Raw genomic sequence first — 72,089 nt, forward strand, 5'->3', positions numbered from 1 at the left:
CTTAATTACCTAATTAGCCTAATTAGCCTTTCTAGTCAGCCAGATAAATAAATAAAACCGTGCAGGAAATTGGTCGAGTTCGGGAATCGAACCCCGGTCTCCGGAGTGCAAGACGAGCATGCTAACCACTGTGCCATGCCAGCTCGATGGTTTGGAATGAACAAAGGCGCGTCTAATGAATACGGTGTCTTCGTTCATTCCCATCTTCCTCCCTTTCCTATACGGCGAGGTTCAGGTGTCCACCGAGGTAAGCGAAAGAGACACATTTCCTTTCCTCAAAAACCAATTTACCGACGAGTAAGGCGTGGAACCGAACGGGCGATGGCGTTCTATGGCCTCTCTGGCAGTGTTGCAAGACGCTGTCGCGTTTCACTCTTAGAGGCAAAGCTTAACATCTTAACCACACATCAGTGACACAAACAGCAACACCACGCTTAAGGCTTTCGCCTCACCGCACTTCAGGTCAACAAAGTGCCCCCCTGAATTTTTATCACCTCTTCTCTTTATTATCTATACATGACCGACTTGGGTTCTATTGTGATGAAATCTGAACTTCATCAATATGCTAATGACACGTTGCTGGTGCCAAGACATTTTAACTGCTCCAATGCTTTTTATAATCTTCAAGCGGATACAGGACTCTGAATGGTTAGAATCAAACATGAAAAAAGTTAATGATTCAAAAACTAAGCTTATTTGCTTTCGAAACCCCGCAAGATAGTGCCAAGCGACTGTTACATACTTCTTCATTTATCTAATTGTAGATAGTGTGGTTGCAGCCCAGTGACATGTGTCCCTTGTGTAAAATATCTTGTCATTCGTATCATGATTTTCCTGGAACCCTCACATGACCATAATCAGCAAAATGCTTCGGAGTGTTGCATGCCTCCTCTGCAGAATAAAAATGTGCTTACTCTTATCAGTTCGAAAGTAGGTTTAAATTGGCTTGGTATATAATGTCCTCATATAGGGAATGTGTTTCTTTTCTGAGGATTATGCCACGTGGAGAAACAAAATTAAAGTATTTTATGCAGCATAGCAAAAAGTTTGCTTTATGTTACCCTAGGTTCTCCTGGTCAAAGAACTTTTAGAAGGGACGCATTCCTTCGTTTGACACTTCATTTAAAGAAACTGTTGCACTGAAGTGCTTCTGGAGTAGTGAACGCAAAGTAGTAAATGTAAAGGCCATTTGTCTGAGGCATATACGCCGCGTTATGCTCTCCCAAGGATGCGCACAAAATTTGGATGAGCTATGAGATGTTATTATATTCAGTCCATATTTAATCAGTTTCCAGATGGTCTTTTCTTGCAGACAGTTGCGTTTTGCTTTGAGATCTATAGAAATCTCACTTTGTTCTTTTTTCTCTATTTGTATGATTACCAAGGGAGTGATTTATTTGTTGCTTCACTTGTGTGGCGGCTTTTCTATGCACTCTGGCATTACAAAGAGATTGTGCTTAAATTTGCCGTTCCGTTTGTCGATCATCCCCGAGAAGCCGCCTATGGCTTTGGAGCTTCAGTAGTTTGTAACTCCATGAGCACTGAATAAATACTATTATGATTATTACCTGTGACGTTACGAAAATCACCTTCACGTCAAGGAACACTGCAATGGTCATAGACCGCACTACTTTGGTGTGTTTGACGAAGTTGGTAAGGGCAATAACGTTTACAATGCTGCTGCGCCCTTTTCGAAGCCAGCGTGGTCGGAGTGTAAATTCCTCTAATCAACAGGTCCCTGTTAAGGCGGGAATTTAAGATTTTCTCCAGCAAGTATCCCACGGAGATTAGAAGTATAATGGGACGGTAGGCGTTTAAGAGGGATGATATAACAAACGAACGCTTCTAGCACTTTTCATGGCGGCTGGTTTTCAAGGAGGGTTTATAAACTGCGAGCAGCTGAGCCCAGGTCTTGGCTGTTAGGTGAGGGAGGGAAGTGTAACTAGCGTCATCCGGTCTTGGGTAGGGTAGTGTATTGGGTGCAGAAGGTCAATGTTTGTTTCCAAAAAGAATCAGTTTGTAGTATTTTCGTTAGCTTATCCCAAAAATGTGTCAACAAACAGAGAAACCCTACCTCCAGGGTGCATGTATGAAACAAAAAAAGGGGTCAGTTATATTGTACAGCACGGAATTCCTGATCGTTTGTTATCACAGAAAAAGAACGACTAATCTCGCAGCCAAATATGCTTTTCCCTAATAGCAGTATACCGCCGCCTATCTTCTCACTGCGGCTTAAACAGTGTGTTTCATAGCCAGACATCGGAAGTATTTTTGATTAGTCTCGATACCATATTTTAGTTACCATAGTGATGTCGAAACTAACTTGAATTTCTGAAGCAGAGTTATTTCGTCTTCGTTTCTAGCTTGTGGGCGATTCCTATGCGCGGGGGCGCACAGGCAGTGACTCGAGGCAGGTCTTCGTAAGAAAAAGGTTAATTTTCACATTGCTGGGGGTCGGGCGTCGTTGGGCAGCGGGGGTCAGGTGGTCCTGGGGCAGGGCAGGTGTCCAAAAAGAGCCGCGAGCATTGGCGGTCGCGCCGTAAGAAGGCTCCCTCTCGCGTAGCCTGGTTCCCCCCTGACACCACTCGGGAAAAAGGGTTCGAGGCTACCCGCGGTGAGCGGCGCGGGATTTGAGTTGGCCCGCCGCGAGCGGACCCTACATCTCCCCCCCCCCCCCCTACCCTCAAACATCCGTCCCGGGGTCCGCCAGTAGGCGCTCGACGACCTCCGGGTCCGGGTCGACGTCCATTATTTCGTCGAAGGGGGAGGGGAGCTCGCCGGGGGGCCGCTCACCGCTAGCTGGATGGGCTCATCACCAGCCGCCTGAGGGATCGAGGCGCCTGGCTCCACGGGGGGCCCTGTCGGCAGCGCCTTGCAAAGCTCCTCGGCCGCCGGGGACAGCAGGTCTGGGCGGCTGGACTGGAGGATGCGGAGGGCCGCCTCCTCCGGGCTGACCCTCTGCAGTGGCGCAGCGGGGGAAGGTGCTGCAGCCGCCAAGCGCTTCTCCGCCGCCTCCTTGCGCGCTCTATGCAGCGCACCAGCCTCGTGGCGGAGCCGGTGCACAACAAGTGTGCCGCAGAGGTAACACAGGCCGGCCCGCTCCTCGTCATTGTACACGGCCGGTGGCTCCTGGTCCCTCTCCTCCAGGGTCAGGCCGCGGAAAGGCTGCGGCACTGCCTGGAGGTCACCGCCGCGAAGGCGCTGCGCCTGGTCCCGCCACCTGGACCTCCCGCAGTAAGAGATGGCCGCTCCGCTGGCGACCGTGGTCCAGGTGGCCACGTGCCGCAGCACCCTGGGCCGCTTGGGTTGCGGCTGCTCGGCAGCCGGAGCGCCGGCTGGGTGCTGAGGGGGGCCCTGCGCTTGATCGTCACTGGCCCTCTTGCGTTGTCCTGCACCACTGGGAGGTTCTCTCCAGTGGTCAGGCGCGCGGTTAGACTGGCGTTGGGGGCCACCGCGGCCGTGGAACCGACGCCACTCGCGTGGCTCCTGCCGCCGGCCGGGTGGCCCGCCTTGATAGCGGCCACCGTTCGACGGTGGTCTGCCATCCCTTCCGGAGTCCGAGCCCCGGGTGTCGGTACGCTGGAGCTTCCTAGAAGGCATATTGAGAGGGCGAGAGCATTGCGAGTGATTATTAATCGAGAGACACGGGTGCTACCTGGCCCTCAGGTTGTAGCGTCGGTTGCGAACCGCACCGCTACCTGCTCGTCCTCCCGGGGGTGAGATCGCCGCATCGCGCTGATTTTCCACCGCTTCGCAGTCATCGTCCTTGCGAAGGTGGAAAGCCTTCAAATCAGCGACATGCACCGGACCGGCGGTTTCACCGTTTGTCAACAACCGCAGCTGGTAGGTGAGCGGCGTAGTCCGTGCCGTAACTTCGTACGGCCCAGCCCACTTGTGCGCTAGCGACGCGGCGAAACCGCGCGCTGCGTTACTAAGTGGGTGCGTTCTCTTGAGTACTAAGTCTCCCGTGTTGAAAACGACGTGACGGCGACCTTTGTTGTACTGATCCGCCTGCTCCATGCGCGCGACATCGAGGTTTTCGTGGGCTGCGCGCTGCGCTGCCTCCAGGCGCTCCTGGAGCCTTGCCGCGTACTGCGTAAGCGGAGGGGGCGCGGGCCCCGCCGCGTCGAGTAGGGCATTCTCTAGCGGAAAAGCGATCTCTCTCCCAAAATTCAGGTAAGCTGGTGTAACACCCACTGTCCTGTTCACGGTTGTCCTTGTAGCGAACGCCAGTTCGGACAGCCGCACGTCCCGATCTCTGTGCTGCTCGGTCGTCGCGACCAGCATGCTCTTCAGATTTCGATTCACCCGCTCGGTTATGTTACTCTGAGCGTGGTAGGTACTCGTTCTCCTGTGGCGGATTTGAAGCGCCCGACAAGAGTCTACAAAGACTTTGCTTGTGAAATAAGAAGCATTGTCTGTAATCAGGTCGGAAGGGAAACCGAAACGAGTGAAAGTCTCCAACAGTTTCTCCCAAATTCGTTCCGACACAAGCTTCCTAAGGGGGAAAACCTAAGCCCATTTGGAATAGTGGTCCGTTATTACCAGGATGAATAAGGTTTCCGCGCGCGGACCGAGGGAGGGGTCCCATGATATCACACGCGACCACTTGCCACGGGTAGTTGCTAACTACCGCCTTTATCTTGCCAGCGGGCTTGCCCGCCCGTGGCTTGGCTACCTGGCATACCGGGCAGGTACGGGCGTATCCCAGCACATCCTTTCTCATGCCTGGCCAGGTCGCGATACGGCATAACTTGTCGTAAGTCTTACTGCCGCTGCCATGGCCTGCCAGCGCTGAGTCATGGAAGTACTGCAGGAACCGTTTCCGCAACCTTCTCGGGACCACGACTCGGAAAGGGGATGCTATCGCCTCTTCCTCGTCAAGTTGGGGGATGTAGCGGGGCAGCAAGCCATCATCGCCCAGCAGATACGCGTCGTACTTGCCCTCAGCGTTCCCGGTGCAAGCTGCGCTGCTCGCAAGCTCCTTCAGCACCCGCTGGAAAAGACCGTCTGCTTTCTGGGCCTCGATCAGCTCTTCTCTACTGACCGCTACTCCCCAAGACAGATTTCTTTCTGCATCACTCCTTGGCAGGCGAGCGGTCGCCGCCACGAGCTGCTGTGCTTCCCTTCTCACACAGCACCGTGCGGGACCTTTGTCCGTCTGCTCTTTCGCCAAACCGGGCGCGACACTCCCGTCCGCCCTCTCGTCCTCTCTAACAGCGCTGACGCCGCTTTCTACAAAGCTGGGCTGCGCCTCTGAAGCGCTTCCGCCAGCCTTGCACGGTGCGGGCGATAAAGCATCGGCCACCTTGTTCAAGCTGCCCCGGCGGTACTCGATGGCGTACGCGTAACGCTGCAACATCAGCGCCCATCTCGCGAGTTTGCCTGCGGGGTTCTTGAGCCTCTTTAACCAAGACAACGCCTGGTGATCTGTTTGCAAGGTGAAGACCGCTCCGTCTAGGTACATGTCGAACTTCGACAATGTGAACATGATCGCCAGGCATTCCTTTTCAGTCACGGAGTGATTCCGCTCCGCCGATGTGAGCGTGCGACTAGCGAAAGCGACATGGCGCAGTTTGCCCTCGTGTTCCTGCAACAAAACAGCTCCAACACCGTAGTCATTAGCGTCTGTCTGCAAGACAAACTGCTTGTTCTGGTCGGGGAGGCGCAGACTAGCGGTATTCGCTATCGCGCGAGCCAAGGCAACAAATGCGTCACTCTGTTCCTTGCCCCAGACCCACTTAGAGCCTTTACGCAACAGCAGGTTCAGCGGCCTTGCAAGCTCCGAACAGCGCGGGATGAATTGCCTGTAGAACGCAACCATCCCCAAAAACCTCTGCAAGCTTTCCACATCCATGGGGCAGGGGTAGTTCAGAATTGCCTGCAGTTTGTCATCACTCGATATCAGTGTGCCATCATCCACGACAAAGCCCAAGAGGTTCACTCTCTTCGATGCCAACTGCACTTTCTTTGGATTAATGGTTAGACCGGCACGTCTCATTCTATCGAGAACGGAATTCAGGTGAATGAGGTGCTCCTCGAACGACTGTGAGAATATCACAACGTCGTCGAGGTACGCCATGGCGTAGTTGAACCTTGAATCGCCCAGCACGATGTCCATCAGTCGCATGAACGTGCTCGGGGCGTTAGACAAACCAAACGAGAGTCGAGTAAATTCGAAGAGCCCGCGGTGGCAGGTGAATGCGGTTTTCTCAATGTCACATTCGGCCACCTCAATCTGCAGGTACCCTCTGCTTGCATCTAGGACTGTGAAGAACCTCGCGTTCCCTAACGCGTACATCACAGCCTCGATCGACTGAAAAGGGTACGAAACCGTAGGCGTCAGTGAGTTGAGCTTACGACAATCAACACACAGCCTGACCGATCCATCTTTCTTCGGCGCTAGAACCACTGGTGACGCCCAGGGACTTTGTGAGGGTCTCACCGCACCGGTAGCTATCATCTCGTCAAGGGCATAGTCGGGAAGCTGCCTCTTACGCGCACTTAACGGCCTCAGGTTACACCTGAAAGGGCGCGCATCACCCGTCTGAATCTCGTGCTGAAGCAGGTCGGTTCTGCCCGGTTTCTCCGTGAAGCAATCCGAAAACGGGAGTAAAGTTTCCGTGAGCCTTCGGCGCTGACTACTGGGTCCTGAGAAAGACGCAATAATCGCTTCTAACGGGCCACCGTCTCTCAGCATCTCGAGGGAGCTCCCCTGCCTTTCTGTCGAACAGGCGTGGACACCCGCCTTTTGTGCAGGACAGCCGGGCAAGGGTGCGCTTTCGAAGGGAATGAGGGGGGCGAGCTGGCTGTAACAATAGCTATTCTGCCCCATGTCGAGCACAATGCCTTCGCTCGAGAGAAAATCCCATCCCAGAATTACTGGTATCGACAAGCCAGGCAGATAGACGAAGCGATGTCTGCGCTTTCTGCCGTCAAAGCGCATCGTAAGACGCACTGCTCCCTTTGCCTTTGCCGCCCCAGCTGCTAAGCTTAACGGGGTTTCGGCCGATCTGACACGGATGTTACCTATCCGGCAGGCCTCGTACACCTCGCCACCGACCAATGACAGCGTTCAGCCCGTGTCTACGAGTGCGGAGTAGCATCGACCCGTTAACTCCACTAGCATAAATGGGCTTGAGCGCGGAACAACTCCCTGAGCTCTACAAGGGAGCGGGACAAAGGCCTCCCCATCGCCGGCGCGGGAGTTTTTTTCCTGACTAGCGCCTTGACAACCATGAAATTCTCCCGCTGACGGTGAAAGGCCGGTGCCACCAGACATCACCGCCAGCGTCTGGCGTTTCCCTGCATACGCCTAGCTTGGCAATCGCGTGCCATGTGGCCGGGCTGGTTGCAATTCCAGCAAAGCCGGTCGTTCGCCCGCCGCGTGGACGGAGGACCCCTCGTTCCACGAAGCGGTTGGGGACGACTCTCCCCTTTCTCCGCGCATTCCTGACGCTCGCTCGGCGCGCGGCCTGTGAGGCCGGCATGATGCCGCTGCTCGAACGCGTACGGGTCCAGCGCGCGAGGGACAACAGGGGGTTCCGCCTGCCTTTCCACGGCCATTACCTCGGCGCGCCGAGCCCTCATCGCGTATTCTCGGCCTCCATCCCATGCACATCCCGGTTCTAGCGATTCGGCTGGCCTGGGGTATGGCTGGTAGCGCAGTTCAGCCAGTAAATCCGCCTGCACGGTCTTGGCCTCCTGTGCTAAGGCCTCGAGGTTTGTAAAACCGCGGCCCCGCAGATACGGCTTGAAGCGTGGATGGCACTGCCTGATCACACGCGCAACCTGATCTTGGTCGGTTGCCGTCGGGTCTGCCCTTTTGTACAGCTCCTGCATTGCGCGTACGTACTCGAGGAGCTTTCCTCTGGGTGTTGCGTGCTCAACGCGAGCTCCTCTAGCATCCGGCGCTCATAGTCAGGCGGCAAGAACTCGGCGCGGAAACGGTCTTTGAAGTCCGCCATCGACTGGAAGGTCGGCTGGCAGCGCCTCCACCGCGCCGCGCTCTCGACGAGTGCTACAGGCAGGACCTGCCCTAGCATCATGGCATCTGGGGCGCCCAGAGCCGTCTGGTAGTCCTCGAGTTGTTGTAAAAACTCTTGGACTGATTTCGCGTCCGTGTACCCGGAAAAGGAGGGGACCTCCATATTCATCCGCGGGCGCGATGCTGTCGCCGATGCTACCGCTGCTGGGGCCTGGTAGGCGCCAGCCACCGAACCGAGCTGACGGGCCAACGCGGCAAACATCTCAGTCACCTGCCCTATTACGGCTGCCGCGTCGGCCGTCTCACTACCGGCTGCCCCGCCATCCAAAGCCATGGCTGAAACATCCCTTTTGGGAGGCATAGTTCGCGCAAATTGACGGGGAAAAGACGAGGCTCTACACTGCGCGCTACTTTTCCAGGAAAGCCCGCGTCAGCTGCCCAGTCGCACTGGCTAACTGCTCATGGCAACCAGGCGGACAAAGACATTCAATACACACACAATCTATCTACAAGCACATGAAATATACAACAAAAAACGCCCGAAAAAAAAACTACATAAACAACACAAAACTCCTAACAAATTTACAACACTGTACAAGTCGCTACCCCGCGAACGTTCCGCCTGACCCGCTCCTTAACCCCAGCGGTCCGGCGTGGCCCCGAACAAAGAGGGCCTGCCACGAGTCTGGCTGCACGTCCCAAAATCGGCAGAGAAATCGTCCACAAGGTGTTAATTAAAGCCGCACGCTGGGCGCCATTGTTTGTGGGCGATTCCTCTGCGCGGGGGGCGCACAGGCAGTGACTCGAGGCAGGTCTTCGTAAGAAAAAGGTTTATTCTCACATTGGAGGGGGTCGGGCGTCGTTGGGCAGCGGGGGTCAGGTGGTCCTCGAGCAGGGCAGGTGTCCAAAAAGAGCCGCGAGCCTTGGCGGTCGCGCCTTAAGAAGGCTCCCTCTCGCGTAGCCTGGTTCCCCCCGCCCCACCACACGGGAAGAAGGGTTCGAGGCTACCCGCGGTGAGCGGCGCGGGATTTGAGTTTGCCTGCCGTGAGCAGACCCTACAAACTCACGTTGTGTTAAAGTGCAACAAAGGAATGTTACGCCCTGTGCAAGTAGGTGACAAAATCGATTCATGTGATGTTAATTGGTTTCTAGACATTGTTGCGTTCTCTCTTGATTTCGCCGTGTCGACTGGAACATTTTTTCTAGATTGCTGGTGCTAGTTGACGATGATGATGATGATGTCCTCAGGCTGATAGTTATCTGAACTCTAAACTCCCGATCTTTCACTTTCACTAGCAAATATTTTTGCGCTTTATCTACGAGAACTTCCAACTCATTTCCTTTTTCCTGGCAACAGTCAGTCCTAGAAGCTTTTTGACTGCTCAGAAAGCGGTTCATTTACATAGACTGGCAATGCTGACGTATTTCAAAAGTCTTTAGTATATACTCGCGTTTTTCTTGCTTTCTCCAAAACGCCATAGAGTTTTGATTGGCTGCCAAGAGCACACCAGTGTGCTGGAATCGGGGACCTTTCGCGGGAATACGATGACAAACATCTATGTTGCTTACTTTCTTTTGATGGGCTTAGTGATAGCTCTATCAACTTTTTCCAAAATTTTCGTCTGCTTTTAATCGGAAACTGCGGGAACATTTTTCACTTCACTTCAAGGCGTTAGCTGTCATTTCTATCGAAAGTTTCTTTAGTTGCTTAAACTGAAACAAAATATTCTGAGTCTTATGCTGCTGATTTTCTCTGAAACACTTCTAACCCCAGCACTACATGACTGTTTACCGCATCTGTCTACTCCAGCCCTCTAAACTCAGTACACCCATACGTATACACCCTATCTCGCATGCGCCTGCCATGCCGGACGCCTGTCTTACTTGGATAGATGAGCGAGCTTGTACGATTCTAGACGCGTTCTCGCTGAACCCACGCTCGCTAGACGGAAACATTCTGGCTGAAAACCGCGAGCAGTCCTTACGCTTGTGCGTACCGCCAAGCGATAATACTTCAAAGCAGAAATCTGGGCAAGTTTGTTTTCATTCATATTAAACGTAAGAATAGCGCTTAAGACCTGGACATAGAAAATGAATCAGACACGACGAGCGGTAATTAGCGTTCGTCCTGTATCATTCTTTTTCTGTGTTAACGTCTTAGGGCCGTTTCACATGCATACGATTCTCGCCTGCGACGCTGCGAATTCTGTCGGTCTGCGACTGGGGAGGGCCGCCGGTCTAGCCGCAGACGGCCTGCGACCAAGTTCCGTCCGGTTGGAATTCAGTCGCAGCGTCGGTGTGTTCGCTCTGCGACTGACCAATGGCCAGCGCCGAGACGGCGCGTGACGTGACGTCACGTCACGCGCCATCTCGGCGTGGGGTCACGTGGGAGCGGTTCCCGCGGCGTAAGCAAAGCTGTTTATTCTAATCAAAACATACGAAATATTGCCTTGCATCTAAAAACACGCTGGTCATAACATCATCAACACGTTCCGTGCAGCGTTTCTGTCGCGTTTAATCGTGGGTTGCCTATGCAAACATCGAGCTACCGAATTCGCTGGGTACGCGTTGCATGTGAAAGCACTGTGCGAAAATCGCACTGCGGCGTCACCGACTAGGCCGACTATTTTCGTTCTAGTCGCAGCAAGCATGTGTAACGCCCCTTAAGCGCTAGTCTTACGTTTATAATGAGGCTGCAATGAACACCTTTTAGAGCAGAGAAATTTAATTTTAAACAAGCAAGTGGCGGCGGCTCCATGGCACGCCGTGTCCTCGCAGACAGCGGGTCACGCTTCAAGGAAAGTGTCAGTATCCGTTGGGCCGTTCTTGCTGGCAGCGGGGTCGCAGGCGGCCCTACAAGCGTCCCGAGTGCTGAACCGGTTCGCTCCGGCCAAGCAGCGGCGGGACGCCTCGGCTGCTGCCACCGTCGGAAGGCAGCGGAGTGAGTGGCCCCGGCCGAAGTCGGTGGCGAAGAACGGAAACCTGAGCTGCCGGGAGCTGCAGGTTGCTGCGGCAGGCGTCCGGCAGGAGGCGTCGTGCCGCCGCAAGCAGTTGTCCTGGCAGCGGCCTACGGTGGCGAACACCTGGCCACTCGGGCACTTGCCCGAAGGGAAGTGCCAGAGGCGGCAGCCACGGCCGTCGAAAAACCACAGGTTGCTGCCGTTTATCACGTCCTCCCTGCACGGAACCCATTGATTTCACCCAGAGCAGCCGTCACTTCTCTCAGGTCGGAAAAGGATGGGTACGTTACCAAGAGGTGACGGCCCAAATTCGTAGACTGGCCCAGTAAAGACAACTTGGCGATATTTTAAGGCGGAAGCCTTTAATGCCCCATTGTTGTGAGCAGGAGTTGTCGACAGAAATGTCACGCTTTTCAATTGGCCGAAATGGTCATAACGTCACTGTGCGCGAATTTCAAACGGGGCCAATTGTACTTTGACCATGTAACCATGCAACCAATTCAAGGGGTGGTGATATTTCATTTAGCGTGAAGTGGTTTCATTACACTGTAGAGGGGGTTACAAAAAAACCGATACAGATTTTTGTACCAACTATCTTCTACGTGGGCCATCTTTCCAGCATTTAAAGAAAGCCAGCGAAGTAGGAAAAGAACCACGTGGTTGCGCAACCGTATTGTAGCGCTGTCATCCGCGTTCGTAATGAAAGATGCCAGCGCGCTGACAGTCTCGAAGTGAACGGCCGACGCCGCCCTTAGCAAGTTCGTCAGCACATTATTCGTGAATGTGGAAAGCGTGCGGCGCGATCTGCGATAAGTGATAGGTAAGCCACCGGTAGCCAATTGAGACGGGTCTTCTATTGAGACATCGCGCAGACAAAAAAAAAAGGAACGCAACGGAGAGAAGTCATGTATTTTAAGGCAGCCTACGTTGTTTTTCAAAAAATAATTCAGGGGGCACTTTGACTGTGTAAAGTGCGTAGAGGCGAAAGCGTTTTCCGCGCCACTTTGACTGCTTCTGTGGCACTGGTGGCGTCACATGTAATTGAGTACTAATTACTAAGTGATGACAAATCACCAATTAATGGTTAATTACTGATTAATGCCTGAATACTAATTAACTGCTAATTAATGGCGCTTAAGTTTCGCCTTTAGGAGTGGAACGCGACAGCGTGTTGTAGTGCTGCGAGGCAGTCCAGGGAACGCCACCACTCGTTCGGCGCGATGCGTTTCCCTTTGAACGCATCACTTTTTGAGGAAAGGAAATGGCGCAGTAATTGTCATTTTGGTGGACACCAGAACCGCACCGTAGAGGAAGGGAGGAAGTGGGAGTGAAAGAAGAAAGACAAAGATGGGCCGTAATGAAGAAAATGGAAATTGTATTTGAGGAAAGGAAATTGCGCAGTAACGGTCTCACATATCTCGGTGGACACGCGTCAAAATTCAGGGGGGCACTTTTTTGACCTAAAGTGTGGTCACTGATAAGCTTCACCTCTAAGTGGAACGCGACAGCGTCTTGCAACGCTGCCAGGGACTCCATAGAACGCCATCAACGCTGCCAGGGAGTCCATAGAACGCCATTGCCCATTCGGTGCTACGCCTCGCTCGTCGGTAAATTGGTTTTTGAGGAAAGGAAATGTATCTGTATCTCATATATCGGTGGACACCTAAACCTCGCCGGAAGGGAAGGCAGGAGGATGGGAGTGAACGAAGACACCGTATTCACTAGATGCGCCTTTGTTCATTCCAAGCCATCGAATAAAGAAAAAAAAAAAGCTGGCATGGCGGAGTGGATAGCATGCTCGTCTCGCACGCCGAAGACCGGGGTTCGATTCCCGAGCTCGACCAATTTCCTACTCGATTTTATTTATTTATATGGCCTGACTAGAAAAGTTAATTAGGCTAATTGGGTAATTAAGCAATTGATTAAGCTCAGTCCCACTTACTTGGAGCATCACTACGTGATCCCTTAAATTAGTTGCATGGTTACTAGCCAAAGTACAATTTGCATTGCTGGGAAGGGGTTTATTTTTGGGACGTGTTACAAAGGACCATAAAGAAAGAGCTACCACTTGACACGCACGGAATTCGCTATTTAAGCACTGATAGTGACGATGGGGCACCTTTTGATCTCATAATGCTCTTGGGCCTCCATTGTATATTGCCACGTATCATTGTAGCGTCCGTTCGTTCGCGCAAGGCCGCAGAAAAGGGGTGTTATCATTTTTGTTCGTGACGCGAGAAGCGAGCGGACTAATCTCGATTGTTCACAGCCATGATCAGCTGCATCTACGTGTTTCTAGATTACTCTAGTTGACCTCGACCTGTTATCTCGAAGTTTCCTTGCCGGCTTTAAATTGAGCGATGCCGCGAGCGGCGGGCATTCTTAGTTCGACGACTGATGAGCACGTTTGTTGCTTACGCCGCCGCCGAGTGATTCAGTTCTCTTTGCGGGCGCAAGTCAGCCCAAATAAAGAGCTTCGTTTCCATGTCTTCTTGGTGTCTTCCTGACCGCTGGACTGCCGTCACTACAACGTGACAATATGGCGCTCCAGAATCCACTGTATATGGCGCTCCAGAATGGCACCCAACACGGCTAGGGAATTCTGTGACACGGGATACGTGTCCGGACTTAACCTTCACTCGCAACATTCGACACGCAGACTGGCTCAACACCGAGGAGACCCTCGGTAGCGACCACTGCATCCTTAACACTACACTACGCACACGACCCCTCAAGCGTCCCAGAACACAAGCCCGTATCCCAGATTGGACGAAATTCAGGCAAAATTTTCACACACTTGATAATACACCCATTACGGAGCAAGGATACCGGGCATGGTCCCAGCAGCTGCTGACACACCTTTGCTCGCATGAAACTCAGATCCAGCTCTCAGAGGCGGTCACGGACGTGGATAACCACCTTCTACACCTCTGGGAAGCCCGTCGCAGCATCGTCCGCCGTTGGCGGCGCCAGAAACATAACAGAAAGCTTAAAGCTCGAATTGCCGAGCTTACCCAGAAAGCGGCAGAGTACGCGGCCCAACTCGCCGACTCCAACTGGGTGGATAGATGTAACACGGCCGCGCGACAAATGTCCAGCCGCAACACGTGGCGTCTCTTTCGAGCCATAATCGACCGAACCCAAACACGAACAGAAACACAAAAACATTTGCAGCGAGCCATGCATGCTTTCCCTGGCAACACAACTCAACTGGCACAGAAACGTCGGGACCAGTATCTGTGTACAGCCCAAGACGCAAGTGGATCTGCGTACTCTTATGCAGGCAAGGAGAACACGGAGCTGGATCAACCTTTCCAGCTCCATGATCTGCGGGCGGCCCTCGCCAAAATGAAACGGGGCACTGCGCCAGGGAGGGATAAGGTCACCGTCAAGCTTTTGACGAACCTGCCCGACTTGGCATACCTGTCCCTCCTCGCCTACATCAATGCAATTTGGCGCGGGGACACCCCCCTTCCAATTGACTGGAAAACGGCTCTGGTCACTTTCATCCCTAAAACAGGGAAACCAGTTGACACAGATAACCTCCGCCCCATCTCTCTCACCTCTTGTGTGGGCAAACTCATGGAGACGATATGCGGGATCGGTTATCTGCATATCTTGAACACAAACATGTATTTGCGAGCACCATGTTCGGATTCCGCCCACACAGATCCGCACAGGATGTCCTCCTGCAACTTAATCGGGAAGTCCTTGACCCCCTAGAATGCCCCCATAATGACCGGGTAGTACTCGCCTTGGATCTCAAAGGGGCATTTGACAATGTAATACACGAGATCATACTCACTAACCTAAGTCAGACCGACTGTGACCTCAACACATTCAGATACATATGCCAATTTTTAATGGATCGTCAATCCTACATCCGCATCCAAGATAGAGAGCATGGTCCTTACCTACTCGGCACGCGGGGAACCCCCCAAGGGGCGGTACTTTCCCCGCTGCTCTTCAATCTGGCTATGATGCACCTGCCGGACCAACTGAATAGTGTCGCCGGCGTGCAGCACGCCCTGTACGCCGATGACATAACCATATGGGCCACGCAGGGCAGCACAGGAGACATTGAAACAAGCCTGCAAACAGCGGCGACGATAGTAGACCGCTACGCCCGCCGCTGCGGTCTTCAATGTTCCCCTCAAAAATCGGAATTTGTGCACCTCCGCCCCTCACTGAAGTGCGCAACTAAAATCTCTCTTTCTCTTGAGAGTGGTCACATACGCGAAAGTGACGAGATACGGGTACTAGGACTCTACATCCACAAACACAGACGGCCAGACACTACATTGGCCAAACTCCGAAAGGTGGGGGACCAGGTGGGCCGTATGGTTTGCCGGGTTTCCAACAAACGCGGGGGGTTACGAAGTAAGGATGCCGTGCGGCTGGCAAACGCCTTTGTAACCAGTCGAATTCTCTATTCGACTCCTTATCTCCACCTACGGAAACAAGAGGAGGATGCGCTTGAGGTCATCCTTCGCAAAATTATTAAGCGTGCCCTTGACCTCCCCATCACAACTTCAAACAGCCGGCTTATGGCTCTTGGGGTAGTGAATACTTTCCGGGAGCTCCGGGAGGCGCACCTTACAAACCAGTACACGCGCTTGTCGCTAACGGAGTCGGGTCGCCGCCTTCTTGCTCGACTCCATATCCAACACACCCCTCCAATGGAAGACAGGTTTCGCATCCCAGAACTGTGGAGACGTGCCCTCCACGTGCGGCCTCTTCCAGCAAACATGTCACACGAAGACCATAATGGTCGGCGCCTGGCACGAGCGCAAGCGCTAGCCCGACATTATGGCAACAAAACAGGTGTATACTACGTGGACGCCTCCGGTCCTCACCACGGGGGATGGTACACGGCCGCGGTAGTTCACAACAGCAACACAGTTAATGGCCTCAGCTTCAGAGCCAGAAGTGCAACACAAGCAGAAGAGGTCGCAATTGCTCTCGCGGCCTCACATTCCGATTCAAAATACATAAATTGAATTGAAGAAAATAGCGCCAGAGCATGCAGACCACGAAAAGACAAGGACGAGACACAAAGCGCTATATTGAAACCAGGCAGCGCCTTTATATGGCGAAGTTTCACTGAAAAAGAGGGAGGAGGGCAGGAAAGGTAAAGATATCAAAGCGACCATCACAGCGAGCACACATGAGGAAGCGGCACACATGAGGAAGCGGTAGCGGTAAAGGGGCCTGTCGGAACGTCGAACAAGGCTGCACTCCCTTCCTAGCCTATCGAATATATCAAAATTGCATACGGGATACGGACCCCGCACACCGTTACCTCACATGGGCCCCTGCTCATCAGGGGATGGCAGGAAACGAGGCAGCAGACGCAGCCGCCCGCGCGCTCTCTCACCGGGCTGTTTTCTCCTCCCCATCCGATCAGGAACCCGATTTTAATCCGGTGTATACATTCAAAGATATTACAACATATTATCAAAATTGTCATCGCCTTTACCCTAGCCCATGTAAAGGCCTGAAGAAGGCGGATGAGCGGCTCCTTCTCCGCCTTCTCACCAATACATTACTGTGCCCGGCAGCGCTAAAACATTTTGACCCCTCCTTTAGCGGCAGCTGCCCACACTGTAGTGCAGTGTCTTCTGACACTTATCACATGGTGTGGGCCTGCCCCTCCAACCCCGCTATTCCCCCCATCCCCAACCCAACCCGGGAGGACTGGGAGGCGACCCTGCTCGGCTGCCACGACTTACAGGCCCAACAAGCCTTAGTCGGGCGCGCCCGGGCGGCGGCCACCGCCACTGGGGTCCCATACTAGGGACCTCCACCTAGTGTTTGTAAGCATCGGTCCCTTACGGGCTGATCCAAGCATACCTCCTGTCCTTTCTTAATAAATGTTTTCACCACCACCACCACCTCCAGAATGGCAGGCTACCATTGTGACAAAGACGCACGACCGGCCCGAATTTATTTTCGATAAAGCATGGACTGGTTTCTTGCAATCCAAAAAGCAGCTGCGGAGCCTCCCGAGTGGCTCTCAAGACTAGAGCCGTTGTGTATGTTGCGGGAATTTTAAGCTGACGAAGCCAGTCTCGCGCTGGCTGACGACGACAGTGTCGTATGTATATAGCGTTATGTGTATTTTTGTTGTGCAATTTCATGAGCCAAAGCCAGGCAATAAAGAAAAAAAAAAGCTGGCATGGCGGAGTGGATAGCATGCTCGTCTCGCACTCCGAAGACCGGGGCTCGATTCCCGAGCTCGACCAATTTCCTACACGATTTTATTTATTTATATGGCCTGACTAGAAAAGTTAATTAGGCTAGTTGGGTAATTAAGCAATTGACTAAGCTCAGTCCCACTTACTTGGAGCATCACACGTGATCCTTTAAATTAGTTGCATGGTTACTAGCCAAAGTACAATTGGCCCCGTTTGAAATTCGCGCACTGTGAGGTTACCACCGTTTCGACCAATTGAAAAGCGTGACATTTCTGTCGACAACTGCTGCTTACAACGCTGAGACATTAAAGGCTTTCGTAACAATTTTGCAGCTCGTCGAACAAGAGTGGCAACCGCTCACTTGGGCACGTTCAGCGCGCACGTTTAGTTCCTTAAAAACACGTTGGAGAGCGTTGAAATGTGGTAGATCATGAGCGTAGTCACGTGTTTTTCTTTTTTTCATATTTTGCAGGCTTTCGTTAAATGCCGGAAAATAAAGCCCACGTAGGAGGTACGTTGCTACAAGAGGCTGCATCGCTACTTTCTTAAAGCCCTCTAAGCTTAACGAACTGCACATGAGCCTAAATTGAATAGTTGAAATTTTGCACAATTATACTTAGCTAAATAAGTAATCAATAAAAATTTGAAAATACTCTGCTGAGTGCGATCGCCTCAGCCGCGCAAAGAATTCAGGGGGAATTTTGGCTCTCTAAAGTGCTGCAAGGGGAACGCGTTTTCTGTCGAACTGTTTATTTATTTTTTATTTTTATAATCGTTACTTTTCTTTGTTTTTAATTTTTAGTTTGTTGTTTAGTTTATTTTTAGTTTTTGTTCCTTTTCAGTTTGTATTTTTTTTTTAATTTCTTCACTCTTTACTCTCATTTATAGCACCCATGCATTCACTAGATGTGCCTTAATTCATGCATAACCCTGAGCCTTCGTGGCGGAGTGGTAGCGACTCCACTTCAAATGACAAAGGCCCTGGTTCTATTCCCAGCTTCGACACCGACCGTTTTTTATTGCGAAAGCAATACTTCTCCCAAGAACGGCCTTTCGCGTAGCGGCGGCCACTTGGCACGTTTGGCCTTTAGAATGACCCCTGACGTCATACCATGCCTAGTGACGTCACAGCGTGACGTCATACCAGGAGCCAGAGACGGGCTATCAACTCGGCTCGTCGGGTAACGGCGGCCGCTTGGCACGGCGCGCCGCGCTCCTCCCGCTAGAGGCTTTGCATATGCAGTATAAAACACTTGCTTTCGCAACCTACCAGGCTTAACCAAAGCTAAGCCTTCGACAATTGTTTTAAGTAATGACGCCGAAACACGGACACACTTGCTAACATTACTCGGTCACGACAGTATTAGGCATTAAAGGCTTTCGCCTTAAAATATCTTTTCATCCATAGACCTCAAATCAGGATATTGGCGAATCGAGGTTGATGAACGGGAATGAGAAAAAAATTCAGGGGGGCACTTTGTCGACCTAAAGTGCGGGGAGGCGAAAGCCTTAAGCGCGGTGTTGCTGATTGTGTCACCGATGTGTGGTTAAGACGTTAAGCTTTGCCTCTAAGAGTGAGACGCGACAGTGTCTTGCAACGCTGCCAAGGAGTCTACAGAACACCATCGCCCAGTCGGCTCTACGCCTTGCTCGACGGTAAATTGGTTTTTGAAGAAAGGAAATGTATCTCTCTCGCATATCACGGTGGACACCTGAACCTCGCCGTAAGGGAAGGGAGGAAGATGGGAGTGAACGAAAACGCCGTATTAGCTACACGCGCCTTTGTTCATTCCAAACCATCGAGCTGGCATGGCGGAGTGGTTACCGTGCCCGCATCGCACTCCGGAGACCCCGTTCAATTCCCCAACTCGGCCAATTTCCTACTCAGTTTTATTTATTAAGGCGAAAGACTTTAATGCCTCGTACTGTCGTGACCAAGACGCGTTAGCAAATGTGTCCGCGTTTCGGGTGCATGCCTTATATGGGCATATACCAATCAATATCCAATCGATACTTATTAGGGTGCAATAGAAAGACATCGGGACATCATATAAAGAAATTTCATGATTATATCATTGTACTTAATGACTAAATGACTAATTTGTAATTAGTAGTACTCAAGAAGTGGCATGTGGACTGTGCACTGCGCCTGTACTTTAACTAACACTAATTAGTGTAGTAGTTAAGGTGGCGTTAACTATCACTAACTAGTATCACGAAATGTGCAAATCCTGCTTAACTATCATTCACCATCAAAATAAACGTTTCTAGACGTTTCATACACATTGTGTCCAACATTCTAGAGGGTTCCAACACTTGACGGGTGAGTGACAGGACATGATGCATGGCATTCGAAAAATGGTAAAGGCCAAATAGCCTAATTATCGTTTATAGTCAGACCAGATGAATAAATAAAGCCTCCTCATCCCAGCTCTTCTGGCTCGGAGACTAACCAGCCGCGTCTGCGATTCAGGGAAATAATAACGCATTATAGCGACAACCACCGCCTTTTCCCGGCCCATGCAAAGGGGCTGAGTAAGACGGAGGAGCGAACTTTGAGGCGCCTGCAGACAGGTACTCTACTCTGTCCTGCAATCTTAAAGCATTACGATCCTAACACGGATGGGCGATGCCCCCACTTTGGGGAGACCTGTGATATCTTCCACATGGTGTGGGCATGTACTCAAAATCCCCACCTCCCCCCTTCCTCTACCCCTTCCAGAGAGGCATGGGAGACTGCCCTCCTCAACTGCTCCTCGCTTGAGTCCCAAAGGGCTCTGGTGAAACGGGCGAGAGACGGGGCCTGGTCATGCGGTGTCCCGGACTAGGGACGCCGACCATGTAGCGGGGCCACTCTGTGGCTCCCAAACTCTATTTCAGCAATTAAAAGTTTTCACCCCCACCACCACCGAGATGTCAGACAGTTACTGCGTAATTTATTTACTTTGTAACCCAAATTTCAAAGCCAATTTAGACGCAAGTGCTGTGTTTTTCTCCTGTGGATTGGAGACGTTCTTTTTGCGGCTTGTTTAAGAATAAACACTTCGCTGGCTCCAATGTGCACAAACATGAATGATGCTAATTGTTTATTACAGCGCAAGAAAGGCCCCATGATTAAGGTGGAAGCAATATGAAAAGGACCACGTGAGCTCGTGGCGATAAAAGTCAATCACGCCAACCAGGCTGTTCTAAACACTGGAGGCATGCCCTGTCATGCTTTTGTGCTGTCTGCTTAAGAAAGCGGTGTGGCAGCAGTTCGGTTATTGAAGCCGGAGGCATTCTTCATACTCTTATAAAAATTGGACTACGGCCACGAAGAGGCGTGCCCTGACTTCTCAGGACAGCCAGAGTAACGCAATCGGCCCCCATCGCATCCGCTCATGTGTTCCCTATCACTTTGCTTCTACAGGTGCTACACGACTGAGTTAAATGCCAGAATTGTTGTATCTTTACCTGCCGCACGTAGACAAAAAAGCCGTGCGGAAACACCTGCCGGGAGGGCTGCCGATGCGGACGCACTGCCGCGAGCATCCCAGTGCGGTCGCGAACCGGTTGGGGCCGCGGATGCAAACCTCGGCCCCGTTCTGGCGTCCTAAGGGAACGCAGGCGTTGGTCGCAGCGTCAAAGAAGAACTCACGCCGGGGCTCCAAGCAGAACTTGTAGAAGACCCGGCGACAGCGGTCGCTCGCCTGCAGGGAACGGGCGATTCAACAAGGTGAGATGAGCGCAGGACCTTTTGCCGCCACGTTTCGAGACCACCAGCTTGGAGTGCGGAGAGGACACAACTTGGCGAGCGAGCGAAGGCTGGAAATATTTGCTTGTAACAGCTTCCTTTTTCTATAACAGAAAAGATTTCTGCTGTGGAATCCTATGGGTTTCCCCCTTTCAAAGTATACGCTCCGAGCAGTCACCTTACTGACCTCCTCACATCATGAGGCTATAGGATCTATTAAAATCGGTGTGGTTTCTGTATCTGTGAGGTCAAAAGTTTTGTTTTTTAAGTAGTTGCTGTCATTCTCGTGTCCGGTTAATCCCCTCTGAAAAACAGATTATTGAAAGCCGGAGTACTATGAGAGTTTTCATAGGTACAGATGTGCAGTAACTATTATTCCAGAGAGCTATTAATCAAATAATGGCTGTAGAGCTCTGTTTTCCAGCACCCAGCATTAATGATAATGAATTTTTATGGAATAAGAGCCCTTGTGACCATAGAGCGCCATAGTGAAAGATGTTTTATTGCGAAAGCAATACTACTCGCACTTTCAAGACTTCGCGTGACCCGGCCGCAGTTACGTTTGACCTTTAGCGGAGTGAATATGGGCGACCAACTCGATTCTTTAGATAGCCCGGCTGCAGTTACGCCGCGCCGCGCACCTGTGGCGCTACTACCGCTGTGACGTCATACCAGCTGTATATTATGTTTTATTTCTCTCAGTCGCAACAACATCAAAAACAAAATATAAAAAAAATACCGAAGACACTTTGAGTCGTCGCGCAGCGGCGGCCGGTAGCCACGGGTGACCTGCAGACGCGGCGCACTGCGTTCCTTCTGTTGGAGGCGCTGCGCTTTTTCTTTCGCAACCTACCAGGCTTTATTTATTTATTTATTTATGATACCCTCAGGGCCATTACGGCATTACAGAGGGGAGTGGTTACAAAAATGAATTTTAACAAAAAGGAGTTAATTAAACAGGCAAAGTACAAACATGACTACTACACATACACTGTTAGCTAAGGCTTTCAGGGAAGGAAAAAAAAACAATAACACACTATAAAATACATCCCAGTTAAACAATGTTAGCTATGACATTCTTGAATAAATGATGATCGGTGATGGTGGCCATCGAAGAAGGAAGGTGATTTCACTCATTCGATGTGCGCGGTAGGAATGACTGAAAAAAAGTTTGTTCTGCAGAAAGGGATGCCAACCTTATGAATGTGATCTAGTCTTGATGATACGTACTGAGGGGGTGAGATAAATTCGGTATGAAACTGCGGGTGATAGAATAACTTGTGAAAAAGGGAAAGGCGAAAAATTTTGCGACGTGATGATAAGGATGGTAAGTTAAGGCTAGATTTCATGGCACTGATGCTTGCTGTTCTGGTATAGTTAGAAAGAATGAAGCGAGTAGAGTTATTCTGAACCATTTCCAAAGATTGTGTCAGGTTTGTTAGGCCGGGATCCCAGAACTAAAGCTAGGCCCCCACTAATTTTTTCGTCTAAAGGTGGGGTCAAAGACCCATTTCCCAAGCAATACACAATCCAAACAAGCCGAGCACAAGACCAGGTTAAAGCTAGTATGCATTTATTATAACTGGGGATCGAACCTGGCACCTCTCGCATGCAAGGGGAATGCTCAAACAACTAGGCCACCACAGCGGAAGTAGCCAGCATTAAAAGCGGTGTTTCCACTCGTCGCTAATGTTCATCTGAGCGCCCGAACTCACAGATGTGTGATTTCAAACATGATCCAGAAACCGCTTCGACTAGCGTTAAAGTTGAACAGGTAGCATGCCGGTGAAGGCGATTTTCTTCTCATTCCTAGAATTGCGCGGTATAAAATATCGCTTCTTCGTACTGCGCACTCCTGAATGCTGTCATATTTTTTGTGCTTTCGATTTTCGCCCGAAAGAGAATCACTTTGAAGAGACTGACCGCTGACAAAAGTATATACTGAGATTATGAAGGAAACGAAGAGATCTTGCCTCACACTGCAAGAACTGACCACCGCAAGTGTCATAGTGCGGTCGAACCTTGCCATTATCGGTGTATCCCCCACGCGACCACATCTCGTTAAATATTACTCATTGTTAAGTGTGCAATGTTTTAGCCAGCGATGCAGCGATGGCGTAGAGATAGAACATCCGCCTCGCATGTGAGAACCGGGGTTTGAATCCCGGTGCCACGCTATTCTCCAGCGGGTTAAAAAAGAAGGTCCCCGCCTGTCGATGGAATTGCATAACCAGGCCTGGAGTGCGGCCTGATCTCTGTGACCACAACTGACAACGCACTCCCTCACCAGGGCAGGATTTTTCCACCCTGGCGTAGTGCTTGGTCACAACCTTCTATGAACAAACCGATAAACCCTCGGCCCTCAGTCGTCAGCCGCTGCGGAGAAAATGACCAAGGCGGGTCAGACCTGTGACGCAGCGGTCGGTGCTAACAATCTCTGGCTCCGAACAGGCCGCCATTTGAAATTGAACCTGACAACGTTCAACGCTGGAACCTCATCCAGTGCGGCTAGCCTAGCAGTGCTGTTCGAGGAAATAGCTGGTACTGAATGCAGTGTAATAGTGCTTAGTGAGGTTAGGAGAATAGATGCCTAAACAATACTAAGGGGTGGACACGTACTATGCTATCGTGGATTAGTGGACAGACGAGAAGTAGGTGTGGGGTTCCTTATGAATCAGGATATAGCTGGCAACATAGAGGAACTTGATAGTATTAACTAGGGGGTGGGCAGATACCGTAAGTAGCCACAATAAGAGGTACAAGCTGAAGGTGGGGCAGGCCTACGCGCCTACATCAAGCCATGACGACGAGATTGTTGAAAGCTTCTATGAAGACGTGGAATCGGCAACGAACAAAAAAAATCACAACACACTGTACTAATGGGCGACTTCAATGCGAAGTTGGGCCGGAGACCAAGTGGTAGGCGACTATGGGATAGGCTTCCTCCTCTATAATTAGTTGTGTCATTGTATTTTAGTTATCCTGTGGTACTTTCGGCCAAACGAGCAGAAGAGTTATTGTGTCCTGCCCCCCCCCCCCCCCTGCAATTATGCCTTCGGGCGCGGCAGGTCTCTGTAATAAATAAATAAATAGTAACAGTGGACAATTATTAGTAGACTTCGAAGAAAGAAATAATTTACGGATCATGAATACCTTCCTCCGGAAACGAGAAACAGGAATTGGGCGTGGAAGAGCACCGACGGTGAGACTAAAATGAGATAGACTTCATACTATGCGCTCACCCTGGCATCGTAGAGGATGTGGAAATCCTCGGATAGGTGCGTTGTAACGACCGGATAATTGTAAGGTCTCGGGTGAGCTTAGATATGAATATGTACACGGAAAAAACTAGTGAATGGGAGACCAATAACCAGTTCATAGAAAGAGGGAAAGTAGAGCAAATAAGGATATCGCTGCAGAACAAATATTCGGCTCTAACTGAGGAAGACGATTTTAATGTTCAAACAATGAGCGATAATATCACAGCTATCATTACGGAGTGTGCAGTAGAAGTAGGTGGTAGGATGGTTCGACAGGATACCGCCGAGCTATCTCAGGCGACAAAAAATATCATTGAGAAACGCCAAAGCAAGAAAGCGTCTAACCCTACGAATGGAATGGAACTGGCAGAGACATCAAAGTTAATAAATAAGCGCAAGGTAGACGACATAAGGAAGTTTCACACGAAGAAAATAAAGCATGCTCTAAAGAACGGATGCAGCCTCAAAGCAGTGAAGAGGGCACTAGGCATACGTAAAAACCAAATGTATGCCTTTAGAGACAGACAGGGCAACGTCATTAGCAATACAGAAAAGGTAGTTAAAATAGCCGAAGCGTTCTACACAAATTGATACAGTAGCCTATGTAATGAGAGCGGTAATGAGAAAGGCAGTAGCCCACAGCAATGGGACACCCCGCCAGTAAAGAAAGAGGAGGTAAAGAGGGCCTCAGTAGCAATGGAAAGGGGAAAAGCAGCAGGTGAGGATCAGGTCATCATCATCATCATCATTTATTTTCCCTTAAGGACCCCTACGTGGGGCAATGCATAAGGGGGGAGCAAAAAAAACGAAATCACGAACAAGAGGAACATTTCAAATATAAAAGTGAAGAAGGCAAAACAATTGTTAAAAGAGCATTGCAAAATGAAAAAGGGAACAATCACAGGTACACTGTGGCCATCACGCTATATATACAGGAGGAAAACGGGAACACAGATTAGCAGAGAAGGGTTCACCAATGTAACATGTGCAGAGGTGGTACTGAAAAGTGTCGGGCATTGCACTGTAAGTGCGGTAAGGAAAAAAGATGAGATAAAAGCAGGGTTTTGAATTTAATTGGATCGCGCTCAGTTAAACTACCTCAGGCAGCTCATTCCACTGTTCAATGGCGGATGGCATGAAGGATTTTTGAAAGGCATTGGTGGAACTATGTAAACGCTGTAGGCTCAGACTGTTAAAAAGACAACGAGATGTTCTATTGGGAGGGAGTAGAAGTGTGCAGTGCAATTGAGGAAAACTGTAGTATAACTTGTGGAAAAGGCAGAGTTGGGAAATTTTACGGCGAAAAGACAGTGGCGGTATGTCGAGCGATGATTTTATGCCAGAAACACTAGTTCTGCGATCGTAACATGAAGTAATAAATCGGGCTGCACGACTTTGAACTGATTCTAATGCTTCAATTAAGTATGACTTCAGGTATGACTTCAATTAGGTGACAGCAGATTTGTTGAAGAATGGAGGAGAGATTATGTTAGAAAAACTAGGCACCCTGTATACGCAATGCCTTGTGACCTCCAGCGCACCAGAAGCTTATAAGAACGGTAAAATTATCCTGATTCACAAGAAAGGAGACGCCATGGCCCTGAAAAATTATAGGCCGATCTGCATACTGTCCCTTGCCTACATGGTATTTACAAAGGTAATCGCAAATAGAACCAAGACAACCTTAGACGTAAATCAACCAAATGATCCGGCAGGCATTCGTAAATGATACACTACATTATACCATAATCACACTATCAATCAGGTGGTAGAGAAATGCGCAGAATATAACCAACCCCTATATATAACATTCATTCATTTCAGAAAAGCATTTTACACAGCGGAGTTTTACGCCGCCATGCAGGCATTGCGGAATCAGGGTGTAGAAGAGTCTTATGTGAAAATACTGGAAGATATCTGTAAAGGCTGCACAGCTACCATAGTATTTCATAAAGTGAACAGTAAAATTCCAATAAGGAAAGGTGTCAGGGAGGGAGACACGATCTCGAGAATGCTATTCACCGCCTGTTTGCAGGTGGTGTTCCGAGGTTTGGATTGGAAAGAGTTGGGGATAGGAGTTAATGGAGAATACCTGAGTAATCTGCGATTGGCTGATGACATTTCCTTGCTAAGTGACTCAGGAGATGAACCAAAGCTTGTAATGTTCAACAGTCTCGCAAGGGAACAGCAGTTCACAACTGATAGCGAGGTGCTGGAATTGGTAAGGGAATGTAGTGGTCACTGATCCGGATCATGAAAGGGAAAGAACTAGAAGAATAAAAATGGAACGGAGCGCATACGGCAGGTTCTCTGAGATCATGAATGGCAGACTGCCAATATCCCTCAAAAGAAAAGTACATAACAGCTTTATCTTACCGGTACTCACCTACGGAGCAGAAACGTGGAAGTTAACGAAAAGGGTTCAGCTTGAGGACAACGCAGCGAGCTAAACGCGGGTTAATGACATCCTAGACGAAATGAAACGGAAGAATTTGGCTTGGGCAGTGCATGTAATGCGAAGGCAAGATAAACGCTTGTCCTTAGGGGTAACGGAGGGGATTCCACGAGAAGGCAAGCGCAGAAGGGGGCGGCAGAAAGTTGGGTATGCCTACGAGATTAAGAAGTTTGCGGGGACCCGATGACCGCAGGTGGCAAAGAAAAGGGTTAATTGGAGAGACATGAGAGAGGCTTTGGCCCTGCAGTGGGCATAGTCAGTCTGATGAGGATGATGATGACGACAATGCTTTTCACTTTCAGGAGTGCCGTCATATTTAATTACTTCGAGCGAACATGTGTAGGTATGTCTTCCCTTGGCGTTCTGCTGGAGTTTAACGTAGAGGAGAGCGCCCTGCTTCCCAGCGGCACACGCTTCATCGCTAAGTCGAGGGTAACGAAGTAATCTAAGAAGTTGTGCATAAGTAACCAGTAGCCAGTATTTACCTAGAAAGAGAGGTTGCGCTTAACTCGACCACAGGAGCAACGCAGTTGACAGGAGCATGATCATTCATCATCATCGTCAGCGTCACTACGTCCAATGCAGGGCAAATGCTCTAAATAGGCCGTTATTGACCTCCATATAACCATATCTTAAGCCAACCCGGCAACCTATATCCTCAAACTTAACCTCATCCGCCCACCTTAATTTGACAACCCTCTTCTGCCTGCCCTCGCTTAGAGTCCACTCCAATACTTAACGAGAGCAAGAGTTACCTTGCTTTGGTATTACATGCCCTTGTTATTTAGAACTTCGCGATTTTCTGCCGAAAACACGTTCAGTATTACTCATGTTAAAGTACCGGCCCAACGATTCCTGTTACCGGACATGAATCCTTCACGATGAGTTTGAGTAAATCTTGATGGGGCGTAATGGCTGACTTCTAACCGGAACCACGGCGTAAAACTGCTGCGCATTAAGGCGCGAATAAAATCTAGCGCTTGAACGACATCGTGTTGCCGTCTCGTTGACCGGCTTGTCGCTCAGCGCGGACAGGAGTGCTCACCGACCTAAGAGGGCAGCCGAACTGTCATTGTCAAATGGCCGGGGGAAGAGATCATGGATGGTAGGATAAGTAAACCCTACATTTAGCTAATCGTCATATTCAGCGGTCCCGGGAACGTACTGCAGGAGAAAGGGGGACAATGGCGCGGGACTGCAAGCGACGCTCGTGCCTTTGCAGAAATGGCTCGATCTTATGGCGGGTAAAGCAGTGTGGCTTATTGCGGAAATTGCTCCTATAAGCGGCCAGTCATTTGTCCCCACCAGCCTCGCCTGCGAGGCGATAGTGGGGCCGACGCTGAGATTGAATAGCCAGCTGCCTGCGTCTCTAAGTCGCCTCTCTTCAAGAGCTGGGATATCTTCTCCGGAGCCACCGGTAGCCCGAGACGCTGGCGTGGCGCCGATGGAAGTCCTTCTTCAGCGTCACCTCAGCGGTCCAGGTCTTAGCGTTGGCGCTGGAATCAGGGTTTCGGAGCGTAATTTTTCTGCATTCGGTTCGGGTTCACAACTTTCTTGTTGAGTTCCAGGTTCGGAACCGGCGCAACATTCCATTCTGGTTGGAACCACATCGAACCGCTTCAAATGGGCTCAGGGCAAAAATTCTGAACGCAGATGGGTCTTTTGTCAGACTGTTATGTCGTTTACTTTCCCATAAAAAGTGCAGTTTTTTTTTTGCGATACGTTTTGTTTTGCCCCCTTTAGTTTACTGTCCGCGGCAAAAAAACAAACAAAAACAGGAATTGGCGGCAAGAGCTGAAAAAACAAATTAACGAAGAGTTACCGTAGATCGGCTAAGTCTACGCTAGAATCCATCTGTTGACGGACATAAGGCGAATGGGTTTCTTGCCACTGAGGTGGCTCAGTGGTTATGATGCTCTAGCGGTTATGGTGGTCGGCTGCTGAGCCGAAAGACATGGGTTAGATCCCGGCCGATGGAGTCGAATTTTGTGGAGGCGAAATTCTAGAAGCCCGTGTACTGTGCGATGTCAGCGCACGTTAAAGAACCCCAGGTGGTTGAAGTTTTCGGAGCCCTTCACTACGGCACCCCTCATAGCCTGAGTCGCTTTGGGACGTTAAACCCCCACAAACCAAGCCAAACCATCTGCAAAACCCTCCCGCCTCAGCAGTTACGGAGACTCCATTCCGGGAGTAATAGATCTTCCCTGAGGCCCCAAAGCAGGTAAAGCCGTGACTACGGAACAACTTGAGACCCATCTCATTGACCTCGTGTGTGGGAAAGCTCATGGAGACGATGGTACGGGATCGCTTCTTTCCGTACGAAAAGGGTTCAGCTTGTAGACAGCGCAGCGATCTAAACACGGGTTAATGACATCCTTGACGAAATCAAGAGGAAGAATTGGGCTTGGGCAGTGTATGTAATGTGAAGGCAAGGTAACCGCTGGCACTTAAGGGCAACGGAGTGGATTCCAAGAGAAAGGAAGCGTAGCACGGGGTCAGGGGGTGCAGAAACTTAGGTGGGTGGATGACAATTTTTGGGGGTAGGGTGGCTCAGCTGACACTGGACAAGGTTAATTGGAGATACGGGAGAGGATTTTTTTTGCTGCGGTTGTTGTAGTGAGGCTGATGATGATTATTACGCTTTACCCGCTATAGGCTCGAGCCGTCTCAGCGAAGGCAGGAGCACCACTCCTGATCGCGCACCATTGTTCCCCTTCCCTTGCAGTAGGTCCCCGGCGCGGCTTAATATGACGATTAGCTAAAGTCAGGGAATTATTATCCGAATATCCGTGATCACGCCCCACAATCACATAGAGACGGCAGTTCGTATGCCCTCATGTGATTGGTCGTCCTCTCGTGCGGGCCCCGCAGGGAGCGACAACGCCAGTAAACGAGACGTTGACGCGACGCTAAGTATGCGCAGCTGTGTGCCTTACGGCTGCTGGACTCACGCCATCGATTTTAGCCGGCGGCATGGTGCCCTCCACGGCCTGGCTGCCACCAGGCGATTCCTTGGCGGCGCGACCAGCCGTGGAGGTTTCCGTAGAGGTTTCAGTGGAGGCTGTAGATGAGGTTACTTCACGCATCGGTGCCGCATCGGCTAGCCTGCCGGCGTCCTGGACTGCCGGACGGCGCGTGGTCGTGTCTAGGCTTGGAATGACTGGAAAAGAAATGTGTCTGGACTGTGACAATCGTAAGACTAAACGCCACTATTTTTAAAGTAGCATGCATTTATTTAAAGAACAAATAACGATTAAAAGTCATCTCACTGCGCGTGAAATACCTGACGGCGAAAATGTAGTGTCTGCCTGTGCTTCCATGCAACAGAAGCAGTAGTTCGTGTTCAGGCTTGATGTGCCAGTAATGAAGATTGCGCCGAACGGCAGGCGCCGGCATAAGTGCACGCGCATTACCGTACCACGCGAGTAGACGCTTTACTTCACTTCGCTTTATTACCTTAAAGACCCCACTTTGTGAGTATTACATAAGGGGTGGGAGTACAAATATAGATTGAATATGATTGCTTGCGTGATATTTATGAAGTGAATATTTAAATTGGTAACAAAACTTGATTGGCAGGTGATGGCATCAACGTCGTGGGGAAGGCCATTCCAGTCTTTAGCAGTGCGAAGAAAAAAGTATACGGAAAAAGTGACGGTGCGGGCGCGTGGGCATGAAACTTGCAGTGGATGGCCGGTGCGATGAGATATGCGAGCTGGCAGTGTGATGTAGGGTGGTTGTCCGAGGGAACTGCAAAAAAATTATGCAACAGACTAGGAGAAGTAATGCGACGACGATGGGCAAAAGTTGATAAACCTGATTGTCGTTTAAGTGACGATACACTGATGCCGTACGAATAGGCAGAATGAATGAACCTCGTGGCGCGATTCTGGACAGATTCTGGTGAACTGATGAGATATGCTTGTTGCGGGCTCCAGTTAGCAGATGCGTATTCTAGTTTTCGTCGTATGAGTGATTGGTAGGCGAGAAGTTTAATACTTTGAGGGGCTTGCCGTAGATGACGTTTCAAAAAACCCAGTGACCGGTTAGCTGATGCGACGATGTTCGTTACATGAGGATCCTGGCACAAGGTGACACCTAGGTACTTGTATGAGTATACGGATTCTAGTGGAACGTTAGCAACCGAGTAAGTGAAAATATGGGGGTTACGCCGGCGGTGAAAAGATACGAGTTTACATTTATTAGGATTAAGCGACATTAGCCAGTCATCGCACCAGGCAGGCACTGTGTCAATGTCGTTTTGGAGCTGTGATTGGTCAAATGTTTTGGAAATTGTGCGGTGAATAAAGCAGCCGTCTGCAAACAGACGACCATTGCAAACCAGGTTTGAGGGTAAGTCGTTTATATAGATTAAGAATAGGAGGGGAGCAAGTACAGAACCTCGGGGAACGCCTAATGAAGTTTAGAAGAGCAAGTTGCTGGGCTAGTTGGTGCTGTTGCATCGTGGTGGAGCAGCGCAAAGGACGGGACACAAGAAACAAGGAAAGACGTACACAGGCGCTGACTAGTTGATAGTCAGCGCCTGTGTACGTCTTTCCTTGTTTCTTGTGTCCCGTCCTTTGCGCTGCTCCACCACGATGAACGCCTAATGTTACTGGAAGAGGGTTGGAACTGTGGCTTTTAACGAGAACAAACTGGGAGCGGTTAGAAAGGAAATCTTCGATCCACAATAAGACGCTAGGATGCAGTTTTAGCATGGTTAGTTTTAGCAGTACAGCCAGTTAATGGCAGCAGGTATGTTCCCTGGTGAGCACTTCTGCTGAATCTACGGCACAGAGTCAACAGCTGCCGAGGAGGGCGAGGTGAGCAGCATGGGAATCGCCCACATCCGAATAGCAGGCAGCGAGCAGAGGAGAAGCAGCAGCGCAGGGAAGGCTAGGAGGTAGAAATGACGTGGCGGGTTATGACGTCACTTTTAAAGCGTAGCGGCTGACCACTTGATTTTCGAACACTTAGGTTGAACCTTCAATATGAGATGTATTTGGAATCGAAAATGGGGTGAAATAAATGTTTGGGGATAAATAAATTGCAGGAAATGTTTTCTTTAGAGCAGCAGATTCGTACAACTGCGGATGAGAAATTTTTTATAGTTGGTCAAGAGAATAAAAGAGAATAATACGCTGCTTCATTGACATTTCAATTTGTGAGAATAATTTTGGAAGATCCAGAAGCAGATTATATTGAGCCTGGTGTACATAGAAAAGGGTGATATGTAGAGACCGTTTCAAATTTGGAAAAGATAAGATAAGCGAGCTCCTCGCATCGCCATTTTGTGCTCCCTCTAACGTAACCAGCCCATCTCGCAGCTATCACGACCATGCTTCTCTGATGTGGTGTAAATGTCAGTTTGGAAGCGAAAAGTTTTCCTTGCTTCACCTAAACGCAAATGCGCAGATGCGCAAAAGCTAGAGAAGTCACTTGAGCTCCGCCTTAAGCGTATGACGCAATAGCATAGTGGGTGAGGCATTCTGAGCAGTTCGACACCTTTGAACGCGTTTTCTTATTTTGAATTGTTGAATTAATTGCTCAATTACACACTCTAAATTTGGTTGGTGGGTTTATGGGGCTTAAAGTTCCAAAGAGACTCAGGCTATGAGGGACACCGCAGTGACGGACTCTAGAAATTTCAACCACCTGGGGTTCTTTAACGTGTACTGACATCGCACAGTACACGGGCCTCTGTAATTTCGCCGCCATCGAAATTCGACCGGCGCTGCCGGGGTCGAACCCGCATCTTTCGCGTGAGCAGCCGAATTCCGTAACCACTGAGCTACCGCAGCAGCCACACTCTATATTTTTATTGATCATCATGAAGCATTGGCTTTTCATTTTGAGAATTTTTACGCCTTTGCACCCATTTTTCTATTTTTTCATTTTTTCATCTCCTTAATTATTCAGTTAAACTCCATGATTTCCTTGCTCGTCATTGCCTATCACACACCAATCCGTCATCAATCGCTAGGCCAAGAAATTACCATGATACTGTTTATTTTACGCAGTCCCCGATTATAGGTCGCGAGTTCGAATTACTGCAGGGAGCTGGGCTCTAACTTAACCAGTAAGTTCGTGCTGCAAAAAAAAACAAAAAAACTGAATGGCATGACACCATCCGTAACATTTAGCGACAAACGGTTGGCGTTACGCGATTCTTTTTACGCAGTACCAGATTATTTCCACCACGTGGTGCCGGCTACGCCGACGGCTTTACAACCGAAGGACACTGTCGATATGTTCGTAAATAAGCTGGATCATACTTTCGATAACCGGTCGTTTACCGAGACCTGGCTTTCCGATGACTGTGATGCTGTGCGCTTTATTGGGCATAAGCGCATATCGCTATTTCGAAGAAATATAAGAGGAGGAGTTGTCGCTATTCACACACAAAACAGTTTTAAATATAATCTCTTCTCAGTATGCTGCCTCATTACTGACAACTTGGAATGCCTCATGATTAAGTGTATCAGCACCTTAAATGCAGTTGTTTCTCGGCCTCCCTTTGGTTTAGTTAGTTTCTTTAATTTCTCAAATGGCATTGGAATGCTGTGCTCAACTTCATACGCCTGCCATCGTTTGCGGTGAGTACAACATTGATGGAGTGTCAGTACGTTCTACCAAGCAACAGCTCATTGACCTATTTGAGTCATTTGGCTGTGACAGTAAGCCTCTGAAAATAGCCTTAAACAGCCAACCAGTAGAGCTTGTGACTTCTGTAAGAACACTGGGAGTTATCTTTTCACACAACCTAACTTGGAATGCGCACGTAGAACACATTTGTTCGAAAGTTTCCTCGGCTATCAGCTAGGTATACTTGCTCGCTTTATACATATTTTTCCAGTAAGGGTAAAGATGTTGCTCTATAACGCGTTAGTAGTAACTCATATTCAATACTGCAGCTTGGTTTGGGGAACAACAGGGGCAACAAATCTTGATGGATTGCATTTGCTGCAGAAAAAAGCCGTCCGGTCCGTAGCAAATGTGCCATTCCTTTTTCCCACAAGAATACCTTCATAAAGTATGATATCCTTCCAATCTTCGCATTATACTTTTACAGGCTTCTACTATGCTATAAATACTCTTCACAACAACGTGACAATCTCTTCACTGTACTTGGACAACTGAGAGAAAATAACAGCTTCCGTAACACTAGACACAAAGAAACTTGAATCACTCCAATACAAAGAACTTACTCTATGAACCAATACTTAAGTTTCAACCTTCCCGTCTTCCTAACAATCTAAGCCATGACAATATTGATATTAGTAGAAATTCAAAACTCAATATCCATGACTACTGCCGTGACAACTTCAGGGTGTGAAAGAAGCTGACATATTAATTTTCTTATTCATTGTTTGTGACATCTATCCTGTATATCCTAGTTATTAATAACATTTGCTTTAAGTACATGTGTGTATTGCGATTTTTTGCATGTGCGTTCGCGCTTAGCGTAAGTGTGGATCTGTATCGCCTACTCGTGGCATTACGAATTGATATGAATGATGTGTTCAGTCTAGCTGTTACCACAGCTTTTAGTCCCGGCTCCTCCTTTGTAAGAAAGGAAAATAAACGAACTTGAACTTGAGTTGGCCGTGCTCCTGTGCGCGCCGTGACTGACACCGGTGCTCAAATATCAGTGATGAGTGCTGCCTTCCGCCGTCGCCTCCGCAAAGTCCTCAGGCCTGCAATGTCCCGTGTGCGTGTCGCGGATGGTGGCACGGCAGTTGTCGACGGTATGTGTACCGCGCGCGTTACTATTGCCGGCCGGAGTATACCGGTTAAGCTCACCGTGCCGACCACCTGTGCCCATGACCTTATCCTCGGCTTGGATTTTTTGACTGAACATTCCGCCCTCATTGAGTGCTCGGAAGGTGTCCTACACCTCGAACTTTCACTGCTGGATTCAGAACCAGTCGATGTAGCACTGCGACTGTTCAGCACCGAACATGACCGTCTGTCATCCCGAACCGCCTCGTTCGTTCCACTGACCCCATCTCGCCCAGTTCCTGATGGCGACTATCTCGTTACGCCCAATCTTGACCTCCTGCTGATCGGTAACGTTGCCCTACCTCGTACCATCGCCACTGTCCAAGAAAACGCCCCCTCTCTGCCTTTTGTCAACTTCGGCGTCTCTTCTCAAGTGCTCCTGTCCGGCATCTGCGTGGCTAGGCTAGCTCCTCTCGCTCCTTGCCAAGTCGCTAAATTGGCCACCACCCCTGTTCAAGCCACCGTCACCCCGCGCCGGCAGTCTTCACTGTCGACAGACGCCTTCTTGACCGTGATGGCCACCGACCTCAGTCCCGACCAAACTGCCCCGCTTCGTGCCCTTCTGGAATTTATTCGGATATTTTTGATGTGAACAACACCGCGCTGGACCAAACTGTCGCCGTCAGGCACCGCATTGAAATCGGTGATGCCTCTCCCCTCCGCCGGCGCCCCTATCGTGTCTCTCACGATAGCGGAAGTTACTAACATGCTAACGAAAATGTTATCGAACCCTCACACAGTCTGTGCGCCTCACCCGTCGTACTTGTCAAGAAAAAGAATGGCTCTTGGCGTTTTTGCATTGATTATCGCTACTTGAATAAAATAACTAAAAAGGACGTCTACCTCCTACCAAGGATCGATGACGCACTTGACTGCCTCCATGGTGCCAAATTCTTCTCATCCATAGATCTTCACTCCGGCTACTGGAAAATTGCTGTAGATGGAAAGGACCGTGAGATGACCGCCTTTGTGCCCCCTGATGGGCTTTACCAATTTAAAAGTTTTGCTTTTCGGATTACGCAACATGTCAGCCACATTCGAACGCCTGATGAATGCCCTTTTGCATGGCTTTAAGTGGTCCACCTGCCTGTGCTACCCCGATGACGTCACTGTCCTTTCGCTCAACTTTTCCTCTCACATCACTGGCCTTTCCCTGGTCCTTTCCCTCTTTGTCATGCCGGCGTCCGGCTCCACTCGTCTAAGTGCCGTTTCGCGTGTCATTAGCTAACTATCTTGGGTCATGTCGACGACAACACGGGGGTGCATCTTGACCCTAATAAGATTCGAGCCGTCAAAGACTTTCCAAGCCACGTTCTTGTAACGACGTCCGAAGCTTCTTAGGGCTGTGGTCCTACTTATGCCGATTCGTTGACGGCTTCGCCGGCAGTGCCCGCCCCCTCACCATGCTCCTAAAAAAGACGCCACGTTCATCTGGGTACCCGCCCAGGCACAAGCGTTTTCAAACCTGATATTGAAGCTTACGCCGCGCCAGTTCGGGCACACTTCGATGTGACCGCTCCCTCTGAAATCCGCACTGACGCCAGTGGCTACGGCATCGGCGCCATCCTTTCTGAGGCAATCCGGACAGCACCGTGTGAAGGCGTAGTTTGCGCAACCACGGGACGAACCACGAAGAAAAGACAGAGACACACACAAGCGCAACATCATGTACCAACTAGGCCCAGCCCAAGTTTTACTGAAGCACCGTGTGATCGTCTACGCCAGCCGCCTGCTCTGTGCCCCGGAGCGAAACTACTCAATTACTTAACCTGAGTTCTTAGCCCTTGTCTCGGCTGTTGGGAAATTTCGCCCATATTTATATGGCCGCCCATTTGCAGTTGCCAGTGACCACCATGCGTTGCGCGGGCTCTCTTCCTTGAAAGACCCTACTAGACGCCTTGGTCGTTCGGCATTGAGCCTGCAGCCGTACCATCATTCTATACTCTACAAGTCTGGTCGCTTGCACGCCGATGCCGGCTGCCTTTCCCGTTACCCCGTTGGCCCGTGTGACAATCCCAGCACAGACAGCGAGGACGCTCTGTGCTCTCTCTCTGCACTCGCTAACGTAGCCGACGAACAGCGCCACGATGCCGAGCTGTGCTCAATTATCGACCGCCTCAACATCGCCCTCTTCGACCCTCCGATGCACCGCTTTGAGCTCCGTGATGGAGTTTCATACCGCAGGAGCCTTAACCCAGCTGACCCAGACCTCCTCCTCAATGTGCCCTAGCACCATCGGACTGCTGTCCTCCAAGAGCTGCATGATCTCCCCACTGCTGGCCACTTGGGTGTCTCCCGTACATACGACCGCGTGCGTCGCCGATCCTTTTGGCCCCGCCTCTACCGCTGTGTACGCCGCTATGTTGCTGACAGCTACGAGTGCCTGCCCCGGAAACACCCCACCACTCTGTCAGCTGGTGTGCTTCAGCCCATTGACGTCCCACCCGAACCTTTCCAACGCGTCGGCTTAGACCTGTTGGGACCGTTTCTGGAATCCACCTAGGGAAACAGATGGATAGCTGTTGCCACAGACTACGCTACCCGTAACGCGATCACGCGGGCACTGCCCTCCAGTACTGCTACTGATTTAGCCGACTTTCTTTTGACCGACCTCAACCTACATTATCGTGCTCCCCGTCAACTTCTTACTGACCGAGGCCGATTCTTTCTGTCCAGAGTTGTCGCTGACATTCTTCGGTCGTGCTCCACAAAACATAGGCTCACCACCACCTACCACCCACAGACAAACGGCCTCACAAAGCGCTTCAACCGTACTCTCACCGATATGCTGGCTATGTACAGTCTTTGTCAAAAGTAAGGCTGCACGTTTTTTTCTTCTCAGTCGTATATTAAAGCTATCATGCCAGCCCTCAAGCTCTAAATCTCTGTATGGTAAGAAGAACTCCTGTTCTCACCTTCAAATAACTTTTTGATCTTTAGGGAAGCCGTGAATGCTCTGTTATAAGAATGAGAAGCAAACCATGCAGCCTGGTTACTTTGACAAAGGCTGTACGTTTCTACGGACCATCGCGACTGGGATATCGCTCGCCCCTATGTGACCTTCGCCTACAATCCTACCACCATGACACTGCCAGTTACTCCCCTATTTATCTTCTTTACGGCTGCGAGCTCCTGCTGCCTGTGGACACACTGCCTCCCACTTCTACTGCTCCGCCATCTGCATTCGCCCAAGACGCCATTACAAGTGCTGACCACGCACGCGAACTCGCACGCTCCCAGCTACCAGCTTCCTAGACCTCACAACAGGGATTCTACAACCACTGTAACCGTGTGGTCTCCTTCTTCCCTGGCTCCCTCGTCCTGCTTTGGTCGCCATCTAGCCATGTGGGACTCTCTGATAAACTTCTGTCCCGCTATATCGGCCCGTACCGTGTCCTGCGACAAGGCACCGCAGCCACCTACGAGATCACACCGGCCTTCTCCGGCGCCACGTCCTCTCAGCATCAGACTGATGTTGTGTACGTTTCTCGCCTCAAACCTTACTTCTCGCGGTCCCCTTCACTGTCCTGATGTACACAGAGACAGTGCCTTTTCGACCAGGGGGCCGTGCAACGGCTAATCTCCGTAAAGACAACGTGGAGGAAGTGTCCGGTGTGTGCGCGCTATCCGCTCGGTGTTCGCTGTGATCTGTTTTCTGTGCTTCGGTCGTCCTTGTGCCTGCATAGACTTCGGGCTACGTAGCAATATTATTTTTGATCCGCGCAACAAGGCCATTCAAAACATTATGCCTATTAAATTTCATGATGACATCCTCGAGAGAGACCTCACACACAGTTCACTTGCTGTTGTTTTTCCGGAAAATATGAATGTCTCCTCGCGTACAAAAATATATCCCAAATATCACGGAAAATTGCGATTGTACGCAAATTTAGAAATTTGTTGCCCACCGCGCTAAAAATAGCGTTATATTACACTATAGTCCACTCAATGCTTTAATACTGTCTATTTGTCTGAGGAACAGCATGAAAAAGAAACATGATAAGTTTGCTTTGGCTCCAAAAAGTAATTCTGCGTCTTACTGAAAAATGCTCACTACCCAAGTCACACTGAACCGCTCTTCAGAAAACATCAGATACTGGCCACGAAAAAGGTGAAAGAAGTTATGCGTGGTTACTTATGCCCAATTATAATGCGATCCATATGCCTTTACATAGCAATATCATGCAAAGAAACATAATTGTGACTTACGGTACGCAAAACATACAAAAGAGAAAACCGTACTAATTATAGTGCGCACAAACTGGCTTGCCATATAGCAGACCTTCATAATCACCTTCCTGAAATCAAATTTATTATAAATGAAACCAGACCTCTAGGAATGCTGAAGAATCGTCTTGGTAAACATGTATTATCCCTCCATGACTCGGCCTGTTCTGCCCCAGCGCTTCTAATTAAGTGATTTTTTTAACATATTGCCGCGAATCATTGTAGCGTTTTTTTGTTGTGTTTATTTGTGCATGCTTCAAGGCTGCCGGCACGCCGCTTTATCGCTTCGGTTGTGACGCAAGACGCGCCTAGAAATATCTCGATTGATCGCATCCAGGCGGAACCGATTATACCTTGTGCCAGAATGTTCTAGTGACTTCCCAAGCTTTATGTCGAATCTTCACTATCAGCTTTAAAAAAAGCACGGCCGACAGCGGCGGGCATTCTGTTCGACGACCGCCGAGCACGCTTGTTGCTACGCCTCCGCCGAGTGATTCAGTTCTTTGCGGGCGCAAGACAGCCCGAATAAAGAGTGTCGTTTCGAAGACGTTCTCGCTGTTTTCGTGTTCGCCGTACTGCAGTCACCACTACGTGACATCACCACTACGTGACAGGGACATCACCTGTCGCCCTCACCCCCTGGGAGTCGTCAGAGCAGCCCGAGCCGTCTCGAAGAAGATCACGCGAAAGCCGCAGAAGGCGTCTCCCCCGCAGGCGAAGGGCGAAGCAGCCGTCGTCTCCAGAGGTGTCCACCAGAATTCGGACTGCTACCGGACCGCACGCGAACGAAGAAGGACCCCTCAATTTCGACTTCAGCCATGGCTACGACACCAGTCCCCATTATTCTACACCAGCCCCGACTGCCGCCCACGTTCAACGCTTTACCGGGCGAGGATCCCGAGGAATGGTTGGAACAGTTTGAGCGTGTCGAAGTGTTCAACAGTTGGGACGACCGGACTAAGATGAGCCGTGTTTTCTTCTCCTTGGAAGGACCAGCGAGAATTTGGTTCGAGAACAATGAAGCTTCTCTAGCGACGTGGGAATTATTCAAACGGCAGTTCCTGAAGGCCTTCACGAGCATAATCAGGAAAGAAAGAGCTCAGCTGCTCCTACAGACACGCATCCAACACCCGAACGTGTCAGTAACCGCATATGTAGAAGATATGAAGCGCCTTTTTCGACGAGTGGATCCTGACATGGCGGAGGAGAAAAAGGTGGAGCTTTTGATGCGTGGTGCTAAAGAGGCACTTTTCGGCGGTCTGACCCGCAACCCACCGAAGACGGTCGCGGAATTCACCAGTGAAGCAGCCGCCATTGAGAGAACCTTGGAAGCACGAGCCCGTCATTTTCCTCGACAGCCCCAAGTGACCTCGACTGCCCTCTCGGATGGCACAGCGTTCGGAGGCAACCTGTGGGATGTTATCCGCGAAATTGTACGAGAAGAGCTGCGTCGCCTGCTACCATCTTCCAACCAGCCTCAAGTGGCGACCCTTGAGGAAATTGTGCGGGAAGAAGTGTAGCATGCGCTTGGCACTCCGTCATCTTCGCCTCCAGCTGAAGCTCCAGCCTTAACCTACGCTGCTGCACTACGCAGTCCTCAGCCCCAACGCGAGAGCCGCATTGCGCCTCTTCGACGTGAACCAGCTGTTCCCGAACGCCGTCCCCCTGCCCCCGCCCGCCCAGCCTACGACCGACGCCCAAGCCCCAGGAAGTGCGACGCCTGGAGGACTACCAACAACCGCCCGCTGTGCTTCCATTGCGGCGAAGCCGGTAATGTACTTCGCCACTGCCCGTACAGACGCATCGGCCTGCGTGGTTTCGCCATCGACGCCCCACGACCATTCCCCGGCCAGCGACCACGGGAAATCGACGACTACCTGCACAGAGAGGAGTACGTGTCGTCAAGCCGTCTTTCCTGCTCCCCATCGCCGTCCACCGCACGTTTTGCATCACCGGGCCGCAGCTACGCCGCGGCTGTCCGAGGAAGGTCCCCTAGCCCCTGTAGGGGAAACTAAACAAAGCAACCTGTGGAGGTCAGGTTGCTTGCCGAGGAAACGACGAAGATCCTCCAGCGACCACGCCGTATGAAGACGCCACACCCACTACGCCGACGCCGCATACAAAGACAACCTCGACCACGACGCGAACCACCTTTAAAACGACGCCGTCACCAGGAAAAGCTTCGACCACACGCCCCACCCACAATTCACATATCCGACGAAGCCGTGACCCGACGCCGAAGACGACATGCAACGCCAGAGCCAGGACATCCGACTTAGAAGTCGTTATCGACGGCCGAAAAGTTACCGCTCTAGTCGACACAGGAGCAGATTATTCGGCGATGAATGGACCATTCGCTGCGCAACTGAGGAAAGCAACGACCTCTTGGGACGGCCCACAAATTCGCACCGCAGGGGGCCACCTCATTACGCCATCAGGACGAAGCACAGCGCGAGTGACTCTCAAGGGACATACCTATCCCGCGACCTTCGTAGTGCTACGGCAATGTTCCCGCGAAGTGATGTTGGGTATGGATTTCCTCAATGAGCATCAAGCGATCATCGACCTGCGATCCAAGATGACCACACTTTCCACGGACGAGGCCATCCCATCGATGAGAACTCCAGAACATCACGTTGCGCTTAGTGTCCTGGAGGAACAAGTGAGTGTCCCACCTCGCTCAAGCGTCATCATCACCGTAGTCGCAACGGAAGCGAATAACACTGAAGCCATTATCGAGGGGAGCATGCAGTTGCTTCTCGACCGAGGAATCGGCATCGCAAGAGGGATCGCATATTTCCGCAAAGGACAAGCCGGAGTACTGTTGACTAACTTCAGCGAAGAATACCGGCACGTCAACAGAGGAACGACGACTGCATTCCTCGACGAAATATTCGACGTACGAGACTTCGCGCTCTCCAACCCATTCGTAGAAGATTCGGCTGACCAAGAGAACTCACCCACTTTCGACATAAACCCAGCCCTGACCCAGAACAGACACGACCAGATCCGCACTCTCCTTCGAAGCTACAGCGAGTGCTTGTCGTCATCGCCGAAGGTCCGACAAACGCCGATTACCAAGCATCGCATTATAACCGACCAGCACGCCCGACCTCTCCGCCAGAGCCCCTATCGAGTGTCGCCGCGAGAACGACAAGCCATCCGGGACCAAGTGGAAGAAATGCTGCGCGACGACGTTATTCAGCCTTCAAAGAGCCCCTGGGCGGCACCTGTTGTTCTAGTGAGAAAGAAAGACGGTGCACTTCGATTCTGCACTGATTACCGGCGCTTGAACAACATCACAAAGAAGGACGTCTACTCCCTCCCTCGTATCGACGACACACTGGACCGGCTCTGCAACGCCAGATATTTCTCACCGATGGACCTCAAGAGCGGCTACTGGCAAATTGAGGTCGATGAAAGAGATCGCGATAAGACCGCATTCATCACTCCAGATGGCCTCTTCGAGTTCAAGGTGATGCCGTTTGGTCTCTGTTCCGCACCAGCGACATTTCAACGAGTAATGGATACAGTGCTGGCAGGCCTGAAGTGGCAGATTTGTCTGGTATATTTAGATGACGTCGTTGTCTTCGCCTCGAACTTTGAAGAACACCTAAAAAGGCTTCTAACAGTACTAGACGCAATCAAATCTGCCGGCCCAACTTTGAAAGCAGAAAAGTGCCACTTTGCCTATGAAGAGCTGCTGTTTCTAGGCCACATTGTTAGCAAGGAGGGAGTACGGCCAGACCCGCAGAAAACCGCTGCTATCGCAATGTTCCCCCACCGGCCGATAAGAAAGCTGTGCGCAGATTCCTCGGACTGTGCGCGTACTACCGACGATTTGTGAAGAACTTTTCGCGCATTGCCGAGCCCCTGACCCACTTGACAAAGGCAGACATGCCATTTAAATGGGAAGCGCCGCAAGTGGAAGCCTTCAAGGAACTTCAAAGTCGTTTACAGTCCCCACCGATCCTCGCGCACTTTGATCAAAACGCCGAGACTGAAATTCACACTGACGACAGTAGTGTGGGCCTAGGCGCTGTGCTCGTTCAGAAAATTTACGGAGTGGAGAAGGTCATCGCGTACGCTAGCCGTTCCCTGTCCAAAGCCGAAGCTAATTATTCGACAACTGAGAAGGAATGCCTTGCCATCATCTGGGCTACGTCAAAATTCCGCCCCTACCTGTACGGACAACCGTTCAAGGTGGTCAGCGATCACCACGCACTGTGCTGGCTCGCCAGTTTGAAGGACCCCTCCGGCCGCCTCGCTCGATGGAGCCTGCGGCTCCAGGAGTTTGATGTAACCGTCCTTTACAAGTCCGGACGCAAGCACTCTGACGCCGACTGCCTGTCACGAGCCCCTGTAGATGCACCACCGCCGGACGACGATGAGGACGCCTTCCTGGGACCCACCAGCTCCAGCTTTTTTGTAAAACAGCAACGCGCGGACCCCGACATAAAATGCCTCATCGAATTCTTGGAAGGAAAGGTTTCTTCGCCCCCCGCCTCGTTCAAGCGAGGATTGTCTTCGTTCTGTTTACAGAACGATGTCCTCGTGAAGAAGAACTTTGCAGGGAACAGGACAGCCTATCTCCTTGTTGTACCTATAAGTCTTCGCGGAGAAGTTCTTCAGGCCTCACACGACGAGCCGACAGCTGGACATCTCGGGTTTTCTCGCACCCTCCGCCGCATTCAAGACAAGTATTACTGGCCCCGACTGTCTGCCGATGTCGCACATTATGTGAAAACCTGCCGAGATTGTCAGCAACGAAACACCCCTCCAACCCGACCAGCATTATTTCTGAACCCCATTGAAGCCCCCTCAAGGCCCTTTCAGCACATCGGCATGGACTTGCTTGGCCCTTCACGAAATCTTCATCTGGAAATAAGTGGTTCATTATAGCGACCGACTACCTGACCCGCTACGCCGAGGCAAAAGCCCTACCGAACCGAACAGCAGCAGAGGTCGCCAAATTTTTCGTGGAGAACATTCTTCTGCGACACGGCGCCCCCGATGTGCTCATCACTGACAGAGGAACAGCATTCCCGGAGGAACTGACGCAAGCCATCCTCCATTACAGCCAAAAATTGAAAAGCTTTTGCGACGCTATTTCGGCCCGTACAAGGCTCTTAGTCGGCTAGGTGATTTGGACTATGAAGTCGTCCCTGACCAAGTTACTGCATCCCAGCGACGCCGCGTACGACCAGAAGTAGTCCATGTCGTACGCCTAAAGCCCTATCATGAACGCTAAAGGACGCCGTGTTTCCACATTCGGTGTTTATTTTTCCACAATCCGTTTTTGATTGTTGAAAGCCGCATTATGTTCTAAAGCATCGAGTCGATGCTTCTTTGAGAGGGGAGTAATGCCGCGAATCATTGTAGCGTTTTTTTGTTGTGTTTATTTGTGCATGCTTCAAGGCTGCCGGCACGCCGCTTTATCGCTTCGGTTGTGACGCAAGACGCGCCTAGAATTATCTCGATTGATCGCATCCAGGCGGAGCCGATTCTACTTTATGCCAGAATGTTCTAGTAACTTGAAATGAAATGAAATGAAATTTATTTCAGCAGAATCGGGGTACATATACTTGGAGATTTTTGTTTATATATCTGCTGAGGTTCACGAGGCAAAAGGCGTCCATATGGCGCCTGACGGGGCCTCGTGACCTTCACGCACGCTGTGCGGCGAACAGTGCCAGTATTTGCTGAAGGAGACCTTGTACATTGGAGAAGTCACATGCGCAGTCTTTTTCAATTCAAAACAAAAAGAAATAAACATAAGTAATAAAAGCAAAAACAGAGCATCGACAAGAAAAAGCCAACAAGACAATCAAAACAAAAGAAAGAAATATACATACGTAATGAAAGCAAGAACAGAGTATCGACAAGAAAAAGCTAACAGCACAAAACAGTTTCACACATTCTTTGGTGACGTCTCGGGTAACATCAGTTTGAAAACGTTATCAGGGTATAACTCGCCAACAACAACGATTGAAGGCCAGTCCTGGTTCTGAGTTAACATTCGATATGCGCCAGTTCATATTGGTTGCCTTTTTTGTTTTTTATTTCAGGTTTTTCTTTTGAGGTCACGATAAAATGAAAATATTATCGCGACATTTGATAACAATCTGCAACCTTTAGCAGTAGTGCTTCTTTCACTCGTTTTTTAAAAGAATAGCGTGTTTTAGAATCATTTGCGATGGAATGCAGTTCTGGAAACGTGTTCAGTAATAACGGTAGCTGATAATCTATTGACTCCTCACAGTAGGTTGTTCTAGCGCGTTGTTTCACGTATTTTTCCTCTCTTAACATATGACCCCAGTCTGGTCTTCTATATCTCGTAACGAAATTTTGTCCATGTGATTTTATTTTTAAATACAGGTAGTTTGCCAGACTCTGTTGGAACACATAAGTAATGGGTAATACTTTATATTTTAAAAACAAAGGGAATGCATGTTCATATCGCGATTTATTTGCTATATATCTAATACACTTCTTTTGCAGGCCGTACAGTTCTTCTAAGTTACGCTTACCAGTGCTGCCCCAAACTAGTATGCAGTAGTATAGGCGGGAGAAAATCATTGCGTAATAGAGTTTCTGTTTAAACCAAGCTGGCAAAATAAACCTTAACCTGTTGAGGAGGCCAAGCGTTTTTGAAACGTTTATCCGCAGTTTTGATACGTGATGTGTCCAGCTTAGATGTTCATGGAAGTACACGCCTAGGAACTTATGTACATCCACTCTATTAATTTGATGGCCCTGAAATGTTAACTTTATATTATTGTGAATTAACTTATTCCTTGCTCGGAATATTATATAATTGATTTTTTCTACATTAAGCGCTAGTTTGTTTGAGGATAACCATGTCGACAGAATACAAAGCCACTCATTTGCCGTATCCATTACTTCCACAAGATCGGGACCACTGAAAAATACATTTGTGTCATCTGCGTACAAGATAATGTTAGGTGTCTGCGGTATCATTACAATATTGTTTATATAGAGAAGGAACAGTAATGGTCCTAAAATCGAACCCTGTGGCACACCATATTTTATAACTTGCAAACTTGACTTAACGTTACCAAACCCTACGTACTGGAGTCGATTCTGCAAATAACTCTTGATTAAACGTAGCGAAGTTCCACGAACACCGTATCTTTCCAGTTTATAGAAAAGAATGTCATGCTTTATGGAGTCAAAGGCCTTCTTGAAATCTAAGAATATGCCTACTGTGTAAAGTTTATTTTCAATGTTCGAAATGATTTTTTCTTTTATGTTTAACAAAGCAGACTCTACTGATTTACTTTTCTGGAACCCGTACTGCTGCGGTTTGATGACGCCCTTGCTGTGTAAGAAGCTACCCAACTTACTGTTGATTACGTGCTCCGCTATCTTTGAAAACATCGGAAGTACGGAAATAGGACGGTAGTTCCCGAAAACGTTCTTGTCGCCTCCCTTGTATACCGCGCAGACGCGGGCAATTTTCATTTTTTCAGGAAACAAACCATCACGCAAGATACAGTTACAGATGTGTGAAAGAGGTAAGCTCAACAGGTTAGCCACCGCTTTCACTGGACGAGCTGCTATTTCATCGTACCCGATAGCACAGTTGTCCTTGAGACCTTTCAGCACGGATTCAACTTCGTACGGCGTAGTTGGAGATAAAAATATTGTATCTGCCAACCGATCATCAAAATACAATTCAGAGTGGGCGCTATCGCAATTATGCGTAATGCCCGACGTTAGAAAATGAGTATTCAATTTTTCAGCCAATGTGGAGCCTGAATAAGGAATGCCATCAATTATGAGTTCCTGTGGGGCAGTATGCGCATTTTGCGAAAGAAGGAATTTCATTAGAGGCCAAGCTTTTTCAGGGCAGCCGTAAACCGTCGTAAACTTGTTAACATAATATTCTGTACGGGCTTTCTTCAGGTCAGTATAAAGTTTGTTTCTAATCTTCTTATATTGCAGAAATTTACTTACATCTTTAGTCCTGATAAATTCCTGAAATAACCTGTCTCGATTATTCTTTCCAAAAGTTCCCTTGTAATCCATGGCTTTCTTGCTTTGCGACATTTAACGACTTTCTCAACAGGAAATGCTGCTTCATAGAATTTAATTACTTTGTCAACAAAAGTATTGTACGCATCATTGGCATTCTGAATGCTTAAGACTTCACTCCAATCTGTATTTGATAGCATGCTACCGAAAAGAATCATTCCATTTTCGCTTATGCGTCGTCGATAAAGGAGAGTTCGAGGCGTCTGATTTTCAATAGGGTGGAAACAGAAAAAAGGCATGTGGTCACTAATACCAGTTGCTAGGACACCTGCACAGACATCTTTTAAACAGCTAGTAAAACACAGGTCAATGAGCGTTTCACTTCTGGTGGTCACACGAGTGGGTGCATCAATAACATTTTTCAATCCAGCTGAATGCGCTGATTCAAGAAGTGCAACTGATGATGAGTCTTTGCATAGTACATTAATGTTGAAGTCTCCCACAATAATGACGGGAAGACCTTTCGATGTGAGATATTCCGTGGAATGCTCAAAAAAGTTTAAGAACACGGGAAGGGATCCGGAAGGCGGGCGGTATAACACTGTTATAATAAAACCTTTGGAATTGATTGTAAGCACTTCGTAGTCAATGGTGACCACAGAGTATTCTTCCAAGACAGTATAACTGAATGTATTACAAATGTATAGTGCTATACCACCACCTCTTTGGCGGTCGCGACAGAGGGCTTCACATCTGTAACCATCAAACTGGACAGCATCATGTTTGTCACTAAACCATGTTTCCGTAAAGCACAAAACGCTAAATTCATGTTTCAGGGATGTTAAATAGCTAATTACTTCTAGTTGTTTATTACGCAAGCTTTGCGTGTTCAGGTGAAAAACTGAAAGGAATCTACGCAGTGGGTGTAGATGGATGAGAGCATCAGCGAATGCCTGTCCGTCATAGTAGCCGTATTGCGGGAACGCTGTGACATGGGTCAAAAGCATTAACAGGGAATTTGCGTCTTTCAGTTGATCTTGCCGAGATCATCTTCAGTCTTTATCAGAATGGCGAGCTCACCTGCCCTTTTCCTAACATAGATTCTTCCGTTCCTCTGCCAAGAAAATTCATACGACTTCTCGGTCGCCCTTGTTTTGACTAGCCAAAAGAGCTTCTTATTTTGCGGGCTCAAGTTATCGAACAGTCTGATGCCTGGTACTTTTGTCCTCAAGAGTGATCGTTTATCATCCCATTGGTTTTTCAGCGTACGTGAAGAAAACCGCACTAGCACTGGAGGGACTTTGTCAGGTTTGCAAGGGAGTCTGTGAATTGCCTCTACGTCTCGCGTTGTTACTTCCGGGATTACCAGTTTCCGTGCGATAGCGTTTAGTTTTGCCAGCAAATTTTCATCTTCTGTATGTTCCATGCCATGAATTTCCAGGTTCTGTCTAGGGCTGTACTGATCCAGATCGTTTATCTCTCTTTTCAGTTCTTTAATTTCTTGAAGGGATGCATCCGACTCGACTTTGTCTACCCTTTCCCTCAGTTCAGTTATCTCTGTTTGTTGGGCTGTGACGAGCTCTACTACGCTATCATATTTGTCCGATAAGAACTTGACATTCTTTTCAATTGCTTCCACAGTTTCTTTCATGGTCATAAGTTTCTCGATTTTGCTCAGGAGGGGGAGAAGGGCTCCAATTTTCTTGTTCATATTGGCTAGCCTCGCCACAATGTCAACATCATAGTCATGTTTAGCCTTTCCAGTGTTCTGGCTACCTCTTAACTTCGAGGCTTTGCATGTTGGACACAGCCATGACCTTCCTATGTCAGGCTTGGCCTTTACGGCTGCCTCTCCCACTCCTGCGCAACTCCCGGCATGGTATGTGAAAGCACACTCAGAACAGCTTATGGCAGTGCAATCTTTCTCGATGGCTACGTGACATGCCAGACAGATATCAGCAACGTCCTCATCAGACATCACGCCAAGTACACCACTAACAATGGCAACAGCAGCAGCAGTGGCAAAAAAAACTATTGCTTGAATTCCTACGGTAGACAAAAAATACAACTAACCTGTAACAGCAAGACGAGGGATTAAACGATGGAAGGAACTGCCGCCACTGCTGCGTGCTATGTGGCCGCGCCGGGGGCAGAGCTGTCTTCTTATAGTCTTGTCCGGTGGTGACGTAGCGCTTGCTTCCCTTCTAGTGCAGCTATTTGTCCATGGCCTGCCAGCTGATCATGCGTGCACGTGGTCAGAAGTCTGTAACAGCAAGACGAGGGATTAAACAATGGAAGGAACTGCCGCCACTGCTGCGTGCTATGTGGCCGCGCCGGGGGCAGAGCTGTCTTCTTATAGTCTTGTCCGGTGGTGACGTAGCGCTTGCTTCCCTTCTAGTGCAGCTATTTGTCGATGGCCTGCCAGCTGATCATGCGTGCACGTGGTCAGAAGTCTGTAACAGCAAGACGAGGGATTAAACGATGGAAGGAACTGCCGCCACTGCTGCGTGCTATGTGCAACTTTCCAAGCTTTATCTCGAATGTTCGCTAGCAACTTTCCAAGCTTTATCTCGAATGTTCGCTATCATCTTTAAAACGAGCACGGCCGACAGTGGCCGGCATTCTGTTCGACGACCGCCGAGCACGCTTGTTGCTACGCCGCCGCCGAGTGATTCAGTTCTTTGCGGGGGCAAGTCAGCCCGAATAAAGAGTTTCGTTTCGAAGACGTTCTCGCTGTTTTCCTGTTCGCCGTACTGCAGTCACCACTAGGTGACAATATATAGTTAATGTTAGTTTTATCTACCACATACAGCAAATGTGTTGGTGTATGCAGCGTTTTGTGCATTTTACAACTTATTTTTTCTTTTGTTGCTACGCTCTCTATGTTGTGTCCCATATTACATGAGGTTGGCGCTTTGTCATGCATGTTATTGCCTTTTAGGCAACCTCCTAGACAAAAAGAAAAACGTCAGAGGTCACTGCGGCGACCCGCATTGGGAGAATGCGAGAGCACTGATGCCTCCTTTACTCTCGTCGCCTGTCTTTTCTTCTCTTTAGACTGTTTGCTTCTCTTTTTGCCACTTTTTCTCTCTTCCGACAGTTCACCTCTCTTTTTCTAATTTTTCGTCTACCTTTATTTTCACGTTCTTACACTATTTGCACGTCCGGCGCTATTTTGATGTTTAAATGACCATTTGGCCTCTAACTGATGACTCCAGATAAATCTGGTGTACAATGATATTTTATCATCTGTCACGTGGTCCGTTTTTCCCGCAGTTTTGACGTTTAGCACTGCTTTCACGTCTTCGCACTACATCGACGTGCGGTAGTATTTTACCTCTAACTGGCTTTTTGGCTTTAATTATTAACAAATTACTCCACATCAACCGAATTTTGACGTCCATCATCTTCACATTTTCCTCTATCGCACACAGTCATTCTTTTGCGCTTAACTGTTACATGAACGGAGAAATCACTACCGACACCTTTTTTCGGACATGGAACCGTCGACATAGTCAACATTAACGTCGACATGCGTCTTATGCTGTCTCGCGCTATCATTATGGTACTGGCCTGTCTGCCCCATGTATTGAATGACGCACTCAGAAAAACGACCTAAACATCGGCAGTGTGCTGTGTAAATACACTTTTTTGCTTCTGGCTATATTTTCTGACATGCTGTTCCTCGTTTAGGTTACACATCTGCGACAGTTTCGCAGACGCAGATAGTACAATATTAACCTTGTAGAGGTTAGGCACCTTCTTGATGCTTTGTCACGTGATATGGATAAAAACAATTGCCACGACCGCTCGCTGTTGCTTGAATCATTTCTGCCTGATTATCCGTAGACTCACGTTTAGGTTTTTCCCGAAAAATGTGATAGACACTCGTGAGTTTGTGATGAGAGCACCCTGCTTAGTGCATTCATTTCATCTGCGCCTCAAAAATGCGTTCCAGCTCATGCTGTGTTTCGTTAACACCAACTACGTCAAAGTAAAGTTATGAGGGGATGACTGCCATTAGGGCTAACCTCTTGTTCACCTGGGTACAAGGCCACAACTCAGGAGCTTTACCGACAGGTTCGGTGTTCTACAAGTGCACCGCGGGCATCAAGGAATTTCGAAGAGTTAAGAATCTAGCGAGTCTTCCAGAAACAGCAGTCGCGCTCACCTCCCGAGGCTGCAGCACCCGCTGCGTCCGCCGACGGCTCCTGGGGCGTCGGCCACGTCGCTGGCAGCGAGTGCATGAGACCCAGCGCGACGGCGCCGATGAAGAGCGCTGAGGTGAGCGCCAGCAGCGCAAGGCACAGGGCCTGGACCCAGTGGACCCCGGTGTCCTCGCACTCGCTGGGCGACGAGGAGCGGCCGTCGAGGAGGGAAGCCGTCTCCGTGCCGCGGCCGCCGGACGCCGAGGCGAGGCGCCGCGACCTGCGACCGCTCACGCGGGTCGCGTTGGAAGCGCCGGCTGAGCTGGCGACGTCCTCTTCGCACTCGGAGCAATCCCGCGGCCCCGACCGACGCCAGACGGGCACAGCCCCGTCGGGGTCTTCGGAGAGCGCTGACTCACTGTCGAAAGAATAAGGGCCGGACGACGACATTCTGGGCGGAGTTCAGAGGGGTTTTCGGTGGGTAATCCCGAATATCCAGCACTTGAGAGGCGCTAAAGATGGTGGCGGTGGTGGCACAATGGATGGCGGTTGATCACCTGTCTTCTGCTTCGTCTTCAACGGTAAGACGATCGCAGAATTGTGGCGGTACTGATGTGCAAATGAAAGATGTGCAAGGCATAACGAAAAAAAAATTCGAAAGGCCGTGTTCCCTTTATTACGCACCTGAAGAGTGCATACAAAGTATATCTACTTCATCTTTGCTTTATGGTGGTGTCTCACAAACCGTGTTTAATGCGCAGCTGGTCGAGCTTTCGGGCTTCTACTGCACGCTGCAGATAGGCGGAGATGTCAATATTGCCTTCGCAGATATCGTTTGACAGCTTGATATTGAGCATGCATGCTTTTTCTTAGTAGAGTGCGGCGTGCGTATCGCAAGACAAAACGAACCGGCTACGCTAGAGCACGCCTTGAGCTTAATAAACTTGCACGCGAATTCCGAAACATGGCCTTTTCGGCAAAGGAATCCTATTTTCAGGACCTTGGACTGAAGCTAATTGAAGATCAAAAAGAATTCTGGAGATTTGTTAGACGCAATGGTAAGGACAGTGTTTCTATCCCTCCGCTAAGAGATCATGGAGGAATAGTTAATGATGATGCACAAAAGGCTGAGCTGTTCAGTAGTAATTTTTGTTCAGTCTTCAATCGCAGCTACTCGCGCACGGTTGATGTGGTTTCCCAGATTGAAGTAGATTTAATGCCAGAAGTCAATTTTAGCGTGATGGGTATTAGAAAACTTTTGGATGGCATTAAAGCAAACAAAGCATGTGGTCCAGACGACATTCCTGTCGCGTTAATCTCTAAATGTTCAGTGATATTGTCCCAATATTTCCTGCTTTTATTCCAAAAGAGTTTGGCTGAAACTGCATTACCTGCATTGGAAGATGGCGCGTGTTATTCCCGTACATAAGAAGGGACCAAAAAACCACGTGGAGAACTACAGACCGGTGTCACTAACAAGTGTAGTGTGCAAAACAATGGAGCATATTCTTTATATTTGCATTATGTCTCATCTCACCAAGTACAGTTTTATTCATCCTAGTCAACGTGGATTCTGTCAAGGGTTTTCTTGTTCAACGCAACTGGTTGAATTTACACATAGCAGTAGCTGTCGACAATAGACAACTGATTGATTGCATTTTTCTCGACTTCAGGAAAGCGTTTGACGTTGTTCAACGCAACTGGTTGAATTTACACATGACTTAGCAGTAGCTATCGAGAATAGACAACTGATTGATTGTATTTTTTTCGACTTCAGGAAAGCGTTTGACGTTGTTCCTCATGACCTTCTCGTCTCTCAATTGCGAACGTATAAGCTTAACGAAAGTATTATGTGGATAGCCGAATACCTTTCCCAAATACGGCAGACCGTGGTGGTTAATTAATGCTCATCTGCTTATGTTGATGTGACTTCAGGAGTGCCCCAGGGTTCAGTTTTGGGTCCTCTTTTGTTTTTGGTTTTTATAAATGATATTGCTGAAGGTATTCAGTCATCTTTCAGAATGTTTGCTGACGACTGTGTGGTCTACAGGGTGATTGATAATGCACGTGATCATGAGCGCTTGCAAAATGATCTGCATACAGTACTGGAATGGTGCACTAAATGGAAGATGTCTCTTAATGTGGAAAAGTGTGTACACGTCACTTTTACAAGAAAGAGGTCATATCAAATAAACGCTTACACATTGGGTAGCACAGATTTAAAAAGCGCTTCGGAACATAAATACCTGGGAGTTCTTTTTACGTCAGATCTTAGATGGGCAAAACACATTAACTACGTAAGGAGTAAAGCTGCTCGGGTGTTGGGATTTTTAAGACGCAATTTTAGTCAGCTGTCAAGTAGTCTCAAAGAAAAGTTATGTTTTACTAATGTCCGCTCGTTATTAGAATACGCTTGCATGTGCTGGGATCCGTATACTGCCGAACTTTTTGATGCAATTGAGAAGATACAAAACAGGGCAGTGAGGTTTATTCACGGTAATTGGAGCAGAAATCTTAGTGTGCGAGAAATTAAAACCAAACTGACAGGAGCTGAAGGAGCGCAGGAAAGATTTGAGGTTAAATTTTTTGAGGTTAAAGCCGATATAAATAAAACCTCCATCTTATATATCAAAAAGGCGTGACCACTCTCTGAAAGTTCGTGAACTTTCTTCTAAAAAGGACGTCTTGCGTTATTCTTTTTTTGCACGTACGATTAGAGACTGGAATGGTTTGCCACCGAATGTTGTTTCAGTGCTAGCAAATGATGCTTTTTACCACGTTTTGCGCATGTGATTTCGAAGTGATTTTATTTATTTATTTATTTATTTTCACAATACTGCAGACCGTCATTTGGGTCCAGGCAGGGCGGGCAGAAAAACACATTCACACAACAGTGTAGCACATATACAATCTAAAATAGCTCACAAAGTGCGTTGTCAAAATTAACAGCCGATATCGCTTGTAGAGGCAGAGCGTTCCATTCGTCAATAGTTTTCGGGAAAAAAGAAAATTTAAAAGCGTTAGTATGCGCGAAGTATGGTGCTAAGGTGTGATTATGGTGACGTCGAGTTTTACGCGTTTCAGAGTACTGCACATCGGGGGCTGGAGAGATGCCTAGTTTTCCGTGGATTAGTTGGTGAAGGAAAGATAGGCGGTCTGTCTTGCGTCTGACGTGGATGATGTCCCCCCTGCGATGATGTCCCCCCAGCTGTAATGCCTAAAACAGGCGATGCAGGTAATAAATAAATAAATAAATAGATGCACAAACAAGTATTCACGAATAGGCCGACACAACTGGGAAGCATTTGTTTCTTGTTCACTACACTACACTGACTCTTTCTTAAAGTACAAAAACACAGCAGGAAAACAAAGATTTCGAACGAGTGGGTACAGTAACCAACCGTACAATTGTTTGATTACAGTTTACTGTTCATGAACTTCATAGAGTACTAACTAATGCTAAGCAGACTGCACTATGTCCTGACGAGATACATTATCAAATGCTACCTCATTTGCCTTAACCTGCTGTAGAATTGAAATTTTTTAACAAAATCTCGGTTCCGGGGAAAATGCCGGAGGCTTGGAAAAAGGCAGTTATCCTACCTTTCCTGAAAACTCCCAACCACTCTTAGTAGTTATAGGATAGTAGCCCTTACCAGTTGCCTTTGCAAATCTTTCGGAAACATAGGAAATATTAGGTTAATGTTTATTCTAGAATCTAATGAACTACTTGACCACCAGTGCGGCTTGAGAAAAGCTTGTTCAACACTGGACCATCTTGTCCAGCTAGAAAACACATCCGAGAAATATTCAGGCATAAGCAACACATGTCTAGCAGTTTTCTTTGATATGGAGAAAGCTGATGATACCACGTGGAGGTTTGGGATTCTCCGTGACCTGGCAGGTCTGGCCATCAACGGCAGAATGTTAAACTGCCTTAAAGGTTTCTTGTCGAGCCGCGGATTCATTTGAAAACTATTTTTCATTTTAAAAATGAATTACAAAGCGAAAGTAATCCCAAAGTCTAATATGTACTCAGTATATATCGATGGCCTTTCGCAATATCCATCGTGCACTATAGTGCTCTCCTTTCTAGATTACGGGTGTGTGGTCTATGGTTTAGCAAGACCATCATATCTTAAACAACTGGATCCAGTATATAACGTAAACAACAGACCTCAAGTCATCAGACCACTCATACTCCGTTCTGAAGAGCAGTGCCAGATATTGAACATACTGTGTACACTCCCTGATATTGCACAGAGACCTGACCCATTGCCACGCTGGTGCAACTACCCCGCTGTATATGAGCTCACTTTAAAACATTTCCGTAAAACGCAAACACCTCATAAACACATTATACAAGAGTTCCTAGCACTCAACGAGAAATACAGTGATCATGCCGCATTCTATACACATGCTTCTAAAACAACATTTTACGTTGGCTGTGCTGTAGTAGAAGACAAACGAGAAAAAATAGTAAGATTGCTTCAGTGTGCGTCACTTTTACCGCCGAATGTTACGGCGTATAGTTAGCTGTAAAAACAAATAGTAAGAACAACATTGAAAACAGTATATTTTATGCAGACTTCCTCAGCGCAATTACATCACTACAACGCAAAAATACAAGAGCTTAAAATTAAATTGTGCTGGGTACCAAGTCACGTAGGAACCTGCAGTAGCGAGAGGGCTGATGTATGTGCCGCCGCCGCCTGTAATGTAGTACCGAAAGCCAAAATGCCGCATAACGATACTCCAACACATGTACGAAGAAAACTGAGAGAAAAGTGGCAGAGAGCACGGGATAATGATGTAAATAACAAGTTACACCTAGTAAGGCCAGTTATAGAAGAATGAAAAACATGCAGGCATCAAGAGGGTTTCTTTGAAGGAATTTTATGTCGCCTTCGTATTGGACACACGCACTTAGAACATAACTGCATTCTTGCAAAGAAAGACAATCCTACATGCGCACATTGCGGAGAGACTCCCACCACAGACCACATATTAATATCTTGTGCAAAACTTCATGAACTTAAAAAGAAGCATTTCCCACAATTTTATATAGAGTACATCCCATTACAACTTTATTTATTCCTAGGAGAAAATTCACTAGTGAAAACCTCTTTCTTGTTTCGTTCCTAAAAGATGCAAGCGTCCTAAACTTCCAGTAGTGTCACAAAATGATCTTTAAACTTCCTCACACCAGACAGACATATTAAAACGCGCTTGGCGCACGATGGCCTTAGCTGCCTACGTGTCATAAAACCCAACATAACACAACCCAATGATAATGACGCACAGTTCACCAGCAATGAGTTCGCCACATTTGTGAAGAGGAATGACATAACGAATCTGTGCACGCCTGTGTACCACCCGCAATCGAACGGGCTAGCAGAAAGGGCAGTCCACACGATCAAGGATTAGCTTACGAAAATGGGCGACGGCCGACGCGAAAACAATCTAGATCGCCTTCTTTTTATTTACACAAGGACTTCCCTGAGCTCATGAAACTGTCCTGAACTCCTTTCGGGCTACCGTATCCGATGTCGCTTGGAGGTGCTTTTTCCTCCCGTTCATGCAGGTTTCTTCGGAAATGGGCGAGTGGATGCTGCTGGCAGTCGTTCCTGTTTACGCCCGTAATTACGGCTTAGCAGATGAGTGGACAGCGGGCAGAACGGCATCTGCGTCCAGCGAACTTGTGGTCACCATCGATACGCCATGTAGAACCATGCGGCGGCACACTGACCAGGTGCGTACAGCGCGGTCAAGCCCGCCGCAAGTTGAATCGGCTCCAGAGCAAGATGCACTCACCGAGCCGCACACGCAGCAGATATCGTCACCACTGAGGCTGCCAGCACAAGGACCGAAGCAACATAAACAGGTACAAGTGTAACTGGATGAGTCATACAAAACTACTGATGTGACAGGGTTTTCAACACAGAAGACACTCCTGCTGCGCGCAATACTTACTTGCCATGACGCTTGTGCTTTCTCCAGGTTTATGCACTCGAGCCCACTTATAACGAACCTGACGGTTACATGGATTGCGTTTGTTATATCCGATATTTGTATTAAGTGCAGTCCCCGTATTTTACAGCTATACATGCTCAGAGTGTCAAATGTGGAATTTATTTGATAGAACCTGAGTCATGCGAGACAAGTTCTTTAGGGGAGTGCTTGTACTTTGCTTACGGCAGCTTTGTAAGGGGATGGCTCCACGACATTTTCGGCAGCAACGTAGTCATCCGAGGGAACAACAGACCAGCTGTGTATCAGTGGCGTGTTTCCAGAAATCTACTTGCATCTGATCACTTGTTTTCAACCGCATCATCACTCGTTCATGGGCCTATCTAGTGACGAAAGTTGCGCAACTCTCATGCACCCAGAATGCATCAGCTGTACTTCCAGCTATCTGGCACTGCCTGCACAAGTAACAGCATAAAAGGTAGAGCCCAATGGGCAGGCGACGCATACTACGTGACAAGTGCGGCCAGCAAGAAATTCAACGTTCTTCAATCGCTGCTCTTAGTTGATGCACGACCATCGACCGTAGCTTTGCTTATGAAGCTGCCACTGTCTTGCACCCATCGCGCTTCTGCTTCCAGTTAACATGCTTTGCCCAGCCAGCGCGCACGCAGGCTATGATTAAACTTGCAGGCCCGACGCGCGCTTGGCTAGCGTTTACTTACGGTTTCAATGCCGCTTTTGTATTGCTTTTTTTTACGTCTACACGTTATTTCCAGCGAGGTGTCACGGCGACTGAGTGACGTTCTTCGATCTCCGTGCTTGCTGGAAACGAGAGGTTTAGAACTTTAGGGGCAAGTTTAGGACGCCGCTTCGTTCGCTATAATCAAGTGGTGGAGCCCCAGCAATTCGTGTATGTGAGACGAATTGCCATTGCCGTAATGCATATTTGGACGGTAGCTCCGCACTTGTTCGTAATAAGCAAGCGTTCTTTATATCTGCGGCCGTTATAAGGGGGCTCTACTGTACATAACATTTTAGCGAGCCGCTCTTCGATGTCATGATGCTTAGCACTTCAGCTAAAATAGTGCAGTTAAATATCACATTATGGGGGACCAAATCGAGGTATAGCTGCTCGCATCAAGGCTGCTGCTGTTACTTAGTGGAAAGTCCGAATAGCTCAAATAATTTTCAAAGCAGGCTTCATTGAACTATTGTAACGTTGTTCAACAAGTCAAAGAGCACCCGTACACCCTTAAGCGCTCTTGCGCCCGAAGGAGCTACAAAACCCTTGCATCCGTGCATCTTTGAAGGGCGCATGGGTGGGTTAAAAGTGCTAACGTGCTCAGCGCACCCTTTAAAAAAACAAGAAGAAATAATGATATGGAAAGGGTGCTGTAATGCGCGTTACACCTTTGCGGGTTCAAATTTTTTTTTACTCTGTACCTCATGCCTGTAATGGCGCTCTTCTAGTATATACGATGTAAGCGGACAACATTTACGAACAAATTTGTGTGCACATTTGCACATGACGAAGTTGCCATAAGGAGCAAATCCGCACTCGCTCAAAACTTCTGATGGCTATCGGTCCGACCAAACAGTTCTTATCCAGACTCCAGGACATGACACATGACATCAATCAATGACCTTCGGATCAACTCAATGACTCAGGTGAAATATCTTGGGGTAACCATGACATCCAACCTGAACTGGAGCGTACACATAGAGTCCATAGACTCAGCAGCGTCTAAAAAACTTCGGCTATTAAAGCACCGCCTAAAGCATTACACGAGCAAAACTAAACTGACAGCATACACATCACTTGTTCATCCAGTGCTCGAATACGACGACGTTGTATGAGATCCGCACACAAAAACGGATCTAAAAATTCTTGAAGGCGTCCAGAGGAAAGCACTCCGGTTTATTTATCACGCTTATGGTCAGCAGGTCTCGGTATCTGATTTGCTCAACAGATCTGGGCTTCCCACGCTTGAATCCCGTCGCAAGCAGCACTGACTAAAAATGTTGTTCAATATGATACATAATAATGAATTTTCAGAGTTATGTGCAATACAACACAACACGCCCCACCCGTAACAAACACGAAAGGACTATCTTGATGCCACGATGCCGAACAAAACCATATTCTTGTTCCTTCTTTCCACGTACCATTTCCGAATGGAACCATCTGCCAAGCGATATCACCAAGCTGGTATCTTCAGAATCTTTCTTTTCTGCTGTTTCGTCTCATGCATCGCAGTAGCGCGGCTAGTGCACAATGTATTTCGGTTTCTTTGTTTTTATTCGGTTCACTCAGTCTGATGGACGTTGGATGATTTGCCTGTACTTTTTTGCTTCCCGTTGGTCTTATTGAATTTATATCCTCGTACTGTAATCGCCCTTTGTTGCTGTTATATTGTTGTTACTACGTTGTAATTTTCTTTTTTAGCTTTGTGCACTGCTACCTTGACCGCCTAAGGGCAGTCGGCAGGATTTATGAAATAAATAAATAAAAATTCTCTGCCTCTCCCGTAACCGAGAGTACAGTAAGCATGAAATGTTTACGGGCCTAATGTCATCTCGGTGGACACCCGAACCGCACCGTACAGGAAGGGAGGAACGCCACCACCCGTTCAGCGCGATGCCTTGCCATTTGAACGCAAGGTTTTTTGAGGAAAGGAAATGGCGCAGTAATTCTCTGCCATCTCGGTGGACACCCGAACCGCACCGTAATGGAAGGGAGGAACGCCACCACCCGTTCGGCGCGATGCCTTGCCCTTTGAACGCAGCGCTTCTTCCCCGGATCACGTATTACAACGAAGTGTAACGTGGCATTTATGTGCTTTTTGCACGCGTTATTAGAAATCGGAAATTATAATTCCGTGCATTATCAAACCCACAGCTCCACTGATATCTTGATAAACATTGAGAAGGCACTGGCAGCAGTTATTTTTTGTCTCGTTTGGAGACCAACCGGCGCTTGCATGCCGGTCGCGTAGGAGGGCTTAGAGAGTCTCGTTAAATCTCGTTAAGTCTCGTACGGTGCCCGGATGTTCTCGTTTCAGAGCCCGGATGACTGGAATTCAGTGCCCGGATGATGGCTCTCGGTCTCGGCGTGACGTCACCACACTGCCGACAACGGGAGCTAAAAGCATTTCATGCTTAATAGGAACAGCAAGCTAAATGAAATTCCCAAAATATATTTGCATTTTAATTTTCTATTTCGCTGTTTGTATTACCAACAGAAAGCGTGGCATTGCGTATAGAGAGCACACCTCAACGAATTCATGTTGTGGAACAATCATGTGAACCTGATAACCACTAAGCTAACTCGTGTTCGCACACGAGTGTGTTATTTCGCATTCTTAGATTCTATAAAGTTCAGGTTCAACAAAACAATATGTTACTTAGAGACATCTCCAAATTACACAAAAATTCCTAAAATTACACAACACGGGGCCGCGTAAACTGGCACTTTCCACGTCCGCGCACAAACTATGGCTTTGAAACACTTTACTATGCTTTCCCATACATATTAAATAAATTTAAAGTTACACAACAAAATATTACCAGCGCTTCTTTTTCTTTTAAAAGCATAAAAGAACTTTTTTTTCTAATGCACCTGTGTATTGATTCTACGAGTACCATTATAAAGTGAACATGTATTAACGTCTTGTATTGTTATATTTGCAAAATTTTTGTGGTAGTCTACTGGTTCTGGCTGATTTTTGTTATCTGTAATCTTTTAGTGGAATCTGTGTTTTCTGTCCTGCACTGCCGGGTATAGAAGGGTAATGGGAGCTTTTTCAAGCTGCTCTTGAGCGGCTTTTACTCCCATACACCTCAAACATGTATGTAAACATGCTTGTTTAAAACAAACTCAAACTCAACTCAAACTCAGGTGTAGTAGAATTTTTTTAAAAGGCATTTTGAGCTATGGTGGCGGCTTCTACGGCACAATAATACATGCCATGATGGAGATCAGAAAACAAGCGAATAATGATACCTAGTTAGGTGCTACAAAATTTCTGATAAATAACTTTAAATTTTAGAGGCAGAAACCTGATTGCAGTTAAATATTTGTAGCTGCACGATACTAATACCCATATGAGGTTTACAATTTCTAAAACACGTTTAGCCTTCGCGCTGCGGCTCCACAAAATTTGGCTGTTTCCACAAATTAGATGCTCGGTAGGGGTTACTTTGCCTGCATGCTTTTTGAAACCATGCAGGCAGGATTCCAATCTGCCAGCAAAGCCATTCAACACTGGTTATGCCGAATCTTGCCTTTTGCGTCCTTTCGCCAGCTAGCATGTCTACACCGGTCATCATGTGTCCCTACGCTATTTAAGACCCTGCCTTGACATCCACCCTTGGAATTGGGTGCCGCTACGAAGGCGGGATACTTAGTCTCTTGATCTTCAGTTTCTGCAGATTTCAGTCGTCTCAAGCGGCACCCACTTTACGCATACTTGGACCGAAGAGTCATGGAACGTGGAAACGGACCTGGCTAGTCCCTACTGCCAGCAAAAACTATTCAACACTGGATATGACTAATCTTCTCTCGTCTTCTGCGTCCTTCAGCCAGCTAGCCTGTCCACACCGGTCTGCATGTGACCCTACACTATATGAGAGCTTGATTTCCTTGGGTTTTGGGGCCGTTATGAGGACGGGATACTTAGAACTCTTGGTCTTCATGTTAGTACTTCATACTACCCTCACACTATGGTGCGTTTTACAATGCCTGACAAAGCGGTGCCGAGACCCAAATCTTTGGTTTTGTGGACGCAGTGCGGGCTTTCTTTTTTTCAATGAGTCTGTGCTGCATTTCTTCACCTATGTGAAGTTATTTCCTCTTTGGTTAAAAAGCATCTGAGCCTGTCTGGGGATGTTGAAGGAAATCCCCGTCCATTTTCTGACGCAAAGCAACATGAGCTAGTAGCCGCCATCCATGCTTTACCAGAGTTGCAGAAGGGCAAATTAGAGCAAACCAGAAATCGGTCGGTGAAAAACTTTATGCACTTACAGACCGAATCGTTACGATAGAAAACGATGTTACAGGTTTGAAAAATATAGGCGCTGAACAGCACGCGCTTAAGGCACAGATATAGCCTTGACGAACGAAATGAATGCAGTCTTGACTCAGAAAGACAATCTTGAAACAGATCACGAAGGAAAAACCTAGTCTGTTTTGGGCTGCAAGACAGCGAAGGGGAAACGTGGGAAGAATCTGAAGGTAACGTTATCGGGATTTGTAGTAAACATTTGGGCCTAGCTATTGAATCGTCGGGAGGTGAGCGCTCTCATAGGATTGGTAGTTTTTCTCCGGAGAAGAATAGGCCGATTATTGTGCACCCCTTTAAAAAAAAGAGAGAAGTTGCTCCCTAAGACATACAAATGAAAAAAACAACAACCAGATATCAGTAAGCGAGGACTTTTTCATTCAGGTGCTTTGGCAGCGGAAGAAACTTCTTGCGTTTTCTAAAGAGCTGGACGACAATAAATATAAGCCTCGCCTCAATAAATTGATAATATGAAGGAAAACCAAAACAACACAGGAGTAAACCGGAATCTTCCACATTTAGAAGAATTGATGAAAACAGCTTATCAGAGTTTCGACGTCTTTGTGCTAGCACAGATTGGAGTAATATTTTAAGACAGGAGGATGCATGCCAATCGTACACAAATTTTATATCTACTATTCAAGAACACTACAATACTGCATTTCCGCAAGCAACGCGCAGAACTCATAGAAAATCAAGAAAGCCGTGGATTTCAAAACAACTGTATGACCGCATACAGGAAAAGAACAGACTTTTTTCGCGTTTTGTGAGAACAAAAGACACTGACATTCTCCGTCAATTCAAAACGTTCCGCAATAAGTTAGGCGCGACATTAAAAAAGCAAGAAGTGATTATTACGCGAGAAAGTTCTCCATGTCTGATGGCTCGAAGGGAACATGGAATACACTTAACGATCTTCTAGGTAAAAACAGAACCAACGCACCCGTCTCACTCCACATTCATGGCGCGAACTATGATGGCGCTGACCTAGCGAATGAATTTAATGGGCATTTCTTATCTGTTTTTCCGCCAAAATCAACTGATGGTCCACATCAAGATGCCTCAGTCTATATAACCAGTAAACAAAGTAATTCCATGTTTTTGTTACCATGCACTGACTAAGAAATAATTACCATTATTCACTCCTTACGCAGTAATAGTGCTCCAGGTGTCGATGGTATAGCTCCAGTCCCGATCAAGAAAGTAGCAGATGTCATTGCGATACCATTAGCACATATAGTTAACCTAATGTTCACGACAGGCACATTTCCACATCAGTTGAAAATAGCTCGTGTCACTGCCATTCACAAAGGGGGTGACATTAATGATTTAAATAATTATCGGCCGATCTCCGTTCTTTCAGTTTTTTCTAAGATTGCAGAACTTGCAATCAACACACGTTTTTCTCAATATCTCGAGAAAAACCATGTCATCTCCAAGCAACAGTACGGATTTCAAAAAAACAAAACAACTGAGGCCGCCTTACTGGAAATCAAAGAAAAGCTAATTGAAAACATAGAAAATAAACTGCTAACAGTTGGCATATTCCTTGATATGAGGAAAGCGTTTGACTCCGTTAACCATAAGATATTGCTTGAAAAAATGCAGTGTTATGGAATACGCGGCATTCCTTTAACCTTATTTGCTAGCTACCTTGACAACCGATCTCAAACAACTATCATTAACGGTATTTCATCTGGGATCGGTCAGATTGTGTCTGGTGTGCCACAGGGCTCCGTTCTAGGACCAACGTTGTTCTTATTATATATTAATGATATCGTCAACCTTCGTCCAGCAGACAACATTATAATCTATGCAGACGATACTAACGTATTTTTTTCAGGGCAAGATAGTAATATTTTGCAAGCAGCCTCCAATAGTTGGTTATCCCAATTGTCTGTTTGGTTAAAATCAAATAAGTTAGAACTTAATGTCAGGAAAACAAAGTACATACTGTTTAGAGCCAAAAATAAGGAAGTTCCGAACAACTTCCAAATTCACTTCGAACAAGCTCCTATAACTCGTGTCAGCTCTACAATGTTCCTTGGAGTCATTTTTGAAGAACATTTACTCTGGACAGATCATGTAAACTACGTTTGCACTAAAATGGCTCGCTCTGTTGGTATCCTAAATAAATTTCGCACAATACTGCCTCGGAAATTCAAACTACAAATTTATTTCTCTCTAGTCTTTTCGCATGTACAATATTGTTTGTTGATCTGGGGAACGACTACCTCAACCAATCTTGTGAAAGTACTTACTTTACAAAAAAGAGCTGTACGAGCGATTGATAATTTACATTACAGTGAGAGCACGGGTCTTTCCTTCCTCAACCATAGACTGCTAACCATCACGGCCGCTTACCACAAGAAGCTTGCTGTTTATATCAGAAACCTTATGAAAAGAAACTGGCAGACTTTCGAGAGCACATATTTAATTGCCCAAACAGCATACAGTCTTAGGCACCCTCAATACCATGCATCAAAATCCCGTACAAACTATGGGTTCCAAAAACTAACTCACATAATTCCTCATACATTAAACACCTATCCATATTTAACAGAATTGTCACTACAAAATATGTCCGAGGTCAGATTTAGGAAAACTGTTCATGAATATTTTTGTTATAGCTAGTTGTGGTGAGTTTTTACCTAATCAGTTATTGTCTTTGTTATGTTTTGATCTTAGTTTTGTTGTGCTTAGCTCTATGCATGCCTGATCTCTGTTTCGTTGTCAGTATATCCGCTGCTTTTCTAGTTTCTGTTACTTATGAAAACTTTGTACCATTGCCAAGTGCCACTTTGTTTTTGTTTTTGTTTTTTTACATGGGGAGGGCAGGCCTCAGTCAGGCGCTACTAGGCGCCTTTAGCTTGCTCTCCCTTGTTTGCAGTCTCTGTACTGGCCAAACAAAACCAATAAATGAAATGAAATGAAATGAAAACTTTCGTTTATACTTTGGTTTGGTAGAAAGTGTAGAACAACACTAATAATGAAAATATGGGGTTATAAAGCGCACAACTGAACACATCAAACTTAGATTTATTGTTAACCCTCGAACCATCAAAAACAAAAAGGAAGAATTCGTCGCTCTGCTAGCTACGACTGAAGCCGATATCAAATAAAAAATCAAAATCAAATGATATTTTATTTTCCAAAAGTATCTGGAGGCTCACATGGGCTAAAAGCTATACGAACAGCTTGACGAAGGCCCAGGAAACCATTACATGGCAGCAGCAGACAGAACGAAATAATTTATAAGCAATGAAGAAGTAGTCATTAATAAAATAAATAACTACAAAAGAAACTGTACATGCGTATGCATGAGAGCCACACAATAGAAATAAGCTAACAAAGCATGTGTCAATAATGTGTCAACCACATCGATTTCTTGCGCAAATCACTATCATCGGCTGCGGGAGCACTTGCCAGATGCCGACATTATCTCCCGGAAAAAATAAAGGTTCACATTTACCACGCATTATTCACGTCACATTTAAACTATTGCTCGCTTGTTTGGGGAACAACAACGATTAGTAACATTAACGCAATTTTCCTTCTACATAAAAAAACTCTTCGTAATATTGCTCATGTATCGTACTACCATCCGACAGAAGAATTGTCTGTGAGGTATAAAATAATAAAAGCAAAACATTATCTAGAATTTCGCTTACTGCACACTTTCTTTTACGCAAATAATGCCCTTGAAATGTTTTTAAAGAACACCGCAAGTTTACGTAAACAAAAAAGCGATGGTCGTACTCGCAGTTGTGACAGATGGTTTGTACCACACCGCCGTACCGATTATCTTTGTCAGTCCCTACAGTACCTGCTTCCATTTCTTCTGAACGATTATGAAAAGAAGGATGTATATTTCGAGACCTACAGTAAAAAACAACTGCGACAGTATTTTGTAACCCACTAAACAACCTGTCTACAATAATCATGCTAACTTTGTATTGTATGTCAATTCCGCTGTTTTCTGATGTTCAGGAAGAATTGAGGCCGAACGCCGATCACCTGAAATTCTCATTAACAACGATTGTTTTGTTAATAATTGTACTGTATAGTTGTTCGAATGATTGTTTGAAGATATATGTACTCACACTGTAATTTAGTTTGTAACCACTGCTGCCTTGTATGGGCCCCCAGGCACCTTTCAAGCTGTCGTAGAACAGCTTTTACGCCTGGGGGCCTTCAACCTCGAGTTGAAAATAAATCAATTGAATTGAATAATGAACTGAAATGCAAAAAAATAGTACAGCAATAACACACTTTTCTTAAACGACATATGAATAAATACGGATTACATTTGCACATAGTATGTTCGCCGTTGTTTTGGACTAAATCCAGCAGTATGTTTATATTTGTTGAGAAAAAATGGCAGATTGTGAGCCAAGGGTTGCAGCTTGTAGTCGGGTCAAACTGTGGTAAGGACCAAGTGCCAGTACAACGAATGTTAACTATTGAAGTACGATATTCAAGGGAAGCGAGTTGTGTCAAGAAATTACTCAAACCTGTGGAAGAAAAGTGTGTTTGCAACCAACGAAATTCATAGTTATTATTTACATGGATCGTATAAAATGCTAGTATTGTGGGATTAATGCTCGATGTTGATTTAATGTTTGCGATTAATTTTCCTCTGAAAAACGAGAAGCTTGTTCATATATCTTTTGGTTGCTTTGCCCATAATAGTGTACCCTAAGTAGTAAATGAAAAAGAAATAGAGCGTAATATATTGGTTGTTTAGCGCTTGTGGGAAGAGATGTGCGGCAGCGTGAGATTACGCCGGTCACAGCCGATAGTTTTCTAGAAATGTAAACTATATGACGTCCTGTTTAAGATGGGCACAAAAATACGCATCGAGAACCTTATGCTCGGTGATTATTTCGATATTGTGGTCTTGAAAAATAAATGAATTCACCGGACGAACGGCTTTATTCATAGCACGAAAAATAACAGCTTTGGATTTAGTTGGGTTTACTTTGATTTTATTTGCATTAGACCATGCTGATAGTCTAGTAAGGATATCATTGTATTTTAACTGTAGATGGCTAATATTACTCCACGATATAAGTAAGGTGCTATCATCAGCATAGATTACGAATTTAACTAAGGTGTCGATATTTACATCATTGATAAAAGTATTAAATAAAAGGGGCCCAATATACTTCCTTGTGGCACGCCACGTGCTATTGGTGAGAAAGATGACATCTGGTTGTAAATACACCCGCACTGATACCTGTTTTCTAAGTAGGATTTAACTAAAGCCAAAGCTGTTCCCGAATTCCATATGATGAAAGCTTACTAATGAGAATACTGTGATAATGGAGTAAAACGCTTTACTAAATTCGAGAAAAACTCTGGCTGTCAACTAATTATATTTAATAATTTCCAAAATTATTTCTTACAGGGCTAGCAAGGCGGCTTCAGTCGACCGCCCCTTCCCAGAACCATACTCTGAGCTGTCAAAATACTGTGCTTATATTAAAAGGTTGTAATGCGAGAAAGAATTATTTTTTTTTTCTAATCCCTTAGAAAATACTGGGAGGAAGGAAATGGGGTGGTATTTGGACGTATGGTTGTCATCACTGCCTTTGTATAATGCAGAATTCATGCAATTTGGAAGCATACCTGCCTCTAGGACAAGGTTAATAATATGAGCAAGGACATACGTCATCGATCCTAATACATTCTTAACACGTTCAATTTCAATATCGTTAGTATCCAATGACCTACTGTTTTTTAGGCTCATGAATGTGCTGTATATTTCATTTTCATGTGTAGGAGCAAAAAATATGCTTTCAGCACAGCTATAAGCTAGGGTAACTGTATCTGAGGCAGTACTAATAGGTGTTGCAGCATTTACAAATTAATGGTTTAGGTATTCAGCTATGTTGCGATCTCCAAATTCACGGCCATTAATAGTTATCGTTCTCGGAATTGAACGGGAGCCATCCCGTCCAAGCACATTGTTTATAATTTTCCATGCAGCACAAGGTCGTTGCCTATTTATATCTGCAAGCAGTTTTTTGTAATATGCAGTCTTCGCCCGTTTAAGTTCAGCCTTTACTCGATTTCTTGTTGTCCTAAATTTCTTTAGGGTGGCTTCGCAGTGTCAACGTAGAAACTCATGGTAAAGACTGTTTTTGTTTCTAAACAATTGGAGGTGCTCCCATTATATCCATGGTTTTCTCGTTTTTCTAGACGACTTAAGTGCTTTCAAAGGAAATTGCTCTGCATACATGTCTACCAAGATTTTAATAAATTCACCGTATGCATCATTCGGATTTGTTTTGATCAGGACCGTTCACCAATCACAGGTCGATAAATCTTGTTTGAACATTTCTAAAGTGTCTTTGGTGATGTACTGGTTGGCTTATTGGTTTATTGGGGTTTAACGTCCCAAAGCAACTCAGGCTATGAGGGACGACGTAATGAAGGACTCCGGAAATTTCGACCACCTGGGGTTCTTTAACGTGCACTGGCAGTGCACAGTACACGGGCCTCAGGAATTTCGCCTTCATCGAAATTCAGCCGCCGCGGCCGGGACCGAACCCGCGTTTTTCGGGTCAGCACCCGAGCGCCGTAACCACTGAGCCACCGCGGCGGGGCGCGTGATGTACTGAACTATAATGGCTTCTTTGTGCTCCCTTGTTTGAGTGCAGTTTGTATGGATAGGCCATAAATACAGGGCAAGGGTGACTTACGTCACAAGTTAGAGTGACAGAGGTATAAACTTGGGTATTAATATTTGTCAAATTAAAGTCGTGTGCGGATTGAGTACTGACTGCAACTCGTGTAGACGTGATTAGGTCCAGAAAACCAGATGAATGAGACGTAGTGTTAAATTGTCGAGTAGTGTTGTTATCATCAAGTATATTTACGAGTATGTTAAAATCGCCACCGCATTCAAGGTGGAAGTTGTTGCTACATACATTTTCTAAGAATGACTCCAAAACTCTATGAAAGATTATATGTTACCTCCTAGTGAACAATATGAAACACAGATGATTTCATTCTTGCATTGTACGATGATTATTTCAAAGTCGGAAGTTACTTCGCTAAAGTCAAGCACGATTTCACAGTTCTTATGCACCTCAACGTAAACTTCAACACCACTACCTCGTCTGCCAGTACAATTAAAAAAGAAATGTTTATAGCCTGGAAATCTTAACATATTACATCCGTCGTGATACCACGTCTCTGACAACATCACGATACGAAATTTAAACCCAAAATCATCCACAAATGAGGTAAGAACATCTTCCTTTCCACTCACAGACCGTGCGTTAATATGCAGAACAGATTCGCAAGATTTTGCAGGAGATTCAACATATTTGGGAAAAATGAATTCTTGGTACTTCACAGAAGAATCCTTGACGTGCTAGTTAATCTGCGTTGTTATCAGATACAACAACTTTCATGTGCTATAAATACGGCATATCTGCCATCCGATTGCTTTGCGTAGATTTTGCCGTTATATGCCCACACTGACTTCCATTTGTGTTCGTGTTTCTTTTTTAGTCATCGCAACTAGTTTCTTAAGCTTGGGGCAGAGGTGCTCATTTACAAAAACAGCTGCTGTGTCATCAAGGCCGAGGTTGTTTGTCAGCCGTGCTTTCTTGGCTTTTTCCGAAAGCAACACTACGCGAGTCGCTTGAGCCATTTCGCGGAGCTGCCGAAAGGCCATACTGCGCATGCCGGAGGAGCAGTGACGTCACACGGCGCACAGCTGGCGCGCTCCTGCCGTCGCTGCGTGGGTGACTCAGAGGTGCCGCCGCCAAGCTCGCCGGTTGCGCATGCGCAGTAGCGGCGCATAGCTAGCGTGCCGGGGCCGCCTAGGGTGCCTCGCCCTTGGGTCGCCGCTACTGCCGCGCCCTCTCAGTCACCTCTCTCTCTCCGCGCTGCTTTCCCAATCCTCCAGGTTGATTTAATGACAGCGTCCCGTTTCGTGCGGGTCTTGAACTGCACGGCAATGGTTTGGTCTTATTAACCTTTCGTGTAGCACTCGGTAGCAGGCTTCAATGTCCCTTTCCGCTACCGGTTCTTTCACAGCGCTGCCAATACTTACAAGCAATTCTGTCACGCTTTCATATTTAAGGCGGAAGCCTTTAATGCCTCATCGTTGTAAGCAGGAGCAGTCGACAGAAATATCACGCTTTTCAATTGGTCGAAACGGTCGTGACGTCACAGTGCGCGAATTTCAAACGAGACAGTTGTACTTTCGCAAGTAACCATGCAGGGACGAAGAGGAAGAGGACGAAGCTGTGCTGACGTGTCTCGCATGGGCTCCCGCCTCGAAGCCACTTTTCGGCAGAAAGAGTCAGCCTTCGGGCTCGAATATTTTGGACGACATCCGGGCCATTGTCCAGTGCCTGCTGAAGCCGGATTTTGCCAATCTAGGGACACCTAGGCATATTGCCGGCTGACTGCCGGCCTAGCCATCGAGCTCGGCCTAGCTCGCCACCTCTCCGCCGGGAACTGAGCGCCCAGGGACCCGCACAGATGGAGTACGCCGTGGAAGGCGAGAAAATATCAGCGTCGGAGCTCGAGGACGGAAAATGGGAAACCATTCTTCGGTACCGCGACCGACAACGAGGCCTGAAGAATAAAGGGCCCGCATCAACCGACGACGAGCCTGCGCAGGGGCACGGCCAAGGCAAGTCTAATTCCAATTTTCCATCGCGAAAGAACGGGAAAAAGCTACTTGCACTCAGCAAGAAAGCCCTTCTCCCGCGCTTACCGACCGATGACTACAAAATCGTCTGCCGACCACAAGGTTGGAATTTGAGGGACTTTGCGCCCGGACTGCTACTCTTCTGCGCCTGCGAGGTGGCCAGGGTGCCGTATGATACGGTTAAGAATGAAGACATTATCAGAGTCAATACGGCCAACAACACCTTCACGCTATGCACGCCCGATCGTCAACGGGCGACTGCATACGCCAAGATCGAAAAACTGAACCTCCAAGGTCAAACCTACAACGTAACGTCGTACGTGGCGGCGCCCGAAGACTCGGTAAAAGGGGTCATTTACAACGCCTACGCGGGAGACTCGCCCGAAGCGGTTCGCCAAGGCTTCGGAAATAGAAACGAAGGAATAGAAGTTGTGGATGCCAGAAGGATCGGGCAATCCAGAACAATACAAATCACCTTTTTTGGAAAGAAACTACCCAGCCAAGTAATCTATCAGTGCGGCGTCTTTCGGGTCCACCCCTTCAGGGAGCAACATGAAGTATGCTACAACTGCAGGAGGGTAGGACACCGGGCCGATGTCTGCTACAAACCTACAACGTACCTTTGCCGCCGCTGCGGAGAAAATCACTCGCCTCCACCTGAGGGAGAACAGCCAACCTGCCAACCCGTATGCATCGTCTGCAACGGGGGCCACAACACAGGCAGCCGGAACTGCAAATTCCGGCTTATCAACAAGAACAAACAAGGAACGCCCCATGGCAACCAGGCACCCAAGCAAGGGGACAACGACTCATCACTACACGGACACCAGTCTAGGTCCAGGAAGAAAGAACACGGTGCTACCGGAAAAGGAGGAAGCCACAGCCGGAACAACTCCAGCTCCTTCCCGCCCCTGGGGAACCCTGCAGGGAACGACAAGCGAAGCTCGAGCCGCGGACGCAGCGATAGCCGCTCCAACAAAAAGGTGAGCTGGCCAGCAGAGGCCTCCCAATCTAATGACGCTCGAGAGAAGGAGTTTCAGATCCAACTACAATCCCGAGACAGAGAAATTGCCAGCCTTAAAAAAGAGTTGGCTGACATTAAACGCCTGTTACAAGCTCATCAGGTACAGAATGCCACTGCGGCTAGAACGCCACCCACCGCGTCCCAGGCTTCGACCAATAATGCGATGGAAACAGACGCTATTTGCCACACTCCCTCCACCGCGTCCCAGTCTTCGGCCCATAACGCGACGGACCCAGACGCCAGAATAGCAACTAAAAGACCGCTTCCTACAAAAGAAGGCGAGGAATCCAAAAGAAAGGCCGAGGCTTCGGAAGCCGACACCCCGCAGCCCTCGAAAGCGCCTACCAAACTCAGGGCAGACATCAATACTCTGTCAGAGAGAACTAGCGCTATATCAACAGAACAAGCAACCTTCCAAGGCCTCGTTACTACCAAATTTGCAGAGATAGATATTCGCTTTGCAACACTAGAGGGACAGGTATCCCAAATAGCCACCTGCATGCAGGAAATAATGGATAGGCTTACAACTATCGAGGCCCGCCTACCCCCCATCTTGGATCTGTCCACGACGCCACAACCATCTATAACCCAACATGGCACCACGCCAAAAA

The 72,089-nt window shown here is 47.9% G+C and overlaps 1 protein-coding gene across 1 annotated transcript; it reads right to left on the reverse strand.

Annotated features, from left to right (window-relative positions):
- Positions 1-10,773: 10,773 nt before the first annotated feature.
- LOC149367707 (uncharacterized) lies at positions 10,774-51,197 on the reverse strand. Its single transcript, XM_089567395.1, has 4 exons — positions 50,771-51,197; positions 29,544-29,752; positions 20,598-20,833; positions 10,774-11,164 (listed from the first exon to the last, which is right to left on the reverse strand). Exons 1-4 carry the CDS (start codon positions 51,195-51,197, stop codon positions 10,774-10,776), a joined length of 1,263 nt encoding a protein of 420 aa, XP_089423521.1.
- Positions 51,198-72,089: the final 20,892 nt, after the last annotated feature.

This window comes from Amblyomma mixtum, chromosome 1 (assembly GCF_055824585.1).
Source record: "Amblyomma mixtum isolate Tamu chromosome 1, ASM5582458v1, whole genome shotgun sequence".
Lineage (NCBI taxonomy): Eukaryota > Metazoa > Arthropoda > Arachnida > Ixodida > Ixodidae > Amblyomma > Amblyomma mixtum.

Coding starts and splice junctions, on each gene's coding strand:
- LOC149367707 (XM_089567395.1), bottom strand. CDS start 51,197: ATGTCGTCGTCCGGCCCTTATTCTTTCGACAGTGAGTCAGCGCTCTCC. Junction 20,834..29,543: donor CGCCGGCTAAAATCGATGGC/GTGAGTCCAGCA, acceptor CGTTCCCTGCAG/GCGAGCGACCGCTGTCGCCG. Junction 11,165..20,597: donor TTTTTGTCTACGTGCGGCAG/GTAAAGATACAA, acceptor GGTTCCGTGCAG/GGAGGACGTGATAAACGGCA.